The 72,089-nt window shown below is 43.5% G+C and overlaps 1 protein-coding gene across 1 annotated transcript; it reads right to left on the reverse strand.

Moving 5' to 3' along the window:
* Nucleotides 1-18,247: 18,247 nt before the first annotated feature.
* LOC147880565 (ras-related protein Rab11D-like) lies at nucleotides 18,248-57,118 on the reverse strand. The gene is made up of 2 exons (XM_087370917.1): nucleotides 56,632-57,118; nucleotides 18,248-19,185 (listed from the first exon to the last, which is right to left on the reverse strand). The coding sequence occupies exons 1-2, from the start codon at nucleotides 57,111-57,113 to the stop codon at nucleotides 18,744-18,746; spliced, it is 924 nt and encodes a 307-aa protein (XP_087227043.1). The 5' UTR covers nucleotides 57,114-57,118; the 3' UTR covers nucleotides 18,248-18,743.
* Between the last annotated feature and the right edge of the window lie 14,971 nt (nucleotides 57,119-72,089).

Raw genomic sequence — 72,089 nt, forward strand, 5'->3', positions numbered from 1 at the left:
CCGAGTCTTTGAGGGCATCCAACATATTGACCTTCTCATGTCATTCATATTTCAAGTCAACTAGCTTGTATTTCAATGTGTCCCTCTTAGTTATTGCAATACCCAAAGTAGTTGGTGCTACACTCAGACTTGTTGTGGCTCTTTGTGTGGTTGTAGAGAGCTCAAATAATTGCTTGAGCTACTTGTTTTTCTTCTAGCACCAAATTGTATTTTCCTCAACTTCATATTTAAATTTCAAAACATGTCCAAGACATTCATGGTTATCACATGGACTATTCTCATCCTATTTCACTTTCCATTTATGTAGATATTTAGCGTTCTTTTACTAGACTAGCTCAAATTGAAGGCGGTGAGCTTCCTTGCACTCCACAATGTGCATAGGTAAACAATTACTATAACCCCTAGACTGAAAGATAGTCTCTAGGAATTGTCATGGATGTAAGAGTACTTTTGAGGCACCTATCTTGCCCTTTTGGCCTACAATTCTTTGACCAAAATGAGCAGTATCATACCCATTGGACACAAATACATATGCTCAAATCACACTGATGCATATTTTTTACACTCATACATGAGCATGATAAGAATTACAAAAATATGCATGCACAAATATGCAAATAATACCTAATCCATATCAACTTTGTCTACACAAGGATGTTTCTCTCGTTAATGCCTATTCAAAGTATCATACCCATTGAACCCACATATATGTGACCTCATGACATTTTCCATTGCCATTTCTATCTACTTTTCTTGTAGTACCATATTTTGAGATTTCAACATGCATTTATCCATATCCATGAGGTTCCTATTCTGGTGCTCAGCTAATCATTTTGCTAAGGTGCATATACATAAGTGCATTAATGTAGAATATCTTTTTATTGCAAGTAAGTAATAGTTGAAATTCTTGGACATATACTCTCCCACTATGTTAGTGTGGCGAGTTTAAATTGTACACAAGCCTTAAAACAAGTGAGTTTTGAAGCATTTTGATACACATCATCTTGGCTTGGAAAGCATATTTCCTTGTTTTTCACCATGCATGATGCATGAATGTTGAAAAAACACACAACGGTGTGCTTCTAGCCATGAAAATGATATCAAATGGGCATGATACTTTGTACATGCCTTAAAATAAGTGTTTAAGGCTTGTACAGAGTCTGATGCACACTGGAGATCACTTACATGTTTTGAAAAGCATGTTTCCTTTTTTTTTCACCATAGACATGCATGACCATTGTAAACATGCATCAACGTGCTTTTATCCATGCAAAAAATATACCATGGCTATGATACTTTGAATAGGCCTTAAAGCATATTTCCTTGATTTTCACCATGCATTATGCATAACCATTGAAAAACGTGCACCTGTGTGCTTCTAGCCATGCAAATGATACATGATGGATGCAATACTTTGTAAAGGCCTTAAACCAAGTAATATCAAGGTATATATAAATCATGATACCTGTTTCATATCATTTTCATGGTTTGGAAAGCATATTTTCTAGATTTTCACCATGTATCATGCATGACTATTGAAAAACATGCATCGGTCCACTTCTAGATATGTGATGGGTATCATACTTTTCAAAAGCCTTAAACTAAGTTATTTAAGGCATATGCAAAGTATAATACCCATTGGATATCATTTTGTTTGTTTGGAAAGAATATTTTCTTGTTTTTCACCATGCACCATTCATGACCATTGGCAAACATCCATTAGTGTGCTTCTAGGCATGCAAATGATACTTGATGGGTATGATACTTTGTAGAGACATTAAACTAAGTTATTTTAATTCCTATGTAATTAATGATACCCATTATCATTTGCATAGTTTGGAAAGCATATTTCCTAGATTTGCACCATGCATCATGCATGACCATTGAAAAACAAGCATCGGTTGACTTATGGACATGCAAATGATATTTGATGGGCATGAAACTTTGCATAGGCCTTCATTTTACTTATTGTAAGTCTTTTGCAAAGTATTACATCCATCAAATATAATTGGGTGGATGAGATTCCATCTTAATTTCAAATGCATGGTGTATAGGTGCAAAAACTTGCAACTGTGGATTGTTAGGGAATGGTCAAGTTTGAGATGGGAATACAGCTTTTCACAGAGATTAATTGACTATCTTTTTTGTCATAACAAAGTTTCATGTTGTTTGGAGATTTTTTGGAGATTGTTTGACTATGCACATGCATGGTATATAGGTTGAAAAAATTACAATTGTGGACCGTCATGGAATGGTCATGTGTCAGATGGGAATGCAAATAATTTTGTGCTATCTCGAAGTTTCATGTTGATAAGAAATTGGCAAGGTGGATGGCTATGCAAAATTCCCAATTTGTGCATAGGGGGGGGGGTGCATAGTGCAAAAAAAAACCACTTTTGGACTGTCATGGAATGGTCAAGCTTCATATGGGCATGCAACTTTGCATGGGTAATAATTTGACTATTTTTTTAATCTCACAAAGTTTCATGTCCATAGGAGACAGTTTGGGTGAATGGACATGTGAAATTCCCAATTTGTATACATGTGCATTGCATAAGTTCAAAAACATCCCATTCATGGACTGTCATGGAATGGTTAAGTGTTAGATGGACATGCCACTTTGCAAAGGCCCTAAATTGACTAGATTTTGTATCCTCACAAGGTTAAATGTAGATTGGATGCCATTTGGATGGATGGACATGCAAAATGTACAATCTGTGCACATACAAGGCGCATAGGTACAAAAAACTTGCAAAGGTGGACCGTCATGGTCAAGTGTTAGATGGTCATTCTACTTTTTAATACAATTAATTTGACTACACCTTGGAAAGTTTCATGTCCATAAAAGAATGTTTGGGTGATCTAGTTCATGCAAAACTCCCAATTTGTGCACATGCATGGTGCATATATGCTAAACAATCCCACTGTGTGGACGGTCATGGAATTCTTAAATGTTAGATGGACATGCAGCCTTGCATGGGTCATAATTTGAATACATTTTTAATTCTTGTAGAGCTTTATGTCAATTTGAAACCTTTGGGTGGATGGGCATGCAAAATTTTCAATTTATGCACATGCATGGTGGATGGGTGTAAAACAATCACTACCATGGGCCATCATGGAATGGTCAAGTGGTGTCAGATGGGCATGCAAATTTTGGTGTTTGGTATAACAATTTCAAAGAGGCATGTGTAACCATGGGATTACTAGAATTCGATGAAGAGTGGCATGAATGTCTACATGAGGCTTCTCAAGTTGAGTCAGGGCAACAACTTTGGCAACTGTTTGCTACAATACTACATTTATGTGAACCCAAATATCCAAAGGATTTGTGGAATTCATTACAAGGCTTTATTTTAAGATGATTTTATTTATAGGTTGCTACAACAAAAGGATTCTCTTAGTATTAGAGATATTGAAGAGATGGATCTCAATAAAGTGCATTATTGGATATCCAAAGATTGTAAGCAAGCAATAAAGGCCTTAATTACTATCCTGATCTACCATGACTTCCTGATGAAAGCATTGCAAATGAAACAAAATAACAATTTGATAATTGAGGAGCTTTGTTACAATAAAGATGAGATGAGGCTTATAGGCACACAAAATGTGTGCATCACTTAATTTAGATCAACGAAGAGCATTTGATATTGTTGTAGATGTAGTAAACAAAGAGTAGGCCAGTGTCTTCTTATTAGATGGACTTGGAGGTAGAGGAAAAACATTTGTCTGTAAATTCCTTCCATCACAGGATTGTAAAACTTTGCTTGCCAGTTCCATCTTCACATTACTCTTGCTTGGTGGTCGTACTGCACATTCTTGATTTAAACTACCTTTGAATCCAGATGAGAGCTTCACTTGCAAGATATCTAAAAATAGCCATCTAGCAGAACTCATAAGAAATACCTCTTTAATTATTTGGGATGAAGCACGCATGACACATACATAAATTTGAAGTACTAGAATGAACTTTGAATGACATTATGGGTTGTAGCTCAGATTCTGATAAACCATTTGGAAATAACGTGATCCTTTTAGGAGGTGACTTTCGTAAGATATTATGAGTAGTACGCAAGGGATCACATTAAAACATTATAAATGCATGTTTGGTGAAGTAAAGCTTCTGGAGTCATGTAAAAGTTCTTCAATTTTCACACAATATGCATTTTCAAACAAATCTTGCACATGGTATCAATGATAATGATTCATTCTATTCTTGGTTGCTTCGGGTTGGAGATGGAAGCCTTCAATTGAGGAATTTTTCAAAATAAAACTCCCAAAATCAATGATTGTCAACTCACAAAATGTCATAGAATTGATTGAATTGACATATCCATCATTGTCAAACATACAAAACCCTTCAGAATATTTTAGAGAAAAAGCTATATTGCATCGAGAAGCGATGAGGTGGATATTTGCCTAACTCTGCTCACAAGCCTCTTGGAGAGCTCTATGCATCAAAAGTTTCTAAAGAATCCAACCCAAACGTCAGTGACTTGGTCTTTATACGCGGCAAGGTCCTTTGCAACATAGACCTGGGGAAGATGCCAAGTGCTCTTCTTCAGGTCGATATATTCTAACAAAAACTTAAAAAAGTCTTGCATGCCATCATAGATGGCTTTGCTAATGAGATACCCTTGTGAGTGAGAGAAGACCTCTTGCTCTGATAATGAATAATTGTCTAGCAATAGCCTATATTCAATTGAGTTTCTAAATTCATTGAATTTGGAAGGTGGATTTCATCCTCACAAATTATTTCTAAAGGAAAATGTTCCAATAATGCTTTTGCAAAACCTGGATCCCTCTTTAGAGTTATGCAATGGTACAAGGCTTTTGTGGAAGGCTTTCCACCGTAGAGTTATCGAGGCAGAAATCACATCACAGGTGTCCATTGGTGAAAGGTATTTCTTCCATGAATTTCTCTCTCTCCAACTATTGGAGACTTGCCATTCACTAATATGCAAAGGAGGCAATTTCCAATCAAACTTGCATTTGCAATGTAAACAAATCTCAAGGGAAAACAATAAAACAATTGGAAATTACTTAAAAACACAAGTATTCTCACATGGGAAAGTATATGTTGCTCTATCTAGAGTTAGCATCTCCAAATAACATCAAAGCCATTATTAGACAAGAAAATACAACATTGTTTGAAAGCGAATGCACAGATGATGAAATAATTAACATAGTCTACAAAGAAGTATTATTATATAATTAAATACTAAGAAAATATTTTATTTCTTTATGCTATTAAATTGCAAATTCTTAATATTAAATTTCTATTTGTATTTTCAATTAATCAAAATTTTCCTTAGGCATCAATGGATCTAGAAGAAATAGTTCCATGTTCACCTGTTGATAATATTGAAAATATTATTTGTATTTTCAATTAATAAAAAATTTCCTTAGGCATCAATGGATCTAGAAGAAATAGTTCCATGTTCACCTATTGATAATATTGAAAAGATCAGAAAAAAAAAAGGTTCATCATCAAGTGGAGGCATTGATGAGAGAATACAATTGATTGTTGATCTAAATGAAGATGCTACAAGTGACTATCGAAAGATGCCTCCTCAAATTTTGAATAAAAGAAAACATGGAACCAGCTCAACTAGAAAAACAAGCAAAAGAAAGAAGATATCATTGCTAGAAATATTGACTCCAATTTGCAATACAAATCAAGTAATAGAAAGCTCATCTTCTACAATTATAATTACAAATGTCATGAAAGACTTGCAATTAGAGATGTTAAAAGGGCATCAAATTATATTAAATCATAGCAGAGAAATCCACAATTCATGACTTGGATCTTCAGAAGGAACAACTATTAAAATTGTTGGGGTTTATAAACGGACAATTGCAAGAAAACAAGGCAACTTTTGAACATCATATGGAGCAACATATCATTCTAATCAAATTAAAATATTACTGCATTGAAGACAAATGTTGCAACATAAGAACAATAGCTCAAATTGCTAGAATCAGGTATTGCTCAATTGCATTCAAATGTGAATAATTTAAATGTATTATTGACAAGAGCAACGAATTTAATGTCATCAATTGAAGGAAATTTCAAGTAAAAGGCCAAAAGCTTGAGCTAAAAATAGGTCAGTTCTCTTTTGGGAAAAAAATATTTGTCTAGAATTAGTAAATAGTCTTTTGAATTTAAATAAAAGTTACTAGTATGGTTTGCTATTTTATTGAATTTAATTGTATTTCTCACAAAAATTTACATTTAACTTTAGGATTTCAACATGCTATTCAAAGTTTAAAAATCAAAGTTTGAGTGCCCAAAACTCCATTGTCTCAATTACAACAAGCTTTGATACCAACGTAAAAGAGAACTATTGTGTGCTTTCTATTGGCGCATTCTCTTAAATTAATAGATTATGATGATGCAATTTGTTATCATACACTATTGTAAGGGTAAAGAAATTACATATCATATACATAACTATACAAAAGAATTTGATTTACATGTTGTTAATAAAATTTTCATACCAAATGTCTGGATGGAAATTTCCAACTATGATCACAAATTTATACAAAAAATAAATATTTTTAAAATTTTTAGTTTTCAACAATTTCTTTAAAAACTAAAAAACAATATTGTTTGAATTAAATATTTTTTCATATAATCCATTATCTCCAAATGGATTTGAAAAATACAATACTTTTTAATATAGATGTAAACAAATATGTTACAAAGTTTTAAAAGTCATTATACTACTAATTTTTATTTTTAAATACAAATATATGGTACAAATTATTTCTTGCATTTTTAATATCATGTCTACATATGAATTATGTAGCTATATAAATATAAATAAATAAATATATGATTTTAAAGACTGCATAAATTAATCAAAAAATTATTAATACTCTTGAAATATGAATGTTTGATTTTGGTAAAATAGTATAATTTTTTGGTATACTAAAAATCTTCAAAAGAATTATTGTTTAATAGATTCAAAAATGGTGAAAAAATGACAAAATGTATCAAGAAGGTGTTCAAGGTCTATGTCAAAGAAGACATTAATTTTGGAAAAAATGGAAAATTGTAATTTAGAGGTACAAGAGCAAATCAAAGATCTGGAGAAAATTAAAACTTTACTTTCAAAGCAACGATAAAAAAGAAAATACAAATAAAATTGTCAAGTATGAAGAGGAGTTGATAATGTATAAGCATTTAGTAGCTTATCAAAACAACAGAATTAATCATCTTGAAATTAAAGGTCAAGATAAATAAAAGAACTCTCTAAAATTATATAAATCAATCAATTCAAACAATGTAATAAATCTATATTATAAACTATACATTAAAGTCCTTGACAATAATTTCAAAACTATTATGGCTTGTAATTTCATTAGAAAATTTGAATTTTGTTTCAATTTGTTTATAATTATTTAAATTTTTACAAAATATAAATTTCAAAATCAAATATATAATGTACGATTTTGAAAATTTAATTTTGGGAAAATATCAATAATATGTTTCTCTTTAATTTAAAAAAGGAAATTTCTAAAAGTACGTGTGATATTTTTTTGGCAAAAAATAATATAATTTGAAAATGATATACAAGATGAACATTTCAAATTATAAATGATATGTAATCAAGTATATAACAAATTTTTTTGGAAATTAAATGTACATTGTTGCTCAATTCTTAATTTAATGCTTTTGGAAATAAATTTTAGATAATCAAATCATTTTTTTTAAAACGTGGCTTGCCACGGGTTTTACACTAGTATAGTATTGAGAAGATGCACAAAGAGGTTTGATCAAGTGAGAGAAGAGAAGAATGTGGGAGGCATGGGAGAGAAGATGATGGAAGAGGAATAGGGTATTGGGAAAATGGGTATGCTATGATATAGTGGATGAGAGAAGTGAGGCACCAGGTCCTGCGAGCCCTCTCCCTCCCTCCCGCAGCCTCTACCCCCCTAGCTCACCCCCGCCTCAGCCGCCCTCACCCCCTTGCCTCTCCGCCCTCACCCCCTTGCCCTCTTCCTCACCCTCGCCTCGCCCGCCCGCACCCCTTGCCTCTTCGCCCTCACCCCCTCGCCCCTCTGCCTCACCCCGTCCCCTCGCTTCGCCCTCACCCGCCCTCACCTGCCCTCACCCCCTCGCCTCTCTGCCCTCACCCCCTCGCCCCTCCGCCTTACCCCGTCCCCTCGCTACGCCTCACCCCCCCTCACCTCTCTGCCTCACCCCGCCCCCTCGCTTCGCCCTCCCCCACCCCCTCGCTTAGCCCGCCCCCCGCCCCCTCACTTCGCTCTCCCCCGCCCCCCGCCGCTTCACCCCGCCCCCTCGCTACGCCTGCCCCCCGCCCCTCCCGCCCTTCCGCCCCACCCCTTCGCCCCTCCTGCCCTTTCGCCCCGCCTCCTCCTGCACCTCCCGCCCCGCCCCGCCCCACCCCAGCCGTCCCCTGCCCTCGCCTCTTCACCCCACCCGCCCTCCATCCTTAGCCCCCACCCCCGCCACCTCCGCCTCCCGGCCTCCCGCCCTCGTTTCCACCGCCCTCTGCCCTCCAACCTTCCCACCCTCCGCCTCTGCCCTCGCCTACGCCTTCGCTTCCCCCACCCGACTCACGTCGCCCCATTTCACCTCACCCGTCTTCATCACACCCAGGCTCCACCCCCCGCATCTATCCCCCCCTTTTTGGTGGGTGGCAGCCTCTTCTTCATCAGAGGTCTCGTAGTTTGTCTTGGCGGTATGGCGGCTCCCTGCCCGGAACCGGAGGCCCAGTCGGACCCTCCCTCTCCAGATGCCTACCGCGTTATCTTGACAGAGCAACAATCGTCTCGGGTTCAGGAGGTTGCCAATGACTTTGCCCTTACCTCTGTCTATGGCAGAGTCATTGGACATTCCCCCTCCAGATTAGCCATCAGGGACTCTGGCTCCAGTCCACTCTCATGCTAGAGGACGGCCACATTGAGGAGGTGGCCCTTATGGGAAGGGGCATCTTCTGGCTCAAACTCTCCAATGCGAAAGCTGCGAGCAACCTGATTGCTGGTTCCCCCACTTCTGTGGATGGAAAGATCATTATGATAGTCCCTTGGTACCGTGGATTCAGTGCAGCAGATTTTGATGCTCGGTTCCGCATACCTCGCCATCCAGTGACGCTAGTTTTTCCAGGCCTTGCTGCTGAGCTGCGGCCGATTGTCAGGGACTTGGGCTCCCACTTTGGCTGGGTTATGCATGACACTTTCACCGACGCGGTGACTACGGCAGGAGCCCCCCGAGTCCGTGTGGCTATGGCGGACCCTGCGACTCTCCCTGCAGTGATCGAGATCATGACAGATGCCGGCAGCATTACCCAGAGCATGGTAGTCACAGGAGAGCCAGGCTAGTGCCTGAGGTGTCACAGCTTTGGGCACCTGGCTGCTATTTATCCACAATTCTCCAATTCCTCTCAGCCCCCCCTGCCCCCTCCCCCTCCACCCCCTCCCCCCCCTCCAGGCAGCCACGTCAGGAGGAGCAGAGGCAGCCGGAGTTCGGTCCAGAGTTAGCTGGCGGTTGGACTGAGGTCAGAAGGAAAAGAGGAAAGAATAAGAAGATTTCCGAAAAAGGCAAGGAGGCAGAGGTTACCCAACCTGCAGCAGCACCTCAGAGACCTGACAGGCAGCTGCCCCAGGGTCCTGGGAGAGCTTCTTCTTCGACGGTAGACCGCCCTCCACAGCCTCAGGTCCCCCTCTCTTCTGCTCCCCAACCCCCTTCCACTCAGTCCCAGCCCCTTCCCCAGTCACACCCCCCTCTTCCCGACCTGCAGCTTCAGCCCCCGCCTCTTCCTCTTCAGTCTCCTCCTCTTCCTTCTCAGCCCCAGTCCCAGGTGCAGCCCCATCCCCCCCCCCCCTCTCTCAGCTCTCCTGCAGTGTCAGCTGTACCAATGGTTCCTCAGCTGCGGGCAGCCCCCACTCCCCCTCCTCCACCCCCCCCACTAGTCGCCTCCGTGGAGTCTGAGTTGCCTACCCCCCAGCCACCTCCCCCTTCCCCTCCACAGGCAGGACACCCTGAATCTACACCACCACTGGAGCAGTCTTCCCTGTCCGCTAGCCCCTAAGTTGCAGACTCTGGTGGGCCTCAGCTTCAGGAGAGAGAGCTTCCTCGCGACTTTTACAGATCTGGCCCCTGGGACTACTTGGATGTGGCCGAACTTGGGACCTTCCCTGCTTGTCTCGACATCAGTATCTTCCTGCTCCGCAAAGGGGTGGATGGGAAGATCGCAGCCTTGGCCCCGAGGGATGGCCCTAGCTTTGCTTTCACATTCCTCAGCGACGGCACCGAGACTTGGATAGACGACTCGGTCTGGGAGGCTCCCAGAGAGCAGACGCACGCTCAAGTTTGCTCCTGGATAGGCCCGTCCGGTGGACAGCTTCTCGAGACTCAGTGGTCTGAGGGTGACGTGTGCCTGCGGTGGCGTTGCGCCGCCAAATGCTTCAGATTGATTGTGATCCTCAGGCCCCCTCTGTCGTGGCCCCTCCCCCAGGATGTCAGAGCCTGGACCCCTCAGAAACTCCGAGCCTTCTACGGGATGACTACTTCAGAGATCTCAAGTTGGCTCGAGAAAGCATTTGTTCATGGCATCAAAGGCCTCATGCCTTTGCTAAAGGTGTTGAAGAATGGGCAGGACGACCCCGCCTCCCCCTCCAAATCTTCTCATAAGCGTCAGCGCCTCCACTCCGAAATGTCAGCTTCTTCATCGACATCTGCCGTGAGCAGACAATTGTTCGCAGCTTTTGAGCTTGAAGCTAATTGAAAATGATATTAAATTCATTCAAGTGCAAAGCTATGGATACTCCCTCCTTCATGTGCAGCTCAAACAGTCTCTTCATGAGATAGACTTTGTTTGAGGCAGTCTCTTTCTCATATGTAGCACACAGCTTTTTCCATAAAGCTTCCATAGTCTTTTCGGTGACTACTATGAAATAAACTGTCTCCCCAAGATGAAGTCTAATGGTAGACTTTGCCAATGCATCCAACTCAGTCCATTCATCTGTGGACATAGGTGTAGGCTTAGCTGCAATCCCTTGCAAGAGTTTTATTTGCTTCTTTTAAATAAGCACATCCCTTATCCGTTCTTTCCTCAAAGAAAAGTTTGTCCCATCAAACTTTTTAATGCTGAAAAACTCCTTTTCAGACATGGAAGAGGATGCCATGATGCAAATAAAGCAAAATCCCAAATGCTAGTGTCTGCAAGAGAGAATCACACCAAATACCAGGTGCACCCAAATATGTATGCCACAATAGAGTGAAATATCACCAAAACTCAAAGCTCAAAGCATCAAAAGATACAACTAACTCATGTGCATGTACTATGCATCCATATGAGCAAACCTGGCCCAAAAGAAAATGCCAACTGCAATGGCAATCCAAAATGCCAATAAGTGCCAAATGGCTCAAGCATAAACACCATCCATGGGCATATGCATCAACAATATCTCATCCAAGAGAGCATAACACTATCAATGCATCACCTGCAATGTGTTAAATGGCTATCCCTCAGCATAAAATAGCATCCGTGTGCAAAGCGTCCATAAAAAATAGCATCCCACAAGGTAATCTGGGCCTATCAGCACATCCAATAAGGAGCGCAATGCATCCAAATGGCCTATAAATCATCCACTGCAACCCAATGCACACCATGAATGAGCACACACTGCAACTAGAGTGATCTGCATAAGGTATGCTCAAGAAATCATGGTCCCACGACAATGACCGCTATTGAAAATAGAACCTGAGATGCCTCAAAACATGGGCACCATTGCATAATTGAACTCAACAAGAAAATCTGCAAATATCTCTCTTCTGCTAGAACTCAAAAATCCCAAATCCCAACCGACGAGTGAGAAATGGGAGTCAACACTTATCCACTGCCATGTGGCATAAATCTAAGGTTTCAAAACCTTAGAATGAAAAATGCATAACAGAGAGATGAAATCAAATACAAAGATATACATGGATGCAAAGAATAAACATGGAGTAACATCAGTGTTTCCAATCATCATTGTTTGAAGATGAGACTACCATCAAGCGTCGCATAAGGTATGTTTGGTTCAATCTAATATCTTGTAAGATACAAGTTTATTTTATTTTTAATTTTTTCCCTGAAGGAGGGTACACAAAATTTAAGTATATTTATATTTATGCAAGCGGAATGCAAAGGATGACACTCTCATTAGGTTTTGTGGAATAGCAGGAGACCACCATCAATGCTTTTCAAATGATGCTATCATTGTGTGAGAGGGAGCACAAGTTTATGAGACAATAGTGGGTGCCCTTCAGAACCATGTGGTGGGAAATTATGCTAAGCTTTTAATAGTGAACCCTCTTCATGAGAGTCTTCTGTGACTAGCTTTAGTTGTGCAATGCATATGTTACTACTTTGATAGTGTTTTCATTAGAAACTAATGGAATCTAGTTAAGAGTTTATGGAATGTAAAGCTAAAGGATAAAATAGGTGAAGTAGACACCGCAAACTCATGCTTGAAGACTACCTTGGAAAGTGTGACAAGAAATTCTTTATCAATTGGTGGGTGGAAGTTGAGAGGGAGAATGGTAGGAGGACATGTATATGGCTTACATGATCAAGACTTCGTCCATGTTGGGGAGAAGCTTGTAAGTCCATTGGATAGTCTTACTCCCTTACAATTGGGCATGTTTGTATTACACTCAATCATGTTGTAATGGTCTATAATTCATTTTCCATCGATAAGCACAGGTTATGAGATGGTAATATACAACAAAATGATTGTCAAAACTGGGGAGCTGCTCAAAGGATTGCAAGCAGACAAGTGCAAAAATGTATGAAATAATGACAAAAGAAAGGAGGAGTATGCAGGGAACCATGGCATATTTGCAAATTGTGGCTGATTACACTATATTCTTATCACCATATTTAAACATGAAGGACCGTGTGGTGCTTGCAGCCAAGGTAGTTTTCTTCTTCAAGCTTTGGTGGTTGTGGATATATCACCATCCAACATACAACTTGAAGAGAAAGTTTATTAGTAAAGAGGCCTACACAGAAATTCAGCTTTTGTGCCACTTTGTTGTACTTCTCATAAAGTTATTTTGTGACTTATATTTAAATCTCAAGTGTGTTTTGCATCTCACTGGATCAAATGCAGTTGAAAACTATTTCAATCAAATAGGAGGCATGGTCAGACAAGAAAGAGCATTTGACTTTAGAGATCTTTTACATAGTGTAAGTAGTTTGAATAAGATTGCTATGCATGAATGTAGCTCAAACGGGCTAACTTTTTCAAAGGCTCATAAGAAACAAGAACATAATGGGAAAGATTTGAATAATCAGGATGGAGTTCTAGAAGTAGATTTAGGAAACTACGAAAGTGTGTCATCTCATGAAAAACTAATAAATGCATTGAAAGAGGGTTTGCAGCAAGAACAAATGTTATGTGAGTGAGTCATTGGGGTTGAAACCTAGCATAGCAGAGGGCTTGAAAATTGTGGTTGCAACCTTGGATGGATATAGAAACTATGGGGTCAAAGTCAGATGCTGAAATGGGGTAGGCAGATGAGTACGATAACTTTGCGCAGCCACATGATGATGACCATCCTCTACCTGAGGATATCGATGGAGATGATGAGATCATTTCCCTTAGCCTAGCTATAGAAGTTGATGGACACTTCATCTTCAAGTCTACATTGGTTAGCCAATTGAATGGAAATTCAACATTGTCAAAGGATAGATTGATTAAAGGCAAGGAGTTTATTTTGTCCATGGCCATCAAGCAATTGCAAAACTTTTTAGCATAGGTTGCAATTGAGCAATTTATTTGCATGATGACACACAAGGAAAAGGAATAAGCATTCTTTATCGCTCTTTGGCCTTGCTTTTGGACTGCCTTGGCCAACCGTGATTGCTCCCAAGGTTTATGGGCTTTGCATTCGAAGGCTACACAAATTAAGATCAAGAGGAAGCTGTAAAAGCTCCCAACCAGGTGGACTTTGTGATAGGCATGTCATCTGTATCTATCCATTCTGCTACATCCTGACTATATCTATCTTCTGCATCCTGATTGTACTCGCTTTGAGGTGGCCAACTAATAAGAGTCTCTGATCCTCTGGAAGCTTCCTAAAAGCCTTCTAGGAACCTCCTATGGAAGCAGGTCCCCTCTTCCATCTAGACCACTGCATATAATGTGATACTCTTAGTGATCTGCCATGCTCATCCAATATTATGCAGCCCATGTGGAAGGATTCTAAGCTACGCATGAGATCATACCTTGAGAGATATAGTTTTTGCAACCACTCGATGCTGCAAGGTTAGAGACACTCTGCTCACTTGAATGCCGTCAAACTAGTTGCATCTGCTCTGATCAAACACTATAGATAGCGAGGGTTGATCAAACACGAGTGTAACATGGGCTTATATAGTCATGGTTGCATGGCGATTCATTAACATGCCCTCTCGACATATTATATAACGTTTCCATGTCTTCTCACCTCCCCATTTACCCAAGTACTTCACTAGCTTGACTTAAAGTCTGGGCTTCAAGAACCCACCTTTTACTATACTATTGAAGTATCCACCTTTACATTTTCGTGCCCGTCTTTTTTAATAACATGCACGGAATGCTTATGAAAGACTATCAATTTTACTAATCCCATTTCCAATGATTGAGGATGCCAATACTTACCAAAATTATCAAGGATTGTGGTGGATGGGTGGGTGTGTGTTTGGGGGTGGACGGGAGGGGGGGGGTCCTACTTGTGTTAGCTGTGTGTAGTGTATCGCTCGAGTCTATGTGTTGCTTACAATGTGTGTTGTGTGTGGCTTTTGTCGATTTTGGCTTTGTGTTGAGTTGCATGTGCTACATCTTTTGCTTGTCTATGTGTGTGCGTGTGTGCAGTGTTTGAGTCGTACAAGAGTGTCGCATTTGCTATGCAAGCTATTGTGTGTTCCTTGTGTGTTGTTTACTTATTTGAGCATTTTGATAGTATTGTTTGTGGGGTATGTCATGTGGCTTTGTTTGTGATTGAGTAATTTGCTTTAACATATCCTTAAAGACATGCCCAACTACACAAATCTCAATCCCTTCCCTTACTACACCACAAAGTTGATGCCCCTAAGATGTTCTCAATCAAGTAAAGTATTCAGCCTCCTCTTTCAAATAGATTGACAGGTAGAAACTATCAATGTAACTATGGGGACAAGCCTTGCAATCATAATGAACGAAAGTTGATTCGAACTAACTAGAAAGGGTGGTGAGTCGAATAGCCTGAGGCCTTCCCGCTATGATTTTGGCAAACCTTTATCTTCCTTCCGTTCGAAAACGGAAGGAATCTATTCGAGGTACGAAGATCAATAGGAAGATTGCATTCAAAACTCCCAAGATGCCAAAAATTAGGTTTGTATCTAGTTCAGCATTTTGTAGGATTTAGGGAGATGCCATACCCCCTTCATTTGATTAGAACTACTTCAAGACATTTTAAGTGGTCTTTCTTGGTGGAGTGGATGCACAAATCATCCAAGAATACCTGTAGGAACTTATTCAGCAACAATGACTTAAAGACGGTGAACATGACTCTCTAAAATGTGGCAGAGGCATTACAGAGGCCAAAGGGCATGAGTCTATAAGCAAAGATTCCCCATTCTGTAGCAAATGCTATTTTGGATTTATCGTCAGGAGCAATTTGCACTTGGTTATAGACACTTGCCTTAAGAAGCCAAGTCACCGAGGATGCCATGAAATACACAATCATTGGAGGCCAATTATAGGCATACAGTATTGAGGCGCTTAGGAAACCACCAATGATGGAGGGAGATCTCCATCAAGCTCGAAGTCACTATTCTCTATCTAAAGTCCCTTCTCTCGCGATTCTCTACTCTCTCTCCTCACACACAAACTCTCAGAAAGTCACACAAGCAATAATAAAATTCAAAAAGCAATATCCTTCTCACCATAGCTCCAAACGAGGAGACTACAGAACTAGAATGGTGGGGAGAATGCTAAAGTGAACAACAAGAAATAGAGAGAACTAAGCCTCATAGAAGGCACAAATATGACGCTCTAATATCATAACAAAGTAGGAGTTGAAAGGAGTGTAGAAACACAACATATATTAACATGCGCATGGATAAGGGGAGAGTGGAGGAGAGAGCTCATTCCTAGAATAGCTAATTGTACCCTATAATATTATTGGCTTGCCACGTGGATCATGGAAGCCTTATTGACACCAGGCTAGGTTGCAGAAGCGAAATTCACTATTTATTAACTTATTTCCTAAATTCCACGCGCCTTACTCTGGCTGGGCATGCCTCTTGAATGTATTCAACTTGTTCTCATATGCATATTCATAGATGATGTGATATTGCTTGTCAACCTAAGGCTGCTCCATTTGTAATTTGTCTTTAACGCACGAACTTGGCCTTATGTAGGACCAATTCTAGGCAGATAGCTCCTATTCTCTATGAAAATTGTTTACACAATAAATTTGACCCCTATACACCCTTGAAGTCAACCCAAGACCTGCCCTAAAAGTAGTAGTAATCCATGTCTTGCACATTCAATTCACATGATACACTCCAGTTGGCACCACCTTTCACCTTCATAGCAACAAACTCTTCGAGCTTATCAAAGGCACCCTCCAGGTAACCATAAACTAGCTCGTGCACCTCTACCAATATGGCTTCTTTGTAAAAGGCATAGAAGATTTCTATGGTTGTGCTTGTCTCCAATAATCCTTGACTCTGCAATAAGGAAAGGTCAGAGCTCATCAAATTGACTATTCTCATTGCAGTCAAGGAGTACACTCCTAGGATTCTAGTGCTGATTCGCCCACTTCATACATGGATCCTCTTTAATCTACAATTTTCAAGCCTCAGCCATAAAGGATTTCAGTTCAAGGCAAGTTAGAACAGCAATATGATTGGAGAATTATGACTCTTTATTTCAAATCTCAGCAATCGGAAGACCTTCAAATCAAGCCATATTCTGCCGTTTGGATATTCCTTTTTTATTCATCTTCTTACCTTGGAGAGTCCTTGGAGAGTCTCAAGTCTCAGTCTCAATCTCCAAACTTTGATATACCTCTTCTTAACGCTCTAATACCCCTACGTCATTCAAATATCCTCACTCCTCTTTACTCATTCTCAGCCCTTCTCACTCAACGAACTTAATTTCCCATTGTATTTGATCATCTCAAATTGTTTCTATTTCTAGGCACGCAGGCCCAAACAATTTTCCGACAAGGAATTCAATCACAAATTTTTCAGTATTACTTATGAAGAAGAGAAACAACATGGCTACAATATATCAGGACTCAAGAAAGATCCCCTCAACAGCAGTTGGAAAAGGCAATACCATAAACGAAGGAGATAGCCTCCACAAAGGAAAAGGTAGTACTAGGCATTAATACAGCACTGGCACACTTGCATCTGCAGACAAGAGCTGCCCTAAGGGCACTAGGGAATATACCTCTAATCAACGGTAAAAGGACACCTCAAGCCACAACAAAGCTCTGACAGCAAATGCCACTAACAGAAAGGAGGTAACCCCAAGCTTGAGAGCCAGAATTGTAAGAAAGGCCAATACAGAAAACATAGAGTCTCCAATCAAGGTACAATGAAATCTTCCAAAAGCAAAAACTGATCCTAAACAGAAGAACAAAGAGAACAAATGCCTAGACTCTAGAGGCCAGCACTAGTAGCACAGAACCCTACAACAACAGTAGAACGTGACCAATGTCTTCAAACACCCGGGTTCTGACAACACCACCCGCAGACAATAGTAGAACAGAATAAAAGCAAGCAAGTTCTCAAGGGCCCCTATTGCTCAAGGAGACGGAACTCATACGGCACCCTGGAAGCCTCTGAAGCTGTCCTCTATGATGATAGCAAATGCTACCACACAGGTCTATTTAAGAGAGCAAGGGTATTTTCAGCTGCCAAAGATGAACTCCTGAAGCCAGGAACTCAAACCACTACCAAGGTTACAACCGTAGCTGCCTGCCAGAATGATGTGGGCAAAAGATTACCCCAGCAGCACCATTGCAGAGAAATCATAAGCAGAAAGCTGGATCAGGAGCGTGAGAAGGAAAGACAGCCGCAGGCTTTTTAACAATTATGCTTTGCTGCTTCAGTATTCCTATTATAAATGCATGTCTCTACACTTGGGCAAAGTTACACTGTAACAGTCTCAGTCAACACACGGTAGGTATAAAAAGGAATTTTAAAACCATTGACTGAAAACTGCATCTCCATGGTAGCAGCTTTGTCCCCATTGCTAGTAATATGAAGAACGAGTAACAACTTGCACAACATGACGACAATTAAAGAAGTCAAACAACAAGAATGTAGAAAATTGTAATCTTCCCCTGCTCAGAAACAAATATGAACGTTTAAATCCAGCAGTGCGATATGTGAAAGCACCACGCAGATGTGGGTTGTGAATCTCCAGGATCTCTCAAATGGCAGGATGCTGTCACTGACAAATACAATGCAATTCTCTATCATACCACACAAACACAGAGCATCCCTCAAGGGGAAAAAAAGTCACCACGTTTTAGCTTCTCTGTTTAGAGAAGCTCCCTTCTCTATAAGCTTCAACATCTCCCTTTTGACGATGGCTCCACTGAATGAAAAGATCATGTGGAAGAACCAACACCTCATTAACCTCAGATCTCATTATGAGCAAGAATGTAAAGCATTGGCATTGTCAGGGTACCTATAAGCCCAAAATCTGCAGCGGTTTATCGTGCCACACAAGAAAACCTTGTGCTAACCACAACAAGCTTTCTTCTTCTCAACATTGGGTTGCCCATCTCCTGGAACAACAATTTTAGTACCGGATAAAGAAACTGTGCCCCCATTTCCCTGTTCAGCATTTGCAATCAAAGCCTTTTTGCTAACTATTCGATAAATTTCAGTCAACATAGAAGAAAAGGCAGTCTCCACATTAGTCGCCTCAAGTGCAGAAGTTTCCAAGAAAAATAAGCCTTCCTTTTCTGCAAACTCTTTTGCATCTTCCATGGGAACTGCCCTCAGGTTGCCTAGATCTGTCTTATTGCCAATAAGCATGATCACAATATTGTTGTCTGCATGCCCCCTGAGCTCCTCAAGCCAACGTGGCACATGTTCAAATGTTTGTCGCTTGGTAATATCATACACCAACATGGCCCCTACTGCACCTCTGTAGTAAGCACTGGTGACTGCCCTGTACCTGTTCATGGATGCCATAGTCATAAAAATTTGAAGAATCACATTATAGCTTCTAACTACTGTATTTGGATTAAAAAGTTAATTACAAACACACTTTTTGCATGCCATGATAAATGTTGAATATTTTAGTTCTCTCCCCTTTATCCTGTGATTCTTTCTCATGCAATGCACACAGATATCTGTATCCGTACAAGCAATCGTAATACTATCAAAGAGAGCCAAATTATCCCTTGCCTCAAAACTAAGTGGATTCCCACCTTAAGCAGACGCTTGGCACATATATATATAGGTAGAAACGGTATGCTTCCGAACTGACATCTCAAGATTTTAAAGAAGTGACAAAAAACAAGAATGAATATGTTCCTTATTTAATTACAAAAGAGTTACTGGAAAAGTGTCTCTGGAATAATTCAAGCTTTGTCGATCATAGTGATCTGTGCCCACGGATTTGTTTAGCCTTCAGAAAGCACACTGTCATATTGGACCATATCCAACCTTCTAGAAGCTTATTGAAAATGCATCCATGTATGCTTCTACAATGCTGAAATTCAGCAGATTAAACAGACAGACAAGCAGACACGACGAAACTCATCCTCTAAGAACAGAACAAACCATACAGTTTTTAACTTCATGACTCGCCTCTTTCACTCACAAATGTTTGCTACGCCCTAGACATGCAAATAGCTGGCTTGGTAGAGCATGCCAAACGTTCATCATCCTTGGATGGAAGGACACCCACTTCCAGTTGAGCCCGATGAGGAAAGTTTAACTTGGGTGGGATTGTCTTGTGGCCATATTAAGAGCAGACAGGATACAACCTTTACTGCGAGGGTAGGATGCCCCCAAGAGGGCTTTATACTTCCCCTTTGCTCTGCCCTTGCACCAATTCAGAATACTTTCCCTGCAAACCTCTATCAAAATCTAGCAGATCAGAGTGTTCCTCAGTGACCTCAAGGTCCCAATTCCCCCCTTCCAGGCCTCATAAGTTAGATGCTCGTGAGCTAGATCCCGCATGGTTTCTACAATTGTGACAGGCTATTAAGTCCGTATCTCTCCAACCACTCATTCTACCTCCTTGGTTGAGAGTTTACACCCTGCTTAGACAACACCACCAAGATCCAGCATCAGAACCACATCCCAGCCATAGACCCAAAGAACACTAACTCACCCTGAGCTCAAGTTTAGGCCAACCACGACACAACTGAGGGTGTCATGCCAAAGTCTAATTGAACAAGCTAACACTGAGTCCAAGCAGCAAAATAATCGATGGCCAAATGACGAGGGTCAAACCACGTATTTAGCCTCACTCCTCATGGCTATATATAAAGTGTTAGTACCTATCCTAAAAGTCCCTTTAGACGCTAGTTAATATGTCCTTAGCCTCGAGGATGATTCACCCTATATAGAGGTAGGTTGCCAACACTACTCCGCAGCTGAAGATGAACGCCGAGATCAAAAGATACTGATGCTTGTAACACAACTGAAACACATGTGCTTTACTTGACAGTAAGAGGACAATCCAGACCTGAAAAGAGTACTCAGATGTGTAGCCAAAAACAGAAAGATATAGATAGAATCTTAAGTACAAAAACTTTCCCTCCAATGTACCAACACCTCTGGAAGAAACCTCTGAGGTAAGTACCAAAACAGGCTCTGTTTTGCTGCAGCCTCTGTGCACCAGTCTGTCAGCCAACCATGTCTGTTCTTTTGCGGACTTGTTCTACTCCATAGCCGACTGTCCCTGTCTATAAATAGGCCTGTTTGCAGGTCCCTTTGCCTGTGCCTGGACCAGTGCTGCTCCTGCGCAGCCTGCTGCAATTCTGACCTGCTGCTGTCAGTCTTCCACTGGCTACTGCTGCGTACTATTCAAGCTCCTGTGTACCTGCTGTACCTGCTGTACCAGCCCAGGTACCTTCAGCCCCAGCCAAGAATCTTATGCATTTTTGTCCAGTCTGGGTCACTCTGAAGGCCTTGCCAGTGCCTCTCCCGCATATTTCCTGTATTGCAGCTTTGTTGGGGAGAGTGCTCCATCTTCCCAAGTGGGATTTCTTGGCTTCGAGCAGGGATATCCGAGTTTGCATACTGTGGGATATGGAACAACCCATACCTTCATGTTTAGACATTGATTTTGGTATGGTCCATCCTTTTCGCATTCTCTTACAGTTTTCTTTGATTCAATGCCCACTACACCTAGGTTAATACATAACCCAAGCAAGGTACAAGCTAACTATGGTAACTCCAGAATTCAGAACTAACATCCGAAGCAAATCGAGTAGGTGAGCCGTATGATGGGTGACTGCCTCCGGCAGTTCTGGGAGGACCATAACACTCCCTCCTTAAATGCAGATTTGTGTCCTCAGAAATCAAAGGTCAGAAATCACTTCTTGAGACTATTCACACTATCCCAAGAAGCATCATCTGTAATCCACGACAAACGCCAGCATCAATTTCCTGTGCTCACTCTGCTCTCTCAAACTCTCTCTCATCCCCTCACTCTGCAAACAGCTAGGGCCCAGGACAATCGTCGGGCTGGACCCCCCCAAAGGTACTTTATTACTTGAGAGAAAACTGAGTACAAGAGTTCAATGTGGAAGCTGTGTCCACAAATCCCAAACGTGAATGAATATACATGAGCTCTTAGGCTCTCTTTCTTGGCAACAAGCCACTTGTCAAATTCTACATTACTTCCTAATTACATGCCACTAAGGGCAACTCTCGAGTCTTCGAAACACTTGGTCACTCAAACCGCCTCCTAGATTCTTGTTAGACTCCATTGCGCTTAGGAAAATAACTCTTCCTAGCACCTGCAACAATTAATTAAAGCGCACCACCATGGCACCCATTAATTATTAGCGCTTTGCATGCAAATAACACACTGTGGACTAATTCTAGTCACGGTGGGCATCCCCACTGAACACATGTGCGCACATAACAAATATAAAAATATATATTTATTCTCTGGTTGATCGAAGCCAACGCCCTTGATCATAATTAAGGGGCTTTGACCAAGGGTCAAGGCGCCTTAATTATAGTCAAGTCTCTCCAACCGAAGTTGGCACATCTTGGTTAACCGTAGTTAACCCTCTTGGCGCATGCCAAGTCTCGTTGACCGAAGTCAACACTCTCTGACCATAGTCAGCTCTGTGCTTCTCTGGTCAACCGTAGTTAACCCTCTTGGTAATGATCCAAGTCTCCCCGATCGAAGTCACGTTTTCTTGACCAGAGTCAAGTATCTTTGACCATTAAAAGAACTCTTTGAGCATAATTAACACATAAAAACTCTTTAATTATGGTCAGATGAATGGTCAACTGTACTTTGACTTAGGATATTTACATTGTGGTGACATCCCCTCGGCTTCTATTCAATTGATCTCAACTGAAAAGCTTCCTTGTAAACATCCAAAAGCTGTGGATGATCGGACAACATGTCTTCATCCATCCACTTGGCATCTAATGCCGTATAATTCTTGAATTTTACAAGGTATCTGTAAAATTCTTTGCCTTGGGAACCTTTGCGTACGGTATGGTACACGATCTGCTCTGGCTGAAGAACCTCCTCTAGCTCATCCACTTCTGGTGGATCCTCTGATATTGGCTTTGTAGGTTCTGGCCCCTGGAATTTCTTTAGAAGACTAACATGGAATGCATTGTGAATCCTCCAACGCTCTGGCAATGCTAACCTGTATGCAACCTCATTTATTATTTTTGTAACCCTGAAAGGGCCATAATATCTTGAAGATAACTTTGCATACACTTTCTGTTTGCCTTTGAACTTACGGAGCCGAGCTTTCTCGAACTTTAAAAGTACCCAATCCCCTTTCTTGAGATTTAACTGTCTCCTATGCTTATCTGTAGCTCTTTTATGCTTCTCTTTAGACCTTTCAATTGCTGTCCGGACTTGGCTATAAGCTGTCTGGAGGTCTCTCACAAACTGATCAGCTGCAAATATTTCATCCTTGGTCCTCAGGATAGGTGGCAGAATCACCTTCCCATAACTTGTAGGATCGTTGAATGAAAAGAGAGTGCAAGGTACAAAGAGTCAAAGAGTCACAGCCGTCACGTCAATCTTGAGTAGTGTATAAAAACAAAGTACATAGTACTTGTACCTAGACCTAGGACTAAGTGTCCTAGGTATCACATAGGACTAAGTGTCCTATGTGGCATAAAAGGCACACAATAAACTAAGTGCCTATACCAATGCCTACAAGGCACATACCAGGGCCTATAGGGCATCACTAGAACTGGGAGAAGATGGCCTACAAACCCCCCTCCATGGTATGGGCTGAAGTATTCTAGAAACATCTCAGAATACCTGGTATTTTTTTATCATGGTGGTACATGTTCATCCAAAAGGATATACCCACCTATCAATGTACAAGGTATGTCAGATCATGTAATAAAGGGAACCAAGTGTAAAGCCTGGCGGAAGACCTCGAACTTGGGACGAGGAAGTGCCTTTGTAAATAGATCTGCTATGTTGTCCTCTGTGGGAAGAAAGGACAACTCTACGTCTCCTGCTGACAACCGCTCCCAAACATAATGATAGTGAACTTCAATATGCTTGGTACGCACCTAAAACACTGGGTTACGCGCAATGGCCAAAGCACTCTGGCTGTCAGTGTAGACCATAGTGGAGGATGTCTGGCGAATACCAAGATCTGTAAGTAACTGTCGAAGCCAGACACACTCTACTGTAGCGGTGAAAGCTGCCCTGTACTCAGCCTCACATAGATGTGGCAACTGTTGGTTGCTTCTTGCTAAGCCAAGAGATACATGAATTACCAAGCAAAAAACAATTGCCGGTATGTGACACTCTGGTGTTGGAACATCCTGCCTAGTCACTATCCGTGTAAGCATGCATGGTAAGTGAGCCCTAATCACCATAGAAGAGGGCTAAATTCTGAGTGCCTTTGAGATGCCCAGTTCACTGCCTGCCAATGCTGTGAACTCGGCATGTGCATGAATCTACTGAGCTGAGATACTGCAAACTGTAAGTCAGGTCTGGTGTGACATAAATAAATAAGGCATCCAACAGCCTGCTGATAAAGAGTGATATCACATGGTGGGCTCCCATCATGAGCTGAGAATTTGAAGCCAGGGTCCACTGGAGTAGAGATTGGCTTGCAATCCTCGAACTGAAAATGATCAAGGAGCTGTCCAATATACTTGGACTGTGACAACATGATGGTATGCGCGGATTTAGGCTTGCCCATAGGCTTGGAAGCCTTGCCTCTTCCTGTCTGCTGTGAAGCAAATGCATGATCAAGAATAATGGTTTGTCTATTAGCTCAACTTTGCTCTTTTACCACTGTAGGATCGTTGAATGAAAAGAGAGTGCAAGGTACAAAGAGTCAAAGAGTCACAGCCGTCACGTCAATCTTCAGTAGTGCGTAAAAACAAAGTACATAGTACTTGTACCTAGACCTAGGACTAAGTGTCCTAGGTGTCACATAGGACTAAGTGTCCTATGTGGCATAAAAGGCACACAATAAACTAAGTGCCTATACCAATGCCTACAAGGCACATACCAAGGCCTATAGGGCATCACTAGAACTGGGAGAAGATGGCCTACATAAATGACCTCAAAGGGGGCTTTCCCTATAGAGCTATGTACTTTATTATTGTAAGCAAACTCTACCAATGGTAGGTACTTTTCCCAGTCTGAACCTTGGTCACCCACGTAGCATTTCAGCATATCGGATATCCAATGCTGTAGAATTTGCTACTTCACTTTGACCATCTGTCTGGGGATGGAAAGAAGAAAAAAAAATTCAGATTCGTCCCCATATTATCAAATAAAGCTCTCCAGAATAGACTGGTCATTCTGGGATCTCGATCACTGACAATGGACTTAGGCATACTATGATGCTTAAAGATCTGTGCCATGAAAAGCTTAGCCATATGATCTACCTTTATGGTTTTGCGAACTGGAATGAAATGAGCTTGCTTGTTGAAACTATCAATGATAGTCCAAATCCCATCATTCCCTGACTTTGATCTTGGCAAATCAAAAATGAAGTTCATTGTAATACTTTCCCACGGTGCCTGAGGCACGGGAAGAGGCATAAGTAGGCCAGGTGCCTTCCGTCTATCATACTTCACTTTCTGACACGTAAGGCATTCAGTAACAAACTGATGTATATATTTCCGCATCCCTCGCCAAAAGAAATACCTCTCTAGTGCTAGAGTTGTTGCTGTAATTCCTCTATGTCCAGCATAGGGAGGTGCATGGCATTCCTCCAAAATCTTTTTCCTCATCTCCTAGATGATGCATAGGCAGTCATCTTTTATTAGATACCCATCTTTCAAGGAATAGTGACTGGTGGACTGCCCCTCTTGCATTTGCTGTAAAATCTCGCCAAAATCTGCATCATTAGCATATTGCTCCGTCATGCCTTCCAAGTCCTGATGATAAGCAATAGTCACATTGTTGACCTAGGGTCGTCGGGACAAGGCATCTGCCACTCTGTTCCGAATTCTTGGGGTATGGACAATCTGAAAATGATACATTGACAGCATATTTGCCCATTTCATGTGCTTCTCAGAAAGTTTTGTTTGAGTTAGAAAATATCTTAGACTTTGGTGATCTGTTTTAACAATAAAATCTGCACCCAAAAGATAGTGCTTCCATGTTCCATGTGTTCACAGCATGAACTACAGCCAACAAATCTTTTTCATAGATTCCCAGATATCTTTTAGCATCACGCAATCTTCGGCTCTCGTATGCTACTACATGTCCATTCTGATGTAATGCAGCCCCAACACACTCTCCACAAGCATCACAATCAACATCAAAAGATTGATAAAGATCCGGGACTACAAGAATAGGCTCTGTAGTCAACTTCTCCTTGAGTGTATTGAATGCTTTCTTTTGTGATATTTCCCATGTGAAGGCTGCATTTTTCTTAGTAAGGTCATGTAATGGAGCTGCGATATCAGCAAAATGCCTGATGAATCTCCTATAGTAGGAGCAAAGTCCCAAAAAACTACGGACTTCATGCACAGTTTTCAACTCAGGCCATTCTTGGATGGCTCGGATCTTTGCAGGATCCATCTGTATCCCATTCTTGGATATTATATGCCCTAGATAATGGATCTCTTCCAAAAAGAATTCACTTTTCTTGCTATTAGCAAAAAGCTAATGATTTCAAAGTTCTTGAAATACCAAAGCAAGATGTTCCCTCTGCTCTTCTTCTGTCTTTGAAAAGACTAAGATATCATCAAAAAAAGTACCCGTGAAATGCATGTACTTTTGGAAGACGCGATCCATCATTCTATTGAATGTAGCTGGAGCATTTGTCAACCCAAAAGACATCACTAAGTATTCATAAAACCTGAATGTAGTGCGAAAAGCTATCTTATGCACATCTTACGATTGTATCCTGACTTGATGATAGCCACTCTTCAAGTCTATCCTGCTGAAAATAGTTGCTCCTCTGAGCTGGTCGAGCACATCATCTATGCGTGGTATCGGAAATCTATTTTTTATGGTCATCTTATTCAATGCACGATAATCAATGCACATTCGAAAAGAATCATCTTTCTTATGTACTAGAAGTACCGGTGAGCAAAAAAGGAGACGAGCTGGGCTGAATCAACCCTTTGGATAGTAAGTCCTTCACCTGAGCCATAATCTCTTCTCTCTGAGTCGCACTGACTCTATAAGGTGGTCTATTTGGTGGCTCACTACCAGGCATTAACTCTATCTGATGATCCTCTGGTGGCAAAGCATCGGAAAAGCAATCTTTAAAGTTTACAAGAAACTGAAATTTATCTTTGTCTACATCATTCATTTCAGCATGCATATCATTCTCTTTTTCTTTTACAAAAACCATGTACGTGGAAATTGCAGACTTTATTGCTTTACCACATGTAACATCAGATACAATGGGGATAGTCTCCCCTTTATTCCTGGCAACTAAATGCTGGTTTTTCCCCCTATGGATAAAACTCAGCACCCTCTCAGGGTATTCTATTGTTACTTCCTTTTGATGGAACCACGGTGTACCAAGTACAACATCATGCTGCTTGAGAGGAGAAATTAAGAAGTCCTCCTGATCTACATAGCTCTGCAAATGGACACGAAGCTTTCCAATCAAAGGAGTAACTTGCACTGGATTCCCTTGGAACATTTGATCAACATCAAGAGCTCTTCCTAGCTCTTCATTTTTTATCCCTAATCTCAGGGCTAAATCTTCATATATGAAATTGTCTGTAGACCCTGGATCAAATAGGATTAATGCTTGCTGATCTCTTATCTTTCCCCATGATAGCAAAAGCTCTTTTTCCTTTGGATCTGAGGTACTACCCCAAACATCTGGGACTGCTCCCACCATTGGCCTCGGTGGTACTTGTGGTTTTTCCTGCTCCTTAGATTCCGAAGGCTTCTCAGGGCACTGAGCAGCTATATGCCCCTCTTTCCCACATCTAAAGCATTTCCCATCTCTGCGAAATTCAGCTATCTGTTCAAGAGTGAATGGGGATTTGCCTTTGTGTGACTTTGAAAACTGAGTACCCCTCGGCTTCTGAGGCTGAAACCCTTTCTTTTCAACCTTGGGATACTCTTTCTTTTCTGATTTTGAAAAATCAGTTTTCTTTCTTTCAGCACCTCCTACATGCAAGGATAGTACTCTGGATGGATCTTGTAACGGCACAAGACTAGCTACTGAAGCTGAATGCATAAGGTCTTGAATGTTCTTTGCCCCCAAAGCATTCACTACTGCCTGAATTCTTGGACTGAGACTTGCTCTATACTTTCTCATTTGGGTTCCTTTGGAGATCTATTTGAAAGGTGCAACCTGCAAATAAGCATCCCAAAACTTTTGGTTGTACCATCCACTGTATCTCATGCATCCATATGCAAACTCTCCCAATCTTGAAGAACATGATCTCTAAACTGTTTAGGCATAAATTGCTGGTAGAAGGCTTTCTTGAAGTCCTTCAACCTCTTTGGGGCTGACCCATCTGTGGTCTGTGTACTCCACCATGCACTAGTTGTTGCTGTCAAGTTCAAACTGACCATTCTTAACTTGAAGGATTTTGAAAACTTTTCTGTACCGAATGCAGCATCAAACTGCCTAATGAAGTGCAATGCTTTGTCTGTATGACCTTGTCCATTATAGGTCATAAACTTGACAAATTTACCTCCCTCTTTGAGTTCCTTGGTCTCTCTAGAAGACTTATTCTTTTGAGACTTCTTGTGTTTCCTTCTTTTCCTGGATGGTTTATCCGATAAAGAAGAAGATATGGAAGTCAAGCTCGAGGTAGACGGTGAAGGACTGGGAGATCGGTGATGATGCCTCGATCTCTTCCTGCTATGAGACCATCCCCTATGAGATCTCTCTTACTCTGGCTGTACACGAGAGTGTGCCTCTGGCATTGGCACATCATAAGCTGCATTAGGCATATTTTCTGCATATTTTCTACTTGAAACAAATGCTGAGCTCTTGGATCCCTTCTGAGATTTTCCATCTCTTGCATACGAGTGCGTACCATCTGCTCAAATTCTTGCTGATTTTGCTGCACACTTCTCTATCCTGGATGTGCATCCCTATCTTGTGAATCCCACTGGTTAGGTGATTGGACATTTTTTTTTTTTAACAACTCGTCTGAGGTCTGCAAGTTTCTCACACACACTGTGTATGCAACTGATGCACGCAACCTTTGCTTTTCAAAGAGAAAAATTACCTCAACAAGAGGTGTCTTGCATTCACAATCTATGCCAATACCGGGCTGTCAACTCAAGGCATATACCCACAAAGTTGTCAAGGCATCAACAACTATATTACCCCTTTTCTGGCTGCTGCAAAAAGCACTGAGTATGCATCTGATTCCCTTTTCCTGAGCACAAAGGCATGCATCCCTTTGCTTGTGCAAATCCCTGATTTTTCTCTGATTTCTGCTTTTTCTGACAGTAAATACTCTCTCAGACAGGTGAAAACTGTTAGCAGAAACAGTCTCTGCAACTGTCTCTCTTTTTTTTTTTGACAGTAACTGGATGAAGTAACCGGCTGGTTACACTAACCAGATCAGTCCTGTTCTGATCTGGTTACATTGACAGACTAGTTAGTCTGTAACTTGGCCACTAACTTAACCAAACTGGCTAACTGAGCCAGTCAGACAGTCTGGTTGGGCCAACTAACTGGACCTCTGACCGGGGTTAACTAACCAGAGTTAGGTTCGCTTAACCTCAAGTCTGCCACCTCAGCTGTCTAGGTGGCAGTCCAGGTCAGCTGCCACGTGTCCTGCCATGTCATCTGTTGGGCTGGCTGCCACGTCATCTGACACGTGTCCATATGTCGCATCAGCAAGTTTCTGTGCACTGCCACGTTAGCGCCTGTGCCACATCATCAGGAGCCTAAGGTTCCAAACCTTCTGGCTGGTCGACGTCGCACATCGCGCCGGCGCCCTTCTCCTTCAGCAACGTCTATGCAGAGTGCCACGCCCAGACCTTGGTGACCGTCGCTCTGAGCTTGCACAGGAGCGATGCTCACAATTAACCTTCACGCCTTACAAAAACTATCAGCTTTGCGCGTCGCGGGACCTTCAGCATATGACGAATCTGTGCACCCCTGTCTGGCCGGTTGCCTTCGCCATACATCTACCGCCACAGGTCCCTGCTACTTATCTCGTCTCAACAAATAAATTCCCCTTTCTGCACTTAGAAGCGTCGTGATCATCCAAAGCGACGAGTCCCTGTTGCAGGTGGGAATTTTGGCCTTCTCTGTCGGGCTACTGAAAGCTAGCGCTCTCGTGCATATCACAAAACTTCTAGTGGCTGGCAGAACTAGTTATTTACTTGCTGGCGATTGAATTACTGACTTAGATCGTCATTTCGAAGGAAGGAAATGATAACCGTAGGCTCTGATACCAGTGTAATCGACGACAAACGCCACTCTGCTCTCTCAAACTCCCTCTCATCCCCTCACTCTGCAAACAGCTAGGGCCCAGGACAATCGTCGGGCTGGACCCCCCCGAAGGTACTTTATTACTTGAGAGAAAACTGAGTACAAGAGTTCAGCGTGGAAGCTCTGTCCACAAATCCCAAAACGTGAATGAATATACATGAGCTCTTAGGCTCTCTTTCTTGGCAACAAGCCACTTGTCAAATTCTACATTACTTTCCTAATTACATGCCACTAAGGACAACTCTGGAGTCTTCGTAACACTTGGTCACTCGAACCGCCACCTAGATTCTTGTTAGGCTCCATTGCGCTTAGGAAAATAACTCTTCCTAGTACCTGCAACAATTAATTAAAGCGCACCACCATGGCACCCATTAATTGTTAGCGCTTTGCATGCAAATAACACACTGTGGACTAATTCTAATCACGATGGGCGTCCCCATTGAACACATGTGCACACATAACAAATATAAAAATATATATTTATTCTCTGGTTGACCGAAGCCAACGCCCTTGATCATAATTAAGGGGCTTTGACCAAGGGTCGAGGCGCCTTAATTATAGTCAAGTCTCTCCAACCGAAGTTGGCACATCTTGGTTAACCGTAGTTAACCCTCTTGGCGCATGCCAAGTCTCGTTGATCGAAGTCAACACTCCCTGACCATAGTCAGCTCTGTGGTTCTCTAGTTAACCGCAGTTAACCCTCTTGGTAATGAACCAAGTCTCCCCGACCAAAGTCAGGTTTTCTTGACCAGAGTCAAGTATCTTTGACCGTAGTCAATTCTTTGACCATTAAAAGAACTCTTTGACCATAATTCACACATATAAAAACTCTTTAATTATGATCACATGAATGGTCAACTGTACTTTGACTTAGGATATTTACATTGTGGTGACATCATCCTTAAACCTATCCTACCATTGGATCAAGTATTGGTAGGTTCCTCCAAACAGATAGATCCAAAACAAAGTTAATTCCTTTTAATCGGCTCATGTGAAAAATATCGAGGGTTCGAAATTTGTAAGCAACACCATTTATCTTCTTTATGACCTATTGCTGACACAAAAACGAGAAGATAATTTATAATGCTTACACGTAAGCAACCTTGGGAACCTTAGGAATCCTTGGGACTTGTATAAAACCCACACCACTTCCTCTAGAATGTAACGTGTTTTGCGCTGGTTGGCATAATCTAGGCATTATGGATACTATCTTTTATTTGCTATAGCATTTCTCACATATCCTACAAAAAATTAGGCATGCGAAAGAGGCTTCACTTGCATGCAAGCAGTTTGTCTTTCTTAGGATGAAGGCACCCCTCATAGATCATGACAATTCGAAGAGGCCTGCTGAGCCTCTCCAAAATGACAGGATATACTAAGGCAAGTTCTACTCCATGAGCCAATCACAACCTTCGTGTTCAGCTTTAGGGTTGGAGTAACATGGCAAGCAATATTTAGTGAGAGCTGCTCCTTGCTACTTGTTTTTTTAACATAGTCGCAAGGGACTCAGTATCTCATATGGATGAGGGATATCCTATACCTAGATGAATCCAAGAACATTCCCAAACTCATCCTCTAAAAACACAACATATTGCAGTTTCAATCTCACGAGAGTCACTCATAAGATTGAAAACCATAAACTCCATCACGCACAGCAGGGACTAGCTACTATGACATCCCCACTGACGTCATCAGCGCCCAACAGTGGGTGTAGACCATAGTATAAAAGTATGCTCTCACACATACAAATCCACACATACTTGAGCATCCATTTATACAAAGTCTTCGTACTGAGTTTCTGTCGGCACTCTCGAGGTGAAGGGCAAACTTCGGAGGTGGATGAGGGATATCCTCTCTAGAAACATGAGTCGTCACATCAAACATGGTGTGCACTACTTATATTCTTAACCCTTAATGCTGAGGCAAAGATGTTGAAGGAGCATCCCTAGTAACGCTTATCTCTACAAGTTGGTTTGAAATTCAGCTTGTCCATACACAAATTATATTTGGAAGGACACTCATTTGATCCTAGTGTGCAAGTTCAATTTGGTAAACAACTGAATTGGTATCGTGTGCAAGTAAATACAAGTCACTAAGAACTTGGCAAGAAAGTAGTGGTAGCAGCCATTGTTAATTAATATGTTGACTACGGCACCTTGGATAGACCCCGGTAGTCACAAAAGTTTGTGTTGCCATAGGAGTTTCTTAATTGCTAGCGAGGCTCATGTTGATGGTGATGGTACCTCAAGCTGCCTTGCCTTTCCTAGCTTGAGAAGATGATGAGTCATCTGCGTAAGTATTGGTACTCTATTCCATCTTAGAACTTTGCTTGGGTTGTTTAAGGCAGTCTATAACTGACAGAACAACTCGTGCAAAGCCCTTTTGGAAATTATACTAGGACAATCCTCTAGCTGTTACTAGCCATTCCTTGCTACAATAAGGTCAACACCTCATTTTTCTGCTTTGATTATGGGTGCTGCCATGGAAATCTGACAAGAAACAAAGTTTCAAACCTAAAATCAAAGCATGCTTCCCACAGCCAAGATACAGAGTGTTTGTAGAAACATAGAACGAACAGTAAAACAATTTGAAATTAAAGGAATTGCAGATCTGACAGAAGGCCGTCAGGTTCTTCTTTAGAACTGCTGTTACAATTTACAAACCACATAAGTGCGCTTTCACATTTAAAAAAGATAGATGACTATGGTTATGGATTTTACTCTTGGTATGACTAATGTTGAATAAACAACACACATGTCTCCACAATATGAACAAGGATTAAAGGACTTACCTGGTCAAACCGACCATTGATGAGTAATGACATTTACTAGGACTGAACTTATTAAGTCAAACTGGTCAAATAGACCCCAATTAACCATATCCAAACTTTCAGAAACAGGTATTGCAGAAAATTTCAAACTTGGTTGAGCAAAAGTCAACACTGGTCAACCTTGGTCAAATGGGTGCCTCTGCAGAAACCACATTGTCTTTATAAGGTTTATTAAGGCTAAACCACGCCCTAGGCTAGGAAGGGTAAGTCCATTTAGCACGACCGTAAATGGCGAAATTATTCCAAAGTTCTCGTGTGTAGGACAATAAGATCAAGCTGATACCTCCTACATACAATCTCTCTCTGACAACATGATAATGTACCTCTATGTGTTTAATGCGAGCATGAAACATAAGCTTCCGTGCTACTACAATAGCACACTGCCTATCAATGAGAATAGGAGTATGTGGCTGCATTCTCCTCACCATACACTCTGCCCTATACCCAGCTTCACATGAAGAGGTGGCTATAGTGGGTTGTTTCCTGCTCAACCAAGATATGCATAAGCTACTAAGATGTTAGAAACATGGTGGAGAGAGAGGGAGAGAGAAGGTTAGGGAGTGAGGAAATAATACATGAATGAAGACATAATGAAAGGCTTTCATTCATTCATCAAGTATGACAAGATAAGTGAAGTGCAAGCCTTATATAGGCTACTCACTCACACACTAACACCTAGTGCATATGGGATAAGTCCCATCGTGGCACTCACACGTGAACTAGTACTAGATCACCTAGTACTACAAACCAACACATCACACCAACACACTCTTTGGCTATCATATCTCCAACACCCCCCTTCAGAGCAAAGAGTAGACCGATCCCCCCTCCACTGCAATACTACAAAGAGCAAGTCCAACTATCCAACACCTCCCATGTGATAGCGACTTCTCAGTCGGCTTGCGACCGGCAAGGGCAAACCATCACTCGTCACCCTCCCTTACTCTGAACTGGGTGGTCAATACCATTAAACCAAAGTAAAAGACAATACATTCATTTTTGGGGAACAACCCAAGGCGGAATACCTCTTATTGACTCCAAATACATTCAGTTTAGAGGGACAACTCAAGGCTGAGAACCTTTATTGTGAGACGTGGGAGTGAGAGAGAAAGAGAGAGCACACCGACACACACACTAGACACGAGAGTGTGGGGATAATGAAGTATGTGTGTACCTCCCCAAGCACACAGTCAACCTTTTATATCAATAAATAAGGTTACAACACTAAGTACACCGTACTTAGTGTACTTAGCAATAAAAGTACTAACTGTACTTAAGTGTACTAACTGTACTGGGGTGGCCATAATGCCTTTACCCCAACAACCTCCCACTTAAAGGTAATATGCCCTCAAGTAAAAATAAATGAGAAAAATACAGCATATACACAATGGAGTACATGGCCAAATGAGGCTCAACCTATACCCATCAACTATCGGAAGTGTGCAAACCGCTCTGCAGGCAAGCCTTTTGTCAACAAATCTGCTGGATTGTCATCCGTGTGAATCTTGACAAGCTGAAAAAGCTTATCATCTATCACCTCTGCATTTGCACGGCTTCCTTGTAACAGGAAGGTTCTCCACAGTCTGTAAGCATAATAAAATCTGCCCCTGGAACAAATCTGTCTGGCTGCCTCGTTTGTCGAGTGGACCTTCGGACCCATTGGTCTTGCTGTCCAGCCTGCTGTTCACCTAAAACAGGTGGCTGTTCCAGTAGATCAGGCTGCAGAATTATGCCTGGGAGATCTTCCAAAGGTGGCATATCCTGTAGGACATCTTCCGCCACTGCGGGCTGTCCATTTGAACCTGCTGCAGCATCATGCATTGGCTGATTACGCTGCTGTTGTGGCTGATTTGCAGCCTGTCTGAATTGTACAGGATGTCCCGAGTCATCAATGTCAACCTCTGAAGCATCAAAAGGCTTATCTACTACCTTAAACATACATGACTCATCAAATAAGACATCATTGCTGCGTATAAGCTTCTTATTCACAGGATCCCATAGGCGGTAACCCATCTCACCACTGTCACCATATCCAAGAAAAATGCATTTCAGAGACTTAGGATCAAGCTTGCTGGGATCTTCTCTGCGTATGTGCACGTACGCAGTGCAGCCAAAGACCCTCAAGTGCTTCTAGGAAGGAGGTTTTCCTATCCAAAGCTCCTCTGGCACTCTACCATCCAATCTCTTATTTGGTGACCTATTGATGAGGTGTACTGCTGTTTTTACAGCCTCAGCCCAAAATCCATAAGATAAAGCAGCATGTGACATCATAGAGCGGACCTTTTCCTGTATGGTTCTGTTCATACGCTCTGCAGTGCCATTCTGCGGTGGACTGTAAGGAGCAGGGAGTTCCCTTTTAATACCTCTAGCATCACAAAATGCATTGAATGCATTAGATATATACTCCCCACCGTTATCTGACCGCAAAGCCTTCAGTGTTCTACCTGTTTGGTTCTCAACCAAAGCAAGCCATTTCTGGAACACTGGAAAGACATCACTCTTCAATCGAAGAGGATACACCCACACCTTCCGTGTGGAATCATCTATAAATGTGACAAAGTACCGTGCACCTCCAAGTGAAGGACTAGGCATGTCACACACATCTGTATGCACAAGCTCAAGTTGAGCATCTTTATGTCCTAATCTCCTCTTATGAGGACACTGTAATTGTCTACCATATATGCAGTGCTCACAAAACTTTAAATCAGAAAATTTCAGAGACGGTAAGTAGCCAAGGCGAGCCAATTGCTCCATTCCACTTATGCTCATATGTCCCAACCGGCTATGCCACATAGAAATATTCGGCAGCTCGGTGGCATGAATATCAGTATGATTACATACTTTAGCATGAAGGGTATACATCGTGTCAACCTTAGGACCTCCGGCAACAACCAGGGCACCTTTGGTGACCTTCCAGAAACCATGACCAAAGCTGGTCACAAAACCTTCGTCATCCAACATGCCAGTAGAAATCAAATTTTTCTTGACTTCGGGTACATGCCTGACATTGTGAAGCATAAGCTGAGTACCATCAGCAAATACAAGCCTGACATCTCCAACACCGACAATACTGCATGCATGATTATCCCCTAGAAACACGACTCCATTACTGCCTCCTGCATACCTGACAAACAACTCTCTGTAAGGTGTAACATGGAATGAGGCACCTGAGTCAATGATCCAAGAGTGCATGTCTGCAAAACCGCCTGCATGGAGAGCATGAGCATCCAAAGTAGAGAGAAATAGAACCTCTCCCTCACTGTCATAACCGTGTGTAGAATGAAGCTCTTCAATCTTCACACTGCTCTTGCCCTTGCTTACTGGTACAATTGCCTTTGCATCTGACGCATCAGTGTCCTTGGCCTTGTCTCTCTTATCATTTTTCAGTTTAAAGCACTGCTTTTTGGTATGTCCCTTTTTGCCACAGTAGTAGCACTCAACATCTTTGTTGGAGCGGGACTTGCTCCTGCCTTTTCCCCTTTCCTGGGATTTGCCTCTTTGCTGACTTCTCCCCCTTGCATTCAAGGCATTGTTAGGCTTCACTGCATCTTGAGCTTTCAGCTTCTGCTCTTCTTGCAAAATCAGCCCTGTGATATCTGCAAAACTTATGAAAGTGTTTGCATTTGTCACAGCTGTGGTTAACGTATCCCAACTCTCAGGAAGAGAGATCAAGAGTGCCATACCCTTGGTTTCCTCATCCACCACGTACTTCTGATTCGCAAGAGACCACCAACCTTCGCGTGGCTGACTATGAATAAACAGAGGAAAGAGACGAAGGAAAGCGGCAAAGGTAAAGTCACGATTACCACAAAGGAAGCCGTGAACGCAGTAATTGCCAAGGAGAACGAATGTGAAGGTGAGGAAGAAAGTAGTGCCAACACCTCGATAAGTAGCTTCTGGACCTTCCATTCGAATGGGGCACGTAGCCTTTGTTTCTGGAGTTTAACGAACTAGCCTTCTCTTCGCTCCTTGGCCACGCCCAGTTTGACATGTCAAGCTCTTTCCATCGACTCTCCCTTCTACGTGGGTAAGAATCGAAATGGAACTCAAGATTCCGCCATAGACTTGAGAGAAGCTTCTCTGAATTGCCATCCACGCAAATGATGAATCGTGATACTGTTGTAAAACTCACGAAATTGGAATCCGCCATAGCTGAGCTTGAAGAGCTGCAAGATGGCTCAAATATCCACACGTGTGCAAGCATTTGTGGCTGCTAGGTACCGACCAATAGCTCCAAGAGGCTGTCAAATCCCGGGTATTGCTCCAAAAGATACGAAAAGAGGCAACTATGAAAGAGGCAGGCTATGGAGAGGCTCTAGGCAAGTACAAAGAGCAAAACAGAAGAGGCAATTGGCTGCAAAGGAGGTAGAGTAGAGGTGAAATATGCTGCAAGGAAGAGATAGCTAGAGGCGGAAATGAACACGCTGCATAGGAGAGGCAACTGAACAGAGTTATGGTTAGGTGAAGATGATGACATGGCAAAGCGCTATGGCAAGGTGAACCTACTCTGATACCATGTTAGAAACATGTTGGAGAGAGGGAGAGAGAAGGTTAGGGTGTGAGGAAATGATACATGAATGAAGACACAATGAAAGGCTTTCATTCATTCATCAAGTATGACAAGATAAGTGAAGTACACGCCTTATATAGGCTACTCATTCACACACTAGCCCTGGTGCATATGGGATAAGTCCCATAATGGCACGTGGCACTCACACACGTGTACTAGTACTAGATCACACACCAACACATCACACCAACACACTCTTTGGCTATGATATCTCCAACACAAGAAGCAAACAATTCACAGCGGGTTGATTGTCTAGTATCATAGTCACCATCCCAATCTAAATCATTGAATGCATGAGAAAGCCACCCCCTAGCATAAACAATCCAAGTTGCTGGGTGCCTTGCAAATATCTGAAAATGCACTTTACTTTCTAGGGAATGGCCTTCGGACTATCCTTGTATCTATTCACATGTGACACCCCTAAATAAGAAAATTCATATCAAAAAGTGAACTATGGATGTCAAGACGTGCATAGATAAATAAGGCAGCCAACAGCCTATCTATAAAGAGCGGCATCAAAAGATTCACTGCTGTCATACATGGACAGCTTTAGCCCAGGTTTAACCAGAGTTGAAATCATCATACAATCCTGCCTTCAAACCTGCGTAATGGCCCGTAATATATACTTGGAATGTTTCATGACCATGCCCTCTTCTAACTGCACAAACTGAACTCCAAAATAGTAATGCACGGCTCTCAAAAACGGCTTCAAGATCATTCTTGAATTATGAAATTCTGTCCTCATTGTTGCCAAATCATCCACATAAAGGATGACTATCAACAAATCCTTTTTCTCCCTTGACATATAGGGTACTTTCAGTTGCACTGTTTTTCAAACCCTGGCTGGTTAGTGTATCTTTTCATACCAGGCCGTGGAGCTTGTTTAAGCCCATAAAGTGCCTTACACAGCTTAAAAACTTTAACTTCATGTCCAGGCATCACCAATCCAATGGGCTGACTTGAATAGACTTCCTCCTGATACGTAGATCGCATGAGTTGAGCGTAATGATAGCATGACCTTGAGACTGTGAGATTTGAGTTAGTCTGGCTTCATCATCATCATAACATCATCACCCTTCTCAACCATCCAATCAATGTTAGGCATGGTTGCTTTGACATGTGCTATAGTGTCATTGAAAGAGTCCTCTTCTTTATATCATCCTTCAGGAAGTCCCCCTATTCTTATCTTCAAGGCTCTATCATGTCTAGCTGCGTGTTCGTTAATCTCTTCCTGAATGTCAGCTTTATTTACTTTGGTATCAATCTCCACAATCACTTCCTTTTTAGCGGTCTATACTTCAGTGTGAACTAGATCTTTGACTGTAGAGACTAGCTGGGGGATAGGGGGGGAAGCCTTGCAAGACTTTACAGCCTCATCAATTACTGCATGCTTGCCAGGTCCTTCAAGAACCTGAATTCTAGCTATTGCATCTGCCAGTTGCATCTTTAACTCTATTCCCTGCTGCTGTAGATAAAAAATCTATTCATGGTGCCCAATTATGGGTCTCGATCCAGACCTCCTCGTACGAATGTGTGTGCATACGGAGAGGGTGTCTTGGCTGTGGCATATCGGGCCTGCGCATACGGAGAGGGTGTCATCGCTACAACTGTGGCATATCGGGCCTTGCTAGTTGAGGCTGTTGGGGTTGAGGGAGGGGATTTGGAGGAGAGGCTCGGCCATTCCTTGCTGGCCATGTCTGCTGCTACCCTAGGCTAAACTGACCCCCCCGGCTGGGCTAGGGGTCTAGGCCAGCTAGGGGTTAGAGGGCTCCCGGAACTACTGGCTGCTGCAAGCTGTTAGGTGCACGGAGGACTAACGGATGGAGACGAAGGTATGTACGGGCTGTACGGAGGTCTGACAAGGGATGCACTAAAGTCTAATGGGGGATGTGTGGAGATCTGATGGGATGTGTGGAAGTCTGACGGGGGATGTACTGCGGTTTGATAGGTGTACGGGCTGAAGTGACGGAGGGTGTTTGGAGGATTAAGGAGAATGTACGGGGGGATGTATGGATACCCGCATGTCCAGCCATGGGAGAGGAATGCATTTCTTGCAAAACCAGCTGGCAATATTTTGAGTCTGGCACTAAATAAATCTTATCTTGGCACCACAACACCCCATTATGCAATTTGAAATTCGGATGACCCTGACTAGAAGGCTTCTGCAAATCTGAAAATATGGGAGCTGCCTTAAAATTCTGCATATACTCTTCCTGAATACCATGAATCCACTCCTGATATATGGTAGAGATAGCAGACAAATTGCAAGCCCACATCCTGCACAAGGCATCTGCAACCACATTTTCCTTCCCTTTTCTGTACTCAATGTCAAAATCATAGGATTGGACTGCAGCCAGCCACCTCTTCTACTTATATGACAAATTTGCTTGGGTGAGGAAGAATCTGAGTGTCCTACGATCTGTTTTCACCTTAATTTTACTTCCGTACAGATAGTGGTGCCATTTCTTGAAAGCATGCAAGATAGCCAGCATCTCCTAATCATAAACATGGTAATTGAGTTCTTTGGCATCAAACTTCCTGCTTTCAAAGGCAATTACCCCATGTTCCTGCCTCAAAACAGCCCCCAATCCTTTGCCACTGGCATCTGCCTCCACAATGAAAGGACGCAAAAAATCAGGGCATACCAAGACAGGTGCATGAGTGAGAGCAAATTTCCAGTCTTCAAAGCTACGTTGTGCTTCCTTTGACCACCGAAAAGCATCCTTCTTCAAGAGGTCAGTAAGAGGAGCTACCCTCTTGGAAAATTTGCAAATAAAGCGCCTATAGAAGGAAGCAAGACCTAAAAATCCTCTCAACTGGGTGGGATTTTGTGGCTGTGGCCAATCTTTGATGCATTTCACCTTTGTGGGATCCACCCGAATGCCACGTCTACTCACAATATGCCCCACGTACTCAACCTCCTTTGCCATAAAAGTGCATTTGCTGGCTTTTGCAAAAAGGTGATGCATCCTCAAAATTTCCAGCACTTGCTTCACATGTGTAATGTGCTCTTGTCTATCCTTGTTATAAATGAGGATATCATTAAAGAAAACCAGCACGCATCTGAAAAGAAGTGGCTGCAATATCTTGTTCATCAGTGCTTGGAAGGTGGCCGGTGCATTAGTCAATCCAAAAGGCATCACCTTGAATTCATACAAGCCCCATTCTGTGTGGAAGGCCGTCTTGTGCTCATCTCCTTCTTCCACCCTAATTTAATGGTAACCAGACCTCAGATCTATCTTCGTGAAAAACTGAGCACCCTTGAGTTCATCCAACAGGTCATCTATCTTGGGGATTGGAAACATGTTCTTGATAGTGGCCTTATTTAGATCCCTGTAATCAATGCACATGCGGTACGATCCATCCTCCTTCTTCACCAAAAGCACCGAAGAGGCAAAAGGAGAAGTGCTATGAGAGATGAAGTTCTTCTCAAGCAATTTCCGCACTATACTGCCACTTCCTCCCACTCAACCTTAGAGAGGCGGTATGGGGCTTTGCTTAGGGGCTTACTGCTAGGCTCTAGAACAATGACATGATCCACATCCCTCTTGGGAGGCAATTGGGGTGGCATATCAGTAAATACATCTGCAAACTCCGATAGCAACTGCTGCATATCAAAATCCTCAACACGGGGAATGCTATCCTCCTGAGATACTGACGCATTCAATGCGTAGAGGGCATGCTCCTTGAGCTCTCTGGCCAACTGCCTTGCTGAAATGACCTGCAATTTAGGAGTGGCAATACCATGCAATGCTACAGTTCTACCCTTGTGGACAAAGCTGAGTGATAGGGTATTTAAATCCATGCTGATTTTACCCAAAGCCAATCACAGCCCATGACAGCATCTATTGGGCCCATATCCAGTGCCAAGAGATCCCCAACAAATTCATAATCCTCAGAGAGCTTGATCCTTGCATCTTGGCAACAAAATTTACAGACCAAATGCTGTCCATTTGCCACCTCTACTCTCAGCCCATGATCAATCTCAGTAGCGATCAGTCCCACCTTCTGTAAGGTCTTAGAATTGATGAAACTATGAGTGCTACCGCTGTCCACAAGCATGTGAATAGTCCTGCCTTTAATTTGTCCTTTGAATCTGATAGTTTCAGCACTTTTGGCACCCATCAAGGCATGAAAAGAGATGGCATAAATTGTTTGCTGTGCATCCCAATAGATCTCCTCGTCAACATTCCATTTGCATCCTCTCGCACAAGAAAAGGCATAGCAACTTGATGCTCCACATGAAAGACTTTAGGCTAATGGCCTCGCCTGCTACTTGTGGGCTGAGTGTCATCAGATTGTATACCATGCATATTACGTTCATTAGCACCACCAGGATCAAAGGGGAAATCAGCCCCCTTCGTGGCTCCAACATCTGGAACTTCTTCCACGACCTGTGCACCCTCTGAATCATCATGAGTGGCATCCAAAGTCTCAGAAGCATCCATTAAATCCTCATCATCTGATATCTCAATAATCATGCTGAGTTTTACAGTACCACTGTTACGCATTTTGCAAACGTCCCGATACTCAGGAGTCCACTTCTCACCACACTTAAAGCATAAGTTTGCCCACTTTCTGCTGTCCATAATAGCCCTGGTGTGTTGTTTAAATTCTGATTTTTCATTTCCAACACTTGGCTTAGCTCCAGGCTTAGCATCAAATGACATGTATGGCTTAGCACATGGCATCTTGCTACCTGTAACAGTGGGAAACCTCGGAAATGGTGGTGGTGCTGCTGATTTTCTTTCATGCCAAGGGTCACCTTAGGCTTCTTCTCAGCCTCATTTGCATTCCCATATGCGCTGCTCGCTGTCATCTTATACTTGCTGGCATATTTGGGCTCAAATACCTCTACCGATTGGGCTGCACGCACAATTGTTTGAGGGTTATGTGCCTTCACAGCTGTAGTGAGAGAAGGACTCAATCCCTGGATGAAACGCAGTAACTTCCCTCTCTCAGATACGTCCTGAACAAACAAGGAAAATCTCCAAAAACGCTGCAAGTACTCTTGGACAGTACCAATCTGCGATAATGCATAGAATTCAGCCAAATATTGCTCCAGTATGAGCCGGGATACAAATGTGGTGATCATCAATTCCTTGAACTCTTTCCAAGTGGCTGGCCTCTCCGGGGAGTCCCTCATATAACGCCACCATGTATGTGCATACCCGCAAAGATTATGCGATCCTCATCCTGCTTTGGGTAGAAGCAGAAATAATCTTCTGACTTCGTAAGCCACTCCTCCAGCGCATTAGGTGTGCGAGTGTCCCCTTTGAACTTATGCAATGTGAGTTTGTCCTTGATATCCTTGCCTGCATAATCCTTGTGTGTGTAACCTCCGGAAGTGCGGGCATCATCACGCTTGAGGTTCACATAATTGGAGAAGGACATCTCATTACATGAACGCAAAGAATCTACCAGCATGTCACCAAAAGTGGCTTGCTGCCCACCACTAACCCCTTGTTGCGTAGCAGTCGTTGTTGTCATGTGCACAGATTGGTATCTGACGTGTGCTGGGTACACAAGACTAGCTCAAGTAACCTGGGGAGGCTTTGAGCTAGGCAGGCTTGATTCTCGAGTTGAGTGGCAAGGGTATGAACTATTTATAGGTCTTCGCTATTTTTGGCGCTCGCGGCCCGAGTCTATAAAAGGGGCCCAGGGGGTTCAGTTCTCAGTGTGCCATTGGGAGCAAGTTTCGTTCCCAGATGCTAGGTCTGTTCCTGGATTGAGTCGCGGACGTGCGCCTGCATCTTAGCGTAGCCCAAGGCCCAGTGGCAGATCCCAGGCTTCACAGCGCCACCTGGTGGTATGGGACACCAGGCTGGTTTGGATCTGATTGGGAGTTCGTGCCAGTAGCTCAGCTCGTGGCTCGGAGGGGACATCTCCTGATTCGGGATCACATCCCGTAGGTGTCATGGTTGGGTGGTGAGCAGCCTGCTCAGTTCTCACGTGGTGAGTGTTTGTTTTGCAGATCAGAGGTTTCAGGAGTGCTGGGACGTGTCAGTTGGTCTCAGAGCCTGAGTGTATTCTTGAATTTCGTGACACACAGATTCGCAATCGATCTATCACGGAATACAAGATCAAGTGGAAGGATCGTGTTGAGGAGGATGCAACATGGGAGACATTACAAAACCTCCAAAGAACATTTCCGGGTTTTTTAGCGAACTCAGGAGTGAGTTCTTAGAGGAGGGGGAGTATGTCATGTGCACAGATTGGTATCTGGCGTGTACTGGGTACACAAGACTAGCTCAGGTAACCTGGGGAGGCTTTGAGCTAGGCAGGCTTGATTCTCGGGTTGAGTGGCAAGGGTCGAACTATTTATAGGTCTTCGCTATTTTTGGCGCTCGGGGCCCAAGTCTATAAAAGGGGCCCAGGGGGTTCAGTTCTCAGTGTGCCATTGGGAGCAAGTTTCGTTTCCAGGTGCTAGGTCTGTTCCTGGATTGAGTCGCGGACACGCGCCTGCATCTTAGCGTAGCCCAAGGCCCAGTGGCGGATCCCAGGCTTCATAGCTCCATGGTATGAGACACCAAGCTGGTTTGGATCTGATTGGGAGTTCGTGCCAGTAGCTCAGCTCGTGGCTCGCAGGGGACATCTCCTGATTCGAGATCACATCCCGTAGGTGTCATGGTTGGGTGGTGAGCAGCCTGCTCAGTTCTCACGTGGTGAGTGTTTGTTTTGCAGATCAGAGGTTTCAGGAGTGCTGGGACGTGTCAGTTGCCATCTGATGCACTGATTGCGTCTGGCTATATGTGCTCGCTGAGTCTTGACAGAGTGATAGGTGCATGAACCCCTAGCTGGGCCTCTTTGCCAAATGCATCTCTCCGAAATGATGGCATACCAAAGGGCTGAGAAGAGGACTGACCTCTCTCCCAGGGGTGTGGGCTGCCATATAAACCAATTCCAGCTCCAGGCATACTCGTTGGTACGGTGAAAGGAGCACTAACCAGATGCTGCACACCAACAGGTCGGCCCAAGAGAGACGGCTCAACCTGCACAGATGCAGAAAGCTGTGAACCAAAAGATGGCCTAAGATTCTACAAGAAGGTGCTCTGTGGCACAGAAAATGCATCATCCAAGTCCAGATAATCCCCATGCTGGGATACATGCAACAGTCCAGATAATCTTGCCTGTTGTCAGAAGTGGTACATCCCACTTCTCACACCAGGTAAGATTACAATAATTGAGACCTAAGCTAAGGTTGGGGAAATTGGGCGACGAAAATCAACGGACAGGTAGCAACGATGGACGGTACATAACGGCATTGGACAGGACGAACGGCACATCGGGAAGCAATAGCAGCCTCATGACGTGGGCATGGCAATGGAATTGGTAGAGATTCGGGTGTGGCGACGGAATTGGGGTTTCGTTGCAGTGGCACCACAAGACATCATTGCCACACCTCACGGTTCGTGACTGGCTCACAAGTCATCGTCACCACACGTCACAATTCGTGACTGGCTAGGCTGGTTCACTTGGTTTGTGATTGGCCGAGAGGAGACGCTGATGCACGAAAACCAAGCCATTTTGTTAGTGCGCCTTGGTCCTCTTGAGTCGAATTCTCCCAGCCACGTTAGCACTCCACATCGCTCCTAAGAACTTATGTCAGCATTCATTGGCGTCTGCTTGGTCCCTTAGTCATTGTAGCGTGAGTGCTTTGTCCATTTGACATTGTAGCCACTCACACTGTAAAGAACGTACAAATTGGAGCAGCTGAATCGGAGCAGGGAGAGAACAAGAGTGCCAGGATCAGTGCTCTGATACCAATGCAATGAAGGGGGCTGGGGCTGAATTGGTGAAGCGCCAAAGATGGCGGGAAAAGGGGAAAAAGAGGAGAGAGGAGAGGGGAAGGGAGAGAGACATGAAGGGGAAGAAGGAGAGGGAGGGGGTAGAGGGAGAGGAAGAGAGAGGAGAGAGAGAGAGAGAGAGAGAGAGATTGGGAAAAAGAGTAGGCAACACGTAGGAGGAAGGAGGAGGTAGTAGATAGGATTAGATGTCACATCCACAAAGGTAAGGTACATAGTAGGGGGTGGATGGGGACTTATATAGTCCCTCCACATTTTCCAACTAAAGGGCCTCAAAAGGGCCTCTAACTTGGCCCTTTTTCAGATGTACTAGAGGTTTTTTTGCTGTCCCAGAACGTTAACAAACTTTCTTTCTTTCTTTCTTTCATATATAGAGGTGGCCACAGTGGGTTGTTTCTATTGTATACATAATTATTAGTATATAAAGTCTATCATATATGGACTCTCTCTCTCTCTCTCTCTCTCTCTCTCTCTCTCTCGACAGAGTCCGGACAGGATCTGGGTGGATAGACGAGATCATGAGCACTATCGAGATCAAACAAGGGTGTCCCTGCAGCCTTTGTTTTGGATCCGGAATTTCAAGGGAAGGGGCAAGAGACTGACAAAGAGATGGTGCAAGGATGGGAGAAGGTATTGAAATGACTTGTCTTAAGTGGAGATGATAGGAGAAAAGTGCAGGAGGAGCTGTCATATTATAAGCAAGGCAAAGGGTTGTTTGGTTTGGAGGATGATAGGTTTAAGATTTCTTCCGTTCGTTGGTGGGAGGACTATGGGTCAGATGCTCCATTGTTGCAGCATTTGGCCATTCGTATACTCAGCCAGGGCACTAGCTCTTCACCTGTTGAGCGGTTGTGGAGCAATTTTGGAAACATTGCATCCAAAAAGAGGAACAAGCTTGGGGTTCAAAAGGCTAATGATCTTGTATTTGTTAATGCAAACTTGCGTTTGCTTAACAAGTTCAAGGCAGAGTGCACTCCTGAACCATATCTTGGATTTCGACCAGACGAGGAGTCAGACTCTGACAGTGATACAAAACAGGATGCTCCTGAGCATGAGGATGATGAGACCAAGGAGCAGGAGCAGGATACTGAGGCTCAGCAGGCTGAGGGAGTGGGAGAGGCCTCTATTGATATGTAGTGTGCAGCATCATGCATGCCACCGTCTTCTGCTGAGTTTTGTTCTATTATCTATATACCATGTACTTGGCTCGAGAGTCTTGAGTCCTATTTTGACATTTGTACTGAGGCATTCACATGCCCGAGGCATGGCCTCCTTTTCTTATATTTTGCATATTATATGCTCTCGGACCTATAGTATTGTCTACTTCTATGGCTCTATGCACATTGTAAACATGTACATTTCAGTTTTTAGTGTTCTAACTTCTTAGAGTGTCTTTAAATTTTAAAAGTCTATAAAGTTGAAATGGAAAGTGTAGAGCTGCTATTAGCTAAAAGTGATTTCCTTTTCATGATTTTGTATATTCTCATATGAATTGATGACGTGTCATATGACGTGGCGTTCCGGTTCCGTTTCTTGTTCCCCCTTCCCAGAACGTTCCCGTTCCGATACCCGAGTTTTCGGAACGTTCCGGTTCCCTAGTAACTATGCCATTATCACCTACCTTGTTTGGCCTCTACATTGACGATCTTGAGATAGTGATGCAAACACAGGGGGGAGGGGGTAGGTTGCTCTCTCGCGGGCACGCTGATCCGGATATTGCTTTACGCAAAAGATGTGGCTCTCTTGTCTTCCTCAGCAGAGGGTCTCCAGAGACACCTTGACGCACTACAATCCTTTTGTGAGTCTCATGATTTGAAGGTCAACTTGGGTAAACCCAAGGTTATGATCTTCAATACATCTCGAGCTGTCATGCGCCAGGAGCAATTCACATTTGATGGGTCACCTGTTGAGATAGTTTCATCATACGCTTATCTTGGGGTTGTCTTTTCCGGACCCATCTTCACTATGAGACCCGCGATGCAGGCACGCTTGAGCAGAGGATATGCTTCATTCGTCAAACTAGAGAGGCAATGCTTCCACTCGCACTTTCACGATCCACGGACCAAGGGGTTGCTTTTTGACTCCATGGTCCATCCAATGGGGATGTACAGCAGCCCACGTTGGGGGCCAGACTTGTCGGATACAGAGTGGGCCCGTGTGGAGCGGCTATAGGTTCTCATGTTATCACGAATGATTCATGGTAAGCCATCCGTTCCCCACCAGATCATTCAGACTGAGTTTGGGTCACCCCCATTACAGCTAGATCCTGCATTTCAAGTCATCACATATCTATACCGAGTCAGGGAGTATGGAGATTACACCTCCAAGCATAGCAGGCTACCATGGCTAGCACTGTCCTCTTCTATGGCCCTTGCAACAGGAGGGGACCAGAGGTGCTAGTATGCACGCACAGAGAGATGATTTGAGCGACTGGGGCTCCACATGGATAGACTACCTCCCTTCCAGTACAGCATGGATGCTCCGTTTTCTCCCCTCCTATCACACGAGGTCAACCAGGTTATCCGTGAGGACCTCTTACAGCCACACACATTTCGGACCTGGTTGGGACCGAGTGAACTCCCAGTGAAGCTTAGCTTCTACAGAGATCACTTCTTACATATCACAACGGAGGGTTTCATTGACCCCCCAGGATACACACAGATCTACTTACCCCACTCACTGAGGATCTCTATTGGGCTCTCTTCACATAGACTTCGTATCGAGAGCGACCGAGTTGAGCAACTACCCAGGGAGAGGGGGCATATGCACATTATGTGACATGCAGGAGGTTGAGACAAAGAAGCACTTCATCTTCAGGTGTCCTGTTTACTATGAGATCCGATGGTGTTTCTACTGCCTCTTCAAAGATAGCTATGGGATGTTGGCCCGATTCCTCTCCTACCCAGACCAGCGATGTTTGGCAGGTTTCATTCATGAGGTACTCAGACACCGCGAGAGGATACTTCGAGCACGGAGACACGAGCATATTTTTTCCTTGGTTGATCCCTCTCAAAGCTCTATCACGGAGTTTTTTCAGCCACATCACATGGATCCCCTCGAGATGAGGCCTCGACATAACCATGACCTGGAGCCAATGACCCGACAGTTCAGACACAGGATTGACACACAGATCACACTTGGGAACATCCCCTCCCTGTTTAGAGTCGGAGCCCGACCGACAGGGGTCACAGTAGCCCTGGTTAGACGCAGAGCTATGACGAGGAGATGTGCCAAAGCTGCACCTGTGAGTGGCCGACAGCACTCTATTGCTGATTTCATGCACCCATTGCCCCATCCACCCTGAAGTCCTGATGATGATGATGATGACGACGATGATGAGATTGATATATAGTCGACCACCGACATGACTATGTTGTACTTAGGACTTAGTACTACCATTCTGTATTTTTTGCATTTGGCATTGGTGTGGATGCTTGTTTAGTAGCTCCACCATCACAGCTCGCTTGTACTAGGTTTTTCACAGTCTCATAGACCCATCAGTCTTCTAAAGACTTTAATAATCTCTCTCTCTCTCTCTCTCTCTCTCTCTCTCTCTCTCTCTCCACACACATACGCTACGTGCGCACACATTGTATGCACAAGTGTGCACATATACACACGATTTAAAAAACCAACCTCCCAAAAAAAACACCCAACTTATTGTTTAAAGAGAAACCTTTCGCCTAGAAGTGCCACATTTCATAGAAACGTTTTTGCTAACACGTTTTGACCTGATGAAACACATTGTTCCGTCACACCAATCATGCAAAATTGAATGGATAGTATAGAGTAAGCTATCTATTTAGGCTCTAGAATGGAAATTCAGAGGGGAATGGAAGATTGGGTGGTGCTAGCAACGTTGATAAAGGCATGTCTCCTCAAACCTCGCAGCAATAACTCGGTAGCACTATCGAAATGTATCCATATTACAACCATCTTGTACTTTGAAAAGAACTTTCTAGTCCCAGCTTTGGACCAGCCTCTGCCCAAGGACAATTTCCTACTCTTCTACCTGTTGGCCCACGAAGGCCTTCCTATCGGCCCATTGGTGAATGCAATTGCGGAGAGATGGGACCTGTTATTGTTGCTCAGCAAGTGATCTGGAAACGATAGCGTACTACTTGTGGAGCTGTATTGGAATAGGGTTAGTCACCTCCCCATCTGTAAGCCCCCATATGAGGAGAGCAAAGGGGGGTTGGACCATAGCATGACGTGGTTGCCACCTGGGCAGCACCTTGGCTGCCATGTGGGCAGCATGCTCACAACAAAAAACAGAGAATTGGGGCTGCACACATGGGCAGCTGTCACCAAGTTGTAAATACTCCAAGTCAAAGTACCAGCCGACGTTTTAATTGGCCACAATTAAAGAGTTTTTCATTTATTTAATTATGGTCAAAGATTTTTCTTGATTGGTCAAAGATACTTGACTCCGGTCAAGTAGGCCTAACCTTGGTCAGGGAGACTTGGCTTAAGCCAAGAGGGTTGACTTCTGTCAACCACGACAGTCAAACCTCGGTTGGAGAGACTTGGCCATAATTAAGGCGCCTTGACTGTCAGTCAAAGCCCCTTAATTATGATCAAGAGGGTTGACCTTGGTCAACCAGAGAAATTAATGTATGTTATGTGCACGCACGTGTTGAGTGGGGATACCCCCAATGACTAGGAATAGTGTAGAGTTTTAATTTTGCATGCAAAGGCTAATGATTGATGGCTGCCATGGCTATGTGCATTTAATTAATTGTTGTAGGTACAAGAGAGTGGTTTAATTCCCAAGCTTTATGGAGCCTAGCAAGCTACTAGGGGGGTGTCCATGTGACCAAGGGCTACAAAGGCTCTAAAACTGCCCTATGTGGCATGTAATTAAAAAAATGACACTTGGCACTTGCCAAGAGAGGAGAATTGATCTCCATTGGAACCTGATCTTTCATGTTTTGCAATCAGCCCGAGAGCTGCAGATTCTACCCAAGATTTCTTGACCTGTAATAAAAACCTCCGGTGGCCGACATGTTGTCCTAGGCACGTGCACATTTGTATCTCCACTTGTATTGGATCAATACTTGGCTGAATTTTATGCCTTGTCACAGACCGATACGGTCCAAGAGTACTTGCAACGCTTTTGGAGGCTTTCCTTGTTTGTGCAGGACGTATCTGAAAAGGGAAAGCTGCTGCGTTTCATCCATGGGTTAAGTTCTTCTCTCGCTGCAGATGTGAAGGCACATAACCCTCAAACAATTGAGAGGGCAGCTCAGCTTGCAGAGCTATTCGAGCCTAAATATGCTAGCAAGCACAGAAATGCCATGGGCAGCTTGCATGCTATGGGGTATGACACTGAGTCGAAGCCTAAGTTTGCTTCATCACGCTTGAGGTTCACATAATCGGAGAAGGGCATCTCAAGATTGATGGCCTCAAGTAGGGCCTTGTATGAACGCAAAGAATCTGTCAACATGTCATCAAAAGTGGCTTGCTGCCCACCACCGACCCCTTGCTACATAAAAGCTGCTGCCATCTGATGCACTGGCTGCATCTAGCTATATGTGCTCGCTGGCGGAGCAATAGGTGCATGAACTCCGGGCTGGGTCTCTCTGCCAAATGCATCTCTCCGAAATGATGGCATACCAAAGGGCTGAGAAGAGGACTGACCTCTCTCCCAGCGGTGTGGGCTGCCATATAAACCCAAGCCAACTCTAGGCATATTCACTGGGGCGGTGAAGGGAGCACTAGCTGGATGCACACCAACAGGTCAGCCCAAAAGAGACGGCTCAGCCTGCATAGATGCAAAAAGCTGAGAGCCAAAAGATGGCCTGACATCCTGCAAGAAGGTGCTCTGTGGCACTAAAAATGCATCATCTATGTCCACATAATCCCCAAGCTGGGCTACATGCAATGGTCCAGAAGAGTGATGCTCATAGGCATGACAGGCATCTGCCATAAAACCCCTGCGTGGAGCAGACATAACATCCTGACTGTCTGAATGGTCCCCTTGCTGGGGTGCGGGCTGCTTACCCTTATCCTGCATAGCGATGGCAGATGTGATCTGCTGTCTCATCTGAACAAGAGCCGTATCCTGCATAGCCATGGCTGTGGTAAGCTGCTGGCTGAACTCCTATCCTATCTGGCGGAAAGCACCCTGGAGCATAGAGGAAAGGGCATCCAAAAACTCCATCTGTGCTGCTTGCACTTCCCGGGATGCAGGAGAGAGAGGCTGAGTGGAAGGAACCTCTGCACCACCAATGGATGCAACCACTGTGGCAGGCACTTGCTCATACTGAGCAGCCTCATCAGAGTCATGCGATATATCACGAGGAACACGCTTTGGTGCCATGGTGACTGGCCCTGCTGTAATGAGCCCCTGAGATAGTGTGGGGAAAACACGAAAATGTCGATGGAGAGGCTCAGAAGAAAGGTCATCAAAGAAGCTTCAAAACAGAGTCCAAATGAGCCCAAATAGGGTTGTGGAAAGCCCTTAAAAGAGACTGGAATTCTGAGTTTTAGCCCCTTTTTTTTTTCTTTCTTTCTTTTTTTTTTGGGTCCTAAGTCACCTAGGACAGCTCTAACCTAGGACCTTTAGGATTGTTAAGACAGTGTCTTAGACCAATCTAACCCAACATTTAACCTTAGTTAGTACTAACCTAACCTAGAGCCAAGCTGACTAAACCTAACCTAACCCAATCTACTAACCTAACTCAATCCACTAACTAAACCTAACCAAACTAGCCAGACCTAACCTGACTGACCTATCTAACCAAACCTTGTAACCTAACCCGCAGCTACTGACCTAACTAAACTAATCTAATGCATGCAGCGACGGAGGGCGGCAGTGACAACGACTTTCGACGATGCACTGCAGTCTACAAGCGGCGATTGTCGATGATGGGCTGCAGCCTACAAGCGGTGGATACGGCAGACATGGTATCGCATCCCGTCTGTGTGGGCAGTTGGCGATGCAAGACTCGTGTCCTTCGTCCGTCCGTCGTACACTCCATCACATCCTTCGTCTGTGTGGCGGTATTGTAGTTGGCGACTCAAGGCAAACCTCGTGGGCTAGGCCGCCATCGTGGTTGGTTACGGACAGGATGGTTGCCTTCCAGCATCTCGTCTTGGCATTGGTTACCGACAGGATGGTTGTCTTCCAGCAGCTCGTCTTGGCATTGGTTGCCTGTTGCAAGGTGCCACTGAGCGTTATGGCTGCCAATAGCTGAAACCTTATGTAGTCATGTTGTAAGCCTGTTTGGAGTTGGCGTTAGAGTAGGAGTTTGAAGTGAAAGGCTGCTGGATGCTTTGGAGATGACTCCAATTTGGCGATGGCAATCCTTCCTCCCCCAAGCAGGACATTGACTCATTGGTCGCTTGGTAGATGTCACGCACTGGTCGCTAGCGCTGGGTTGAGGCTACTGGCGTAGCTTCTAAAGCTTGCAATTTGCTGTTAGCGTTGGCGTAGTAGCTGTTGGGAATTTGGTGAACATGAAAGTGGAAGCAAAGGTCGGAGCTCTAATACCAATGTAGAGACGGGGGTAGGACAGATTTGGGAAAAGGGGAATAGAGGAGCAAAAGGGAGAGAGAGAGAGGGGAAGAGGGAGAGGAAAGGGTAGGAGAGAGAGAATGAGGTAGGAAAGAGAGGGAGAGCTAGAGGGGGAGTAGGGAAGAGAGAGAGAGAGTGTGTGTGTGTGTGAGTGAGCGTAGGCAGGAAGGAGGATAGGATTAGATGTCACATCAAAAAGTACATAGTAGGGGGTGGATGTATATAGTCCCTCCACATTATCCCCCTAAAGGACCTCTAACTTGGCCTCTTTTTCCCCTTCATTACAGAATTGGGGCTGCCACATGGACAGCACATGGACTGCCATGCAGGCAGCAGATCCAAGTACCTGGCAGTTCAGAGCTTCCATGGTGGACAGAACTGGTATACGTGACTATCTGTGATTGGAGACAGCATAATTGCACAGGGATTCCAGTAAGGATGATGTCAGCAACAGTATGGAACAGGTGCGACGACATCAGCAGGTGTGCGGAGGGATCCTGCAGGCTGTACAGACCTGAAACGTGGGCTGGAAGAGGCCTGACAAGAGGCGGAACAGCAGATCTGAAAAGGCACCTGTTTGGAGACGTTTTCAGGGCAGATCAGGCCCTGGAACAGGTCCAGGTAGGCGCTGCATAGTCCGGTCCAGTGGCAGCCTGCCACGTGGTAAGGCAGGGCCAGCCCTACCTCAAGAATTGTGCCCCCACCAGGGGGTATTTAGTATTTACAGACCAGCAGGTTGTCAGGTGGGGGGCTGTTTGGGTCGGCCCTACCACATTGGTTGGTTGGGAGGCATCCAGCCCCTATAAAAGGCACATCATCTGGAGCAGCAAACAGCAAGCAGACTGGAGCATCAGATCAGCACTCTTTGGGCCTTCATCCAGAAGGACAAAGATGGGCAGAAGAGTTGCAGACAGAGCTTGGAAGGGGCTGCCCACCTAGGCTGACATCAAGGCAGCAAGGTGGAGAGATCACCGCACGGAGACTATGTCTACAGAAGCTTAGTGAGGAGAACGTCAGCTCATGGATCTAGAAGTGCCAGGAGATAGTAGGACAACTTTTGGTAACGGTTTTGTATTGTGTCCATTTGATTGATGAAAACATCTCTTTTGTTGGTGCTCTCTCTCTCTTGGATCATTGTCTATTTACTGGCTATGTTTGTGGAGTACACACAAGTAAATAATTTTTTTCCCGGATTCCATAGTTAAACACTTCTGCATGAATTCCTTGGATGCTCTATCAGTCTTCTGCTGTGGATACCCTCTGTCTGGTTCATTTATAAGCTGCCCCTCAGCCCAGAGGATTTGGGTTGGCTCTCTTAGCATACTGACCAAGGTGAGGAGAACCCGTACTAATTAACTTGGGGGAGACACACTATCTCCATCGACATGCACCGGCCTAACTTATTGACAAAACGCGGGTTACTAGTCAAGATATCCCCAACTTGATGGCTCCCAAAGCCCTTGTCGGGGGACCATATCTAGAAGACAGTTTCAGACATTACAGCTTGGTACATCTAGGTAGCCCGCTGCAGCCTGCTGGTCATGAGTCCGCAGCAGGCCCGACCAGCAGCCCACCCTCGGTACTTGGTATGATATTCTCTACTCTATGTGCCATCTGGGAGTATGGAATAGAGGGCTCTAGCCTTTCTACAGGGCTTGGCCTGCAGGTGTATTTCATATTATCACGGATCCAGGTATCCATTGGTTGTATACCCCTCCCCCTTGGCTGTTGGTGCCTACTTCCAGTGCACTCTAGGCAGTGAGCTAAAACCCTAAGAAGCAGGCTGCAGGACAGCTAGCATTGTTTTTCATCTCAGTGTGTCACGGATTGCTGAATTTGTATTTCTCAAAGTTTCTAATAGATGGTTCCTTTTTCAGGGACATACATACACGTGTGTATTAGTACATATACACACATTTATATACCTTTGTAAGACTAGAATATATCCAATCATACAAATTTATATTTTTTGTTGTTCTTTAACTTTTTAGCTATTGGGGCTTCTGCAACACGTGAATTCCACAACCACTAACCTCACACAAGAGAATTCATGTAAGATAATTCGATGTAGTTGTACATATACACACATTTATATGCATACATGTGTGTGTACACATATACAGACATATGTACATACATGTGTGTAAATATATACATATACATACACACATATATACAGACATGTGTGTATATATACACACACATACACATAAACCATTGAAGCACTCTTTCCAAGACAAATCTTTCCATAGCCTGCCCAGCTCTTCCTCCCAAACCCTGTATTCAGAAGAAAATTAGTAGGCCAGCTATCACCAGCTGCAGCTATCTCCCTGTCAGGAAAAAAAATTGTCTGCAAGCATTGCCATAAGCCGCTAGGGAGGATACATGTCCTCTTGGGCTCTCCAGCTGGGTTCACTTCTGATTCCAAGATAATTTGGCTCTTTCTTAGAGAAGCGTTATTAAAAGCAATCTAAAAATTTGGATGCCAAGAAGTCTGTCAGTGGTTTGCAGAATATGGCTTGCAGAAGCGGTGACTTCATAAGAGTCCAAAGGGAAGTCTGGTGATCTTGATGTGGAAATTTTGATTTAGTGTAATGCTGACTTGCCAGACGAATCAGTGGCTTTGCTCACGTTTGTGATACTTTGGTTGAATTAATATAAACTGGCCAATCCGCCTCCTACCCACCCTGGAAAAAAAAAACAAGAAAAAGAGGCGCCTATTCTATTTAATGCAGTCCATTGGGCGTACCTCAATGACTCTCCCTCTTGAAGAATTCAATCACTAGGCTCCTCGTGAACCCCCACCACCCCCAATTTAATGCCCTCCATTGGGCGTCCTCAACGACTCCCTCTTGAAGTATTGAATCACTCGGCTCCTTGTGAAACACCCCCCCCTGCCCCTCACTTCCCTTGAGCATCCAACGCACCCTTACCCACATGATATAGACCTGCACACCCACCCTACCTCGTGAAATCCGTCATCTCCTTGCAAATCGCTGAGGTCATCCAGTGCATGCTTACACTGAGCTCTTCATATAGAGCTGCCTTAATAAACTCTAAGATAACAGATTCTTCCACATGCATCTTGCAAAGACACTTCTGAAAATCTTCTAAATACCTCTTTCAAAATCTCTTCTGGATATCTCTTCCTAAGGGCTTTTCTAGACATCTCTTCTTTCTCACCTTTTCTGAAAAGAAAGAAGGATCCTGCATGACCAAATTTGGCAGGTGGAATCAAGCTGTTCTTTTCTCTTTCACACTACAACCCACGTTTTCAAAAAAAGTAACGTATTCCCGGCTTTGGAGTACAAAGCGTTAAAGTCGTAGCGGAGAAACTTTACGACAAACCATAAACTAAATAGCTAGCACACGTTTGAACTGCCCATAATTTACCTGGCAACCCCATTCCTTAGGAAACTTTACGACAACCCATAAACTAGCACGAACTAAAATTTATCTGGCGGTCTCAAAGAGGTAGTCTTAGTATTAACGGAAAAAAGGGAGAGTCTAATATATTTAATATTACTGTGGCATTCCATTAGGAACAGAGCTACCGTGGCGCTCAAAACATGTGATTAAAGGGTACCACTCCACATTGAATTACAGTGTGCCATTTTTTGCCGCTTTACAGCTGCGAATCAGAATTGCTAGCAAGTAATCACGCAGGGTGGAAGCTTTTCCACTTCTGTCGAGTTGGACCCTTCCTCAACAAAACCCGGGACACTAAGATGTGCGTCTCATAAGCTAAAAGTTCAGACCATAACACTTTACCAGCTGCAACGACTTGAACTCCAGACAACAAGCATGTAATCGTACCTCTCTTGACCTGCAGTGTCCCAAATCTGAGCTTTAATACTTTTCTTGTCCACTTCGATTGTCCGTGTCTGAAATTCGACCCCTATGGTAGCTTTAGAATCCAAGCTGAACTCATTCCGAGTAAAACGAGAGAGAAGCTGCGACTTCCCAACGGCAGAGTCACCGATTAGAACGACTTTGAAGACATAATCTATTTTCTGGTTGTAGTCCCCATAGGCTGCCATCCTGGAGACGGCAGCGAAAAGATGTGAGGCGAGATTGCTGGTGATGGATGGGTTTGATTCAAAATTCAAGGTATGGTGATGGATTGGATTTGGGAGCGAAGATTTGAAGGCAAGCAGCAAGATCGATTTGCTGCAATCGAGAGAGAGACGATCGATGAAGCGAAATAATGAACGATTGCACAAAAATGTGAAGAAAATAATGATGATCGAAATGATGGTGACGACCATTTGTAATAAAAGGACTCTTTGGAAGCCCATACACGCTACCTTCCACATGTCACCTTACCATTGGTTGTCAATCCCAACACTTCATGTTTTTCTTTTTTGGCCTGCCTTAGGTAGGTCTTAGTGAAGATTGTCTTTTGGAGAATGAAAAATCGAGATTTTAAATTATTTGGCATGAGAATTAGGGATTGGTCCACGTTTCCATGTGAATTGGGTGGCTGGTCCAAGTTTGTATTCAATTAATGTTAGTCCACGTTTGTGGTCTATTTATGTTGGTGGTGTAAGTTTAGTGCCCATGCATAGCTCAATGTTCCACTTTTCTTGGTGTTTGGGTTGACGATGGGAGATGCAGTTGTTAGAAAGGTATGGACTCACATGCCTATGTAGATAAGGGTAGTCGCTCCAAGCTCAGCCAGTTTCTCTACAAAAGCATGTAAGCTCTTCGTTTAGTAGGCGTATGAAATTTGTGTGTTGTTGCTCATTCAGTGTTGAATATGGCCGATTGTGAGGGCGTAGGAGATTCCACTGGTGTTCAGCAGGTAGAAGGTGCTGTGCATGGAGGTTCTCCTGTGTCCATGGACATAGGAAACAACACCTTCCACAGAGTTTCATTCCTTTCGTATTCAACCTTCTGAATTCCTTTTTCCCATTCATTGTTCAATTTCGATTGCAAATTAGCAAAAATGACTTTTGGTGTGCCAACGCTATTGCATAAATAGTCAAGTGCGTGAGTGGAAAGGCTACTTTGTAGTTGCAAGACGACGTGATGTCGTCAGTCAAAGGTGTTGCTCCTTATTGAAATGGTCATTTTTACAACCCTTGCAAGGTAGTCTTTCAAAGTCTAACATACGTTGTTCGCGCATGTTTAGAAGAAGATGCTGCTAAAAAGTTCAAGCAGAAGGCTTCTCACTCAGCATTTGGTTCTCCATTGATGGTTTCAACTGGTGGCAAGCCTCCTAAGTAGAGTGAATTATTGAAGAATTCTCCAATTGCTAAAGATACAAAGCATTCCCTCCGTAAAGCTTTCTAGGCTGTCGCTCGGGAGGCATACGCTGAAGGTAGAAATGGCAGATTTTGTGACGGAGATAACCGCTTGGATTCGTCTTGTTTTCGTTTTTGGGTTCACGTTTTATGGTGATTGATGCCCTTGTATTTTGTGAGTTTGTGGACCTGTTGGGATTTTTCCACACCCAGCTTCGACGGGCTTTGGCTTGTGATCACTGAAGTTCAACTTCATCACGGCCACTGTTCTTGTTTTTGTTGTTGTGTTTTGAAGTAGTTGTAAGCCGAGATGACTCCCTAGATGGTGGCATCTCCAAAATCATTAATCTAGTCTCTGTAATAAGTTGCTTCTGATTTGTCGCCACTGTCACCCATCCGCTTGTTTGTGGATTATCTGAAATAGGGTCACCTTCAATTACATTTTGCTTGGCAAAATTGTTTTCATCACTGGCCTCAGACCCTGCCTAACACGAAATGTTTCCACGAGCCCTTTTATTAACTGCGACTTTCGTTTGAGTTTATGGACCTGTTGGGATTTTTTCGCAAAAACATGGTTGTTCCAAGCTCCGTTGCACGTTCACCCAGCTTCAACAGTAGGCTTTGGCTTGAAATTACTGAAGTTCAACTTCATCATGGCCATTGTTTTTCTTCTTGTTTTTAGCTATTGTTTTGAACCAGTCCAACACTCCTTGTATGCTTGCTTCATGTTCGCCCTCTTCAAGGCTCACATCCATCCCATCTCTCACAAGCCTTTCCTCATTGCCTCCTTGACCGAATTCTGGGGAGAGCGCTGGAACTTGACCGTCGTCATTGTGCTTCGAGCCACTGTGTAGACTTCCCAGATTCTGGCATCTCCAAAATCATTTTTCACAACCAACATCCAACGGCTTCTACGATCTCTCCAACCAACTCTGGGAACTATAGACAGCAACGCAGATGGATGTTTGTCTTTAGTTTCTATAGTTTCTCCAACTTTGAATCGTGAGTGTGAGCTTCCCATAGACAACAACGCAGACGGATGTTTGTCTTTAGCTTCTATAGTTTTTCCAACTTCAAATCATTAGTGTAAGCTTTAAAACAATGGAGACGAATTTCAATCTCTAGTTAAAATCTACTCACACTCGAATTTTGTTCAACCAGGTCCACAGAGTCCATTTTCCTGTGAATAGAGCACCCCCCCAAAAGCTTCACACAGCGGTTTCCATGATCTTCAAATGACGTAGCTACTCCAACCACGCTTCAGGCACTGACCTCCAGCAACAGGCTTCACAGGAGAGGGTGAGAAGCATTGTAGTAGGAGGATGAGGATATGGAGGGATGGGTGTGCATAAGCAGTTGAGGGCTGACTGGCAAATGGGGATGGGCGTTGATTCTGATTGTCAACTAGCAATGTTTACAGAATCGAAATGTTGGCTGTGTTTATATTGCCAATTTTGTTCACTTCAAAGCAAATTACATCGACTGTTTCCCTAAGTGATAATCTTTGTTGTGATTTTATGCAATCAATGGAATTGGCAACCATGCATTAGCACACCATAATAAAAGGATTTGTGATCATATGTACACTCAAATAGTGTGCACTACCTTGTGTAGAAGCTCTTTTAACATTGTGCACACTTTATCACCTCTTGCAGCAAGTAAAGCGTTGTCAGTCAACAAAACACCATCCAACCAAATCGACCAACCTTTGGATGCAAACGATGCAATCTCAAGTGAAGCTCATGATGTTGTCTTGGAGCGCAAAGCACTAGCCCTCACTCCACACACATACATAGCTGGTGGAAACACGCTGCCTTTGCTCTCCATCAGCCACATCACCGATGCAATCACTCATCAATTTGCCTTCGAAGGGAAGGTGCTTGTGAAGTATGGCACATTCAAAGATAAGAAAGCCAATTACGCAACGTGGTTGTGTGTCGACCTAGTTGATTCCCACAACTGCGAGACAATCACTTTATTGTGCCACACGCTTTTGTTCAACAATACAAAGAAATTATGCAACTTGACTCATTCTACAGGATCGAAGGTCCAGTGCCTTGTGCAAAAGGCCCTGGCAAAGGAGGTAGTTGCTACTACTCTTTGCATGTTGATGCAACAACATTAGTAGTGAAAGCCGAGCCATTCGAGGGCAATGTGCAGTTCATCTCTGAAAATGCAATAGCTGATTTTGCTCCATTTGCATCATGGGCAATCCGAATGAAACAAGCCACAATCTCAACTGTTGTTGCAACCATAATTGCCGTTGTGATAAAGGTAGACAGTGATGGCAGCACAGTGGATCAAGTTGTTGTTGTTGTTGCTGATGGCCCACGTGACCAGGATCACGCAACTGTGAGTGCCCTCATAGCATTTTCTAGTGCATTACTTCAACTAGGAGTGGCTCAAAATGCGTTTGTTATGTCTGTAGCTCTCTTTCGTGTCGAAACGGCGACGAAGTGTCCTCAACTGCTTAGTGGAAGAGTATAACAAGGATGGTATTTTCATGTACACTCTCAAGAATGTCTCGTACATGACAGCGAAAAATGCTTTGAGTTTCTATGACTTCAGCATACTTGCTGACATTCCAAATGGCCAGAAGAAAGAACAGCCGCAGAGCAAGTGTTTGTAACTCAAGTGTCCAAGCTAGGTTACGGTCAAAGAGTAAGTCTAGCTTGTACTTTGTGCCTCCTGAGATTTTAAGTTATCGTGCTAACATAATCTCTACCTCTTGCACCGGTCACAAGAGTCCTCCACTTCACAAACCTGAATGCTTAGCTTATCGAGTACCAATGTCGCTACTGCGATAGAGCTCGTGTTAGCAGAGATCTCGGACATCCTTACTGCTACTCTTGTGCATTAGCCCAGTTCATTGTGAAGATACCACATCTCAAGGGCCACATTTTTTCGTGAGATGGTTTGAATGTGTCGGTTAGTGTCCGTGGCTCACATTTGGACACCTTGCTTGGCACAAAGACACCATTCCTAGATTTGTACAATGAAAACGTTTTGCATGTCTATTCTATGCTCCTTGGCACCAATCCAAGTGGAAGCTTCACAATCAATAGCTTTGGGCATCTGGTTGCATTTGAGCCCAATGCATGAGCAAAAAAAGCCTTTCTACTCAATAAATGCTCTTGCTATTTCCATAATCTTGTCACTTCGATTGCAATCTAATTTTACAAGCGAGCACAAGCACATGGAGTTGTATGACATTAGCAGGTACACGAGTTTTAGAGAGGCACACCCTGCGAACTTCAACTTGTTGATATGCTTGCAGGATTTTTTCCCAACATACATACGCGAAATGCTCGTCACATTACTACACGACTCTATTTTCGTTCAATCACGCCCTCCCAAGGAACCTTGGAGACAATTAATGTTGCAGATGGCTGAAACATATCCAAGCAACATAGAGTTAGAGTCCACGATGCACATTCTCGCAATGGCATCGAGCTCTCGTGCTTTGATCCATGATTCCCTCCTCCACACAAGTGCATTGTGGCAATGTGCTTTCGAAGTTGTATGTCGTGATAGCCTTGGGATGCGTGTAATTTTTAGCCTGGGCGAGGGGCGCACAGTTGTGCACACTTTGCTTCTGGACGAGCTGCATAGTCCTACACAGTTGGCTCCTCTTCATCAACGAGCAAAGAAGCACAAGAACACACGATGGGATACAAATCATGACATCAATTTACAAAACTTAGCGCAAACTATGTTGCATGCAACAGCCAAAGAAATAGGTCTGCACATCATGCAAATGTTCCCAAAGTCATAGTACTCATTGGAAGCAATTGTAAAAAAGGTCTACAAGAAAAGAAAAGAGTTGGCCACTGCTACGACTCCGCTTGCAAGGAAAATCGCAAAAATAATGCAATTTGCGTCCCTTCACCACTAGCACACAGGACGCAACAACCCTTAAGAAGTCAACACGCCGGTGGCTTTGGGGGCAGTTTAGCCCAAACCACTGCTGTCACAAGGTACTTAAAAAGCATTGAAGACACTCCATCAACTCCTTGTGTTTGCTGCGCAGTGTTGCAGTTTAGAAAAAAGATGCATCATGTGATGAATGCAACAAGAGCCTTCATGGTCTAGCATAACATCCTTGTAACAACATCCGCCACACCCCTCTTTCTGTGCACACTATGTCACAATCAAATGCAAAAAGGCAAAGTGCCAAAGTTTTCCTCGACAAACATGCCCCTCCACTAAAAAACTGAGCATGTCACTATGTTGAACAGTTTAAAGGTTCATTTGATAGCGATTAGAATACCCTTTGCACAAATCCGGGAGTTGACATACGAGGGACAATACGATCTTCGCGGCACGGTTGTAAATGTCTTTGCTGATGTAGATAGAGCACAAAATGTGTTGCCCCGTTTCTTGAGCAACAGTTCCATAGTCATGGTGGCATTAAAACAAAAACTCGAGTTTGCACATAGCTACATGAGTGGCCTTGTGCATCCCACACTCACTATAAAAGCATTGCAAGAACTATTAGACACACCTTTGTACAAAGAATACAATGTTGCACTTAACCACAAGTGGGCAGAACACGTGAGGCAATTGGCAGAAGCTCTTAAATCGCAGCCTGCTACCCACAATTTCATTCAATAAGATGAAGATGACACCCCAATTGATACTCTCGTCCATGGCATCTATGCAACACAACAAGTAGTTGACTTTGAGGACAAAACAATCAACATTGCTCCATCTGACAGTTTCACGCCTCTAAGCATCTTCAAAGACAAGTACTGCGAATAGCTTGCCTTCCCAAACCTTTTCTTTGGGCACAGTAGGAGCTACAAACTACCTGAGCACACCTCCTACCAAGATATTGCACGCTATGAGTTTACCCACAAAGACAGAAGTTTTGCGACATTAATAGAAAATTTGTTCTTCAAGACCATGAAAGTGCTAGTCAAACAAGTGTTTTCTTCGTCTTGGGTACACATGCGCAAGGTCCAGCTATGTGGATAAAAAATCTTGGCCAAAGATGTCGCATAAGATACAAACACTGAGCGTCTGCTACAATCACACACAGGCTTTCGCGACTTCGAGTGCCTCCGCTTGTCCGCTGATTACAAACACAAGCTTAAGAAAAACCTTTTTGCAATGTTGAGACAGCTAGGCCCTCCAACATTTTTTGTGACATTCTCGTTCGCTGAAAAGAATTGGCAGCCCTTAGTTCAGTGCCTTCGCAAAGTTCATCCCGCTGCTGATGAGCTGGATGAACCGGCGTTGTAATAAGAAAATTTGCATGAACTATTGCGTTCTGACCCAGTCACAACTGCTAGATATTATGTTCACAGATTCCGAGCATTGAAACGCCTTCTCAAACAAGATCCCTCAATCCTAGGCAAAGTGCTTGACTTTTTCTTCGTGACAGAATTCCAAAACAGAGGAAGCCAGCACGACCATGGGTTGTTGTGGATAGAGAATGCACCTGTTTATGGCGCTCCATTGAGATTGAGAACTTCATTGACAAGCACATATGACAAACATTTCAAAGCTCGCGCTACAAAGAAAGGACATCCAGAAGCAAAGGCACACAAAAACTTGCCTGAAATGCGGCATATCATGCCAATTCCATTTTCCAAGACCCCCAATGAGAACAACACAAATTTTGACTCCATTTGAAGATGAAGCGCTAGCAAGCGCGCACAAAAACAACTACAAGAAAATCAAAGCGTTCATGGAACAACCTTGTGCAGACACACTGGGGACTTCGACAACTTCTTGAGAGCATTGTGTCTCACAGACAACGACTACATAGCAGCACTGTGTTGCAGCATAGTGCAGCCTACAATTTTTCAACCCCCATGTAGCTGCGTCGTACTACACTTCACACATGACAAAGATAGACCAAGCCATAGCCGAAGCGATGGTTGTTGCCTTGGATCTATGCTTGCAATCAAGCGCACCAGCAAACGAGCGTATTCGTCGAATCGAAAATGCTATTTTGAACGAACACATAGCACATCAGTTCACAACAAGTAGCGTACTTATGCTTGTCACTTCCACTGACAAGCAGCACACGCGAGTTCTGCTACACAACACAAGCCTGCACAATGCTACTCAAAAGATGCTTCCAACTAGAGAAGATGGACTCGCACAGCACTGAGATTTTCTTTCCCGACGTCATTACTAAGTATAAGCATAGACCAATTGAGCTAAACAATTTGTGCTTAGCTAAATATGCTAGCGCATACAATGCGACCGATCATAGCATGAAAAAATGTAAATGTTCAAAGATTATCTGCTTCAACAACTACAACAAGAGCAAAGACCTTGAAAACTACTATAGAGAACTCTACTTGCTTTACATGCCATTCATCGAAAAAGAGCTGCACGTGGATGAAAATCTCCCGTCGTGGCATGATTTGTACCATTCGCAAGAGGACACAATCGAAAGGAATGGAGAAAAGTTCACTAATACAGAAGTTCTCCCCATCAACCAAATGAACTTTTACAAGACGTTGTCCACAATAATAGACACTGCAAACAACCAACAAAATGTTGGCAACAAATTTGACCTCGACCTTGAGATGGGAGGCTTGCACAAAATAGGCCAGCAACACAATGCAAATGATTTCACATGCGTGTTCATGCCGAACATGCAATACCACCAACAACCAAGGAAATTGAACAAAAGACAATGACTACTCGCAGTAGACATTCTCCTCAAAAAACGTTTGCATGGAAAACAACCTTTTCGCTTGTTTCTGTTGGGCAATGCTGGGACAGGTAAAACATTGGCATTGCTGCTACTAGTGCAAGGGTTGTTGCGGCACTACTTGCGAGAGCAAGTGTCCGATATTGAACTACCCAAGGTTCTGCTACTAGCTTACATTGGAAAAGTTGCGTACAACATAGGGGGGACAACTATCCACTATGCTCTTTACTTGCCTTTGCTAGCAACCACAAACAAAAGCCTTTCTGTAGAGAAACTGCAAACGCTCTCACACCTCTAAAAGGACGTCCAACTAATAGTTTTTGATGAAATTTCGCTAATAGGACAAAGCACATTCATTGCCGCAGACATGCGAATGCGTGAAATCAAGCACAATAACTTACAACCTTTTGGCGGACTAGACATTCTCTTGTGTGGAGACCTTTGCCAGGCAAGCCCTAGAAAGACAGCTAGATATTCTCATGCAAGGCTTCCACATTGGCGATGGAACCCTCTGTCTAGAAGGACAATGTGCTATATTATGAGCTCGATGAGCCCATGTGCCAACAAGACAATGCATTCCTCAAACAACTGAATCGTTTGCGAACAGGAGCTCACACTTTGGAAGACATTGAGGCATTGAACGGGTTTTACTTGCACCAACCAAGCAACAAGCATGAAGTCCCTCATCTCTTCTACACAAATGCAGCCAAAGACATGCATAACCATGACGTATTCCAAAACCTCTAGTCCAACCCCCACTGCATCCTAGCAAAAGACATCAAACACAACTGAAAGCTGGCATGATTGTCAAAATTTGTGCAGGGAACCTTGACATATCAGACGACCTTGTGAATGGGGCTGATGCTATCTTTAAAAATGCTTCCTTAAACACATGACCTCTAGTTGTGTGGGTAAACTTCACAAACCCAAACGTGGAAAAACACGCACACACGAGACACCACTTTCTCTACAAGGAAGAAATTCCACCATCATGGACCCCAATTTCCCAAATCACACGCAAAGTTCAAATAGGAAAAAACCACCTCAACATTGTCTACAAATACTAATTCCCAATACAGCCAGCTGCAGCAAGGATAATCCATTGTGCACAAGTCATGTCTATGGATTCTCTTGCCTTTGATCCAACAGGGATCAAAGCACATGGGCTTGTATACACAATGCTCTCCCGTGTGCGCAACCCTACAAACTTATACATCTTGCACCCATTGCAATCTTCACACATCAAAGTCGACCAAACAGTGCTTCAAGAGCCTCAATGACTACAGAGCACACAAGCATGGCAGATTGTACAGCTAGACTTTAGTTCCCTCAATAACAACACAATGTCCTTGCAATCGGTAAACGCAAGATCCTTCAACGCGCACAAGGTAGACATCATGTCATCAAGCAACATGCAAGCTGCAACTCTTTCGTGCTTGCAAGAACACACAAAAAATGAATCCACAACTACCATTCAAAACTTTTCACATGTCCTCGGAATAGAGGGATTGGAATAACAACAGTTCATTCACGACCAAGGTGTCAAGTGCTTGCTTACAACTTTCGATAGCGTGCCGCTTGAGAACATTGCAATCATAAATGTTTACAAGTCTCCCAAAGCTATCCTCAACACTCTCCTTCATGCATTAGCGACTCTTATTCAACATGCAAGCAAAATAGTGCTGGCGTGCATCGTTGGAGACTTCAACATCTGCTAGAAAAAACCTAGCCATACACTAGAGAGACTGCAACAATTCATGCAGCTACACAGAATGAAACAAATAATATCGCAACCAACAACAACACATGGGTCAACTCTCGACCACATTTGGGTCCATGATAATGCACACACCGAGGCAATAAGCGGCTCGAACTACATCTACTACTTTGACCACTCCCTTGTTTACACAAAAATAGGAAGAATCTAAGATTTAGAAGCAAACTCCCACCTTTTGACAAGCTCTCCTCTTCCCCCTCTCGGTTTCAATCATCTCTTGCGTGCTCCTCATGTGATGCATGAGTTACGACAGCCACATAAGCACTTAGTTCCCTTTCCCAAGCCTTTACCTTCATCTTTCAGAGCTTGGATAGTTCAAAACCTCTCCGCTTCCAACACCTTTGTATGGGCCATGGGGGCAGGCCTCTTGTGAATGATTTACATCATTTATCTCCCCACTACTGAAGGTCTTAAGAAGTAATGAAAGTCAGCCTCCAAGAAATGAAATTCATTTTTTGGCCTGCCTGAAATGTTGCCTTACTAATGAAACTCTCTCTCCTCATGTCTTCACAAGTGAAATTAGGAATTTCCATTTTCAAGAATTTTTTCTCCACCACTTAGTCCATATTTTTGTTAGATATCAATGCTCCACTCTCATGTAACTACACGGGAACCAGCTAACTCTACTTGTAAGCCCCCCATTTGAGGAGAAGGCATTTGAGTAGCTCGGTTATCCAATAGGTCTTGGTTTGGACACCAGATGGGGGCCATGTGTGGCCTGATGGCTGGACGGAGTTGGCACACTGCCAACTAGGCTACATGCAAGTGCGGGAAGGCATCCCATGGCTGACCGCATTGAGGGTAGACGGAGCATTTTCCGAGGTAGCCCACTCTCAGGTTGCGGGGTTCGTTTGGAGTCCCAAATGATCTCGGATGGCTGTGGGCCAAACCGAAACTATCATGTGGTCGGTGGCCTATTACCATTTTGGGTGGACTGGGTCGGTCACCCAATTGAGCCCAACTGACTATGACTGGTGGCTATATAAGAGCAAGCCCGTGAAGCCCATTTCATCACTGGCTATAGCAACCTGATTCCTTAGCATCTAGCCTCCGTCCTCTACTGTTTCTAGCACACCATCGAAGCTTCTCTCACAGGAGTGCACGGTTGGGAGGCAGCGCCATCTATTGTATCATTTCTACAGTAATCAAATTTCTGATTCTCCATACTATTTGGTTTTCTCTCTTGCGTACGAGATCCTGTTATCTGTTGAGCACAGACGTATTGTTTTCTTACAATTTTGACATATTCCGATGCAACTACAGTCTAACTTGGACATATTCCAATGCAACTACAGTCTAACTTGGACATAATCCTCTCTCTCTCTCTCTCTCTCTCTCTCTCTCTCTCTCTCTCTCTCTTTCTCTCCACCTCCGCTCAGCCTCTCCACCTCCGCTCAGCCTCTTTGCGCCTCTCTCTCTCTCTCTCTCTCTCAAGTTGTATAACAACACCGTATAGCAAGTCGCCGTACACAGCTCATTATTGTCGTCCATATAGTAGTTGTCGCCTCTATACTTTGCCTCCATACATAGCCGCCACCTCCGTATAGCCTGTTACCCCTCGGCTGAGCTGAGTCCTTAGCTCAGCTTGGGGGGTTAGCTTCAGTGAAGGGCTTGGAGAATTTGCAAGGCCACCATGGATTTCTTGAAGGTGAAGGCTTTCACTACGACCCTCGTTAGTAAGCCCTCTTACTTCGACATTGCAGCAACACCCAGCCCCTATGCTTTGACCTACAGGAAAAGGATCGGATTAGACCCTCAAGAGAACATTTACCACTTGGAGCATGAAGTCAAAGAGATGAGGCTGCTAGTTGCAGCTCTAAGTAGAAAAGTGAATGAGATGGAGAACAAAGGCAAGTAAGAAATTATTGCAGAAGGTATGGAGAAATTCAGCACATCTCCACTAGCACCAACTCTTATCTCCAAGGTCAAGGAAATGATCCAAGCCAAGGGCAGGGCAGGGTAGGGCAGGGTAAGGCCAAAAAGAGTTGGTGGGGAGCCAATGGTTTTCTCTCTTCCTTGGATCTAGATCCCCAAGCTTTGACTTGGTGCCCCTTGATCATGGACCTAAGTTTGGTACTAGAACTAGATTATATTCTGCATTGGAATGTGATTTGGGGCTACCCACTATTCAAGGACTTGAAAGACCACATTCCACTTATCAACACTTTGTGTCAGTAGATTAAACAATTGGTAGGCCTTGGACTCTTCATGTAGCTAGTGACGATATAGTTTTGGCTCTTTGGATCTAGCTTGGTTGAGTCTTCCAATGTACGTGGAACCAAGTATCAGACCCAAGTACCCAGAGATGCTTGATGATAAGCTTCATTTTGGAGTATACTTCTAGAGGTGTCTTTTCTTTGAATGCATTCATTATAGTTTGGTTCAATAGGTGTATGGCTGCATAGACTACCTCTTCCCATAATAGACATTGAATATTCTTTCATCTTAGCATGCTCAACCCATCTCCTTTGTCATCTGACTTTCCTTTTTGCCATCCCATTATGGTGGGGTTCCTTGGCTTTGGTCAATTACCATTGATTTTAGTTTCTTTGCTACCTAGCAAACTGGGTCAATGTAGACTCCCCTCTTTTGTCAATGCAAAGCATCTTCAACTTCTTCTTAGTCTCACATTCCACTTCTCCCTCTGTTCCTTGAAATTGTTGAAGGTGTTAGACTTCTAGTTGTTAGTGAACATGACAAACTAAATAAATTTGACAAGACATCTTGTGGGGCTTTGGCCCATAGAAACCCATGTGAAATAGTTGAAAGGTTCTATGGCCAGGCTTGCTGCTGATGAGAATTGATCCCATTATCGCTGGACTCCCATGCAAGCCCAACCGACTTCATGACTACTAATGAATGGTGGAGCCAATCCAATAGTTTGGAATTTTGCATCATGTCCAGGACCAAATATCTAGCATGGAAAAATCTATGATTCCACTTCTTTTGAGGCTACCATCTTGGAGTAGCAAAGCACTGAATTTGGAGAGGCCTTCCTCCTAGCCCTCTAGCCATCGTTGTTGAAGACCGTGCTCATGCTATTTTGCAAGCAAGTTGATGAAAAGTATGTTCTTGCATACATTTGAGACATAAAGTGCCTCTTTTAGTCATTTCTCATCGTTGATGTTGGTCATGAATTGCTTTATGTCTCCTTTTTTCTCATTATAAGCTATCAACTATGTCTATGTCTCTCATATAGCCTCAAGAGATTTTTGATCACTTAAGAATTCTTGTATGGGTGTTCTTAGACTTGATGCAATAAACTCTATTGGAACTATTGTCTCGTGGACGATATCCCAATTGAATTGGAGTGAATCTTGTATTCACCTTGACTACTATGATTTTAAAGGTTCAATCTTGTATTCACCTTGTATTGGATTAGTATGAAGCTATTTAAGAGTTCCATATGGATAGTAGGAAGTATTGCATTTGATTACTATTATGAAGCTACTTAAGAGTTTTTGAACATAGTATTTTATTTGTGGACTCTACATATCCCCACCTTTTCCCTATGGATAGTAGGAAGTATTCCATAGGTTCGGCTAGCAAGGCTAGGCTGGTGGCCTTTATTGCTCTTGTAGTGCAGTAAAACACCATGGGGAAGGGAGGCACTCGCAAGCATTAGAGAAATGCCATGGGAACAATTGTTGACATGACACATGCCCAAATCTTTTGTTGCCCTCTCAGAAAATTTATGTTCCCATCCATCATCCAAGGTTGATGACGAGCACTCATCCGATGGAAGATTGCTATAAAGCTAGTGAAGAGTTCTTTGACCACATCATTGATGAGTCATTGATGAGCTTGAACGTAGGAACATGGTCAATGGGGGGCTTTTTGTGAAGGGTGTTTTTATCAAAAATATAAAAGAGAGTCTTTTCCTTGTAATTGAGCCACTAGAGACAAGATGGCATTGGAGGGTATATGACTCATACACCATCACTAGATCACATGATTACTGACTACACTGGGAATGTATTTGTCTACTTCATGAAGAAAAGGTTCTAAGTTCTTGAAAAGTTTACAAATTTCAAACATGTGGAAAAAACTTAGTCACATTATCAAATCAAATGTCTTTGATCCGACAATGGGGATAATATATCTCAAAAGCAAGTACTAAAGTTTACAAATAGTGGGGGATATACAAAGATTTCCCTTGCCTAATACACAAAAAAAAAGGAGTATAAAAAAGGAAGAACCACATCATTGTTGCATGTGCAAGGAGCGTAATATAGATTGGGACATGCGTGACAAGTGTTGGGCCAAAACAAAGTAGTTTGCATAGAAATTCCTTGCATGGTTAGATTGCCTTACCAACGACAAGTATAGCCAATGGGCCTTCTATATGGGGCTACAATTGCCATGGTGGAAGACCTCAAGTTTTTCATTTTGATCATGGTGTTACATATGGAGCATATAAGTGCTGCTTATTCCATGCTTTTAGCTTGACCTTGGCTCCGTTAAGCCAAGATGAAGCAAGATTGACATTTAGACAGAACCACCATTCACAAAGAAAAAAAGGTCAAGTTATCAACCGTTACGACACACTGATTGATTTAGACTCAACTTTAACCCCGAGATCACGAAGGGTGTTAATATGATTGATGGTTGGGATGATGATGAAGGGGATGAACACCTCATAAACAACCCCAACCTCATCGACATGTTTGATGTAGATGTATTGGCAATTTTGGACAAATCCTAGCTGTTGCCATGAGAATGAGTGGCATAGCAAGCTGGTGATTATGTACAGTTTGGCTACGGTGTGTTGCACAAAGTAAACTTGGAAGGTGATCCTCAACATCAACAAAATCCTCAACTTGGAAGGTGGCGAGTTGTGCGGAGACCTCCCTGTACATCATGAGCACTTGATACTCTCTGTCTTCCAGTGTGGATTCCTCTGGGTGGCCAAAGGTGCAAAGTTGCTTGTTGTCTGCTTGCATGGTGATGACAGTGAGGGCTTGCTCATGTGCGAGTATCTAGATCTGTTGACCGGATCCCTCCTTGAGCCTAGTGTACCTTTCCTCGGTCTATGCTCATCATTCTTTCACAATATGAAGGCTTGATTCTACCTTGTCTAGCTGGTTCATCATGGTTTGAACCAGGGATTCACTAGTAGAAAGCTCATCCTTGAGCTTTGTAAGAGCAACCTCTATCTTTTCGACCGTTGCCCGATACTCCTCTGCTCTATCAAGGGCAGTTTGCTTGGTAGCTTGTACTACAACCACGACGGTGTGGCTATCGCACGCCTTGACTTGTGCTTGCAGTAATGAGGAGGACGATTGGGAGATGTGCACTTACCTCTGCTGTAAAATTGTGTGCAATACTTGAGGTAGCTGGGCCATTGCATCTAGCAATTGGAGCTCCATGTGGTCTGCCTATGATAGCTGTTCGACCGACATGTCACTGCAGCCTCTAAGTGTTCAGTACTTAGGTGCATTGCAAAACTATAGGGCTTCTGTGAGCCCATACCATGGAGAAGAGGAGGAGCCTGTGACAATGAAGTGGGATCTTGGGGCTATACTGGGGTAGTGGCAGTAGTCTAGGGAGCAGTGGGGGTGGGGCGAATGCTTGTTGC

This window comes from Dipteris shenzhenensis, chromosome 32 (genome assembly GCF_047967505.1).
Source record: "Dipteris shenzhenensis isolate YYH24624 ecotype China chromosome 32, Dip_SZ_1.0, whole genome shotgun sequence".
Lineage (NCBI taxonomy): Eukaryota > Viridiplantae > Streptophyta > Polypodiopsida > Gleicheniales > Dipteridaceae > Dipteris > Dipteris shenzhenensis.

Coding starts and splice junctions, on each gene's coding strand:
- LOC147880565 (XM_087370917.1), bottom strand. CDS start 57,113: ATGGGCTTCCAAAGAGTCCTTTTATTACAAATGGTCGTCACCATCATT. Junction 19,186..56,631: donor GACACTGCAGGTCAAGAGAG/GTACGATTACAT, acceptor ATCCATGAACAG/GTACAGGGCAGTCACCAGTG.